The sequence below is a fragment of the Notolepis coatsorum genome (genome assembly GCF_963971535.1).
Source record: "Notolepis coatsorum genome assembly, chromosome: 9".
NCBI classification, from domain to species: Eukaryota; Metazoa; Chordata; class Actinopteri; order Aulopiformes; family Paralepididae; genus Notolepis; species Notolepis coatsorum.
This window is the reverse complement of record NC_140173.1, coordinates 16,724,551-16,796,639: the sequence shown is the minus strand read 5'-3', so window position 1 is coordinate 16,796,639 and position 72,089 is coordinate 16,724,551. Positions and strand designations below refer to the sequence as shown.

Below are 72,089 nucleotides of genomic sequence, written 5' to 3'. Positions count from 1 at the left end.
CTGGTTTCAAGAAGAATTCAGACTGGAGATGGTTTTCAGAGGCAATGGCTCAGTTGATGAAAAAGGTGATTTAATGCAGCATACAAGCATAGGTTTCCACAGCATAGTAACAAAACGTCCATCCATGACCCAGCCTCGACTAGACTGAGTCCCTTACAATGGTCAAACCGGGTTCTTATCTAAATTGTTGACCCCTCTTCTCATCAAAAATGAGCTGCTCCAAATCACACGTATTACAAAGGTTTCTTTGATAAACAGGTTTTTAACAACAATGCTCTTGTGATCAGGGGTGGGTCAGGGCCCCACCCTAGCTGTCTGGGTTTCTGTGTGTGTGTGTGGGTGTCACCTGAGTCTGTGTGTGTCTCTCTCTCTCTGTGTGTGTCATTCATCAAGCTGGGACGATGTGTGTGTGTGGTCCACTTAACCTAACCAGCCTGTCTTGTTAGTTTAGACAGTGGTCACTGAAATGTCACATGAGAGAGTGTGTTTGTGTGTGTGTGTGTGTGTGTGTGTGTGTGTGTGTGTGTGTGTGTGTGTGTGTGTGTGTGTGTGTGTGTGTGTGTGTGTGTGCGCGCGTGCGTGCGCGTGCGTGCGTGTCTCTCTTCAATCAGGTTTGCCAAGGTCAAGCCAAACTGTGGTCAGCTAGCCATTCTGAATAATGCTATAATACTGTTGAAATAACTATTACTAATCAATCAAAAATACACTATAATATCAAATCTATTGGCCATATGAACATAAATTGTTACTACAGTTGTTTACATTACAATTACATTTAGTCATTTAGCTGACGCTTTTATCCAAAGTGACTCACAAGTTGTGTACAGCAAGTCAGCAGGAAGGGTACAACTCTGGCAGCTAAGTAACATTGTTCCTCAAACAGTGTTGAACTTGGGTGCTACAGTCTTGGGTGCATAGTAGTATAGACAGATTAGCATAGTAGGTATAATATAGGCAAGGTAGATTACTTTGTAGCAAAGTGCATGATAGTAAGATGGTACAAAGGTTAGTAAGTAATAAAAAAATATATATATAAATTTCAGATATTGATTGAAGAAGTGTGGCGGCGGCGGAAAATTGGGCGGGTTTTGTCAGTCCTGACTGGTGGGAAGTTTGTTCCATCATTGTGGAGTGAGGACTGAGAATAGCCTGCTTCTCTTTGATGACCCCCCTGGAGCTCAGGTGGGAGTGGGTCTGAGGCGGCCAGAAGATGTAGAGTGTAGGGGTCTTGGGGGTGTGTAATTAGAGATTATTGACCGGAGGTAGGAGGGAGCTGTTCCCCTCCTGCATACAGTAAACATACAAAATAAATAGCAAGGACTATATTAAATAATAAGATAAAGTGAGTGGGCAGGTACACTATACCAGAGGTCTTTAGTGTCCAGGGTCAGGCAGGGTTCCCACTCGTCCTGGAAAACCTGGAAATCCAGAGACTAGATTTCCAGTCATGGAAAACCTGGGAAATTACCAAATATGCTGGAAAAAAGATGATGTTGTCCTGGAAATGTACAATTGTATTTTAGCCCCTAGATGTGCATTTTGATTGAAACTCAACTGTTGGTAGGATTATAGCAGTACCGCCAAATCTTGGGCCTGCGGGCCAAGTTTGGCCCACGTTCCCTTTGTTTTGGCCTAACATGGTATTTGACAAGCACATGCTTATTCTCTTATTATTTAAAGTGCTGTAAAATCCTGATGTAATGACTACAAAACGTACATTTTGTGATGGGTGTAGCAGGTACTTGTAATGAACATGAGACACTTCATCAGGAACCAGTGGCGGCTGGCCACCGGGGGCGCTAGGGCGCCGACCCACCTGTTAAATGAGAGAAGAAGAAAAAAAAAACATTTTTGTTTTTTGTTTTATAGCCCTATAAATAATATAAACATGTTTAAAATGAATAATATTTACTCATTTTAAGTATGTTTGTGTTTCCAATGCACAATATAACGTTAATATATAAAATAAAAAATACTCGTTTTCCTGAACAGGAAGTGACTCACTCCTGCCGCATTTCTCCTGCCGCATTTCTCCTAGCCGTATTTCTCGAACCGGGCTAGACGCAATAGCGCTCTGAGTGCGCGTCACTGTTTGATCGCTGTATCCGTCGCAGCAAATCAATGCGTAACACGCTGTGCATTGAAATATGATGTATTATGTTGGAAACCGGGCACGATTTGAAGCGGTCTAGGCAAGCATCCATAGCAGCGTCAAGAATTTCCGTAGCCGCATTTCGCGGAGACGCTCTCTGATTGGCCGACGTCAGTTTTTTTTCCGTAGCCGCATTTCGCGGAGACGCTCTCTGATTGGCCGACGCCACTTTCTATGTTCCAATTTTAGGTTTTCTAGGTTGGTCGAGATAGTTGTGTTGTTGTGAGATGCAGCTATTTGTCTTAGAGCGTGACTGCAAGTTCTTTCGACGGTTAAGCTTAGGCACTCTTTCAAAGTTGGTTAAGGTTAGAGTTTGTCTTAGAGCATGGCAATAGAACGCCAGGTAGTTTGCAGTCTGTTCGACGCGGAAATGGACAAAGAAATCAAGTACTTGTTGTGTGGTGCTAACAGCTAACACTTGGCTAACAAGCTATATGGCGGATGCAGTCTGGACAGTGGACAGTGGTCTGGATATACATCATCAACAGCGGATTATACACTTTATCAAGCCCTCCGGCTGGACCACGTTTCAATTAAACAAAGTGAGTTTATGCTGTTGTGTTGTGATGCAGCTATTTGTTGTAAGCTCACACAGTACTTGTTGGCTAACAACAAGCTATATATGGATGCAGTGTGGAGGGACATGCATGGACAATGGACATCAACACAGTCTGGACAATGGAGTGGATATACTTTATCAAGCCCTTCTGCCTGCTGTCAACTTAACAACAAGGTAGATTTGCGATATCGCTCTCTCTCTCTCTCTCTCTCTCTCTCTCTCTCTCTCTCTCTCTCTCTCTCTCTCTCTCTCTCTCTCTCTCTCTCTCCCTAACTAACTAACGTGATTCTCTCTCTCGCTCTCTCTCTCTCTCTCTCTCTCTCTCTCTCTCTCTCTCTCTCTCTCTCTCTCTCTCTCTCGCTCTCTCTCTCTTCTCTCTCTCTCTCTCTCTCTCTCTCTCTCTCTCTCACTAACTAACGTGATTCTCTCTCTCTCTCTCTCTCTCTCTCTCTCTCTCTGCGTGTGTTTGGAGACGGAGCGAGTTTGTTTCTAACTTTTCTATTTATATATTGTGTTTCAAGTTGTGAATTAGACTGTACTTTATTTGACTGGTTGTGTGTTGCTTGGTCAGCTGTCCGCTGCCAGTGACATGCCAATGCGTGGTACATGCGTGGTACATGCGTGGTACATGTGTGGTACATGTTTGCAAAATGTTTGGTATAGCGCCCCCCCATGGAAAGTGTTGTGAAGGGCCAGATTAAACTGAGAATATATATTTATCGTTTGATATACTTTGTATTATTTATATATATACACGGATATCCCTTTACCTGCGTTCAGACCAGAGTAATATTCGCTCTCCTATTGGACAGCGCCCCCAGGCGCCAGCGCGCAAGCCCCCAACGGCATGTTCAAAGACAACTGCAGGCATGTCAGAACATGCCCAGAGTCAGCGTAATAATACGAGACAAGGACTGAGGTTGGGACTAGATATTCACTTAAGTATATATATTGGCGCAGGTGTAAACAGCAGTAGTTCATTGTTCATTCAGTTCGTCTAAGTAGCTGTTTCATCAAGTTCGGTGATACAGTGAAGTGAGCAACCTTGCGTCTAAATAGAGCATTGAGAACCGCGTGCGAATAGAATGGTAAAAGTGTCAGAGTTTAATGAAGTAACGTTGAGTTCGACTTAATCTAATGTGAAGTAAATAGTCGATCATTTATTGTATATCGTGCGGCCACAGTTCTTTTGTGTGTAGCATTACCCATCGGTTCGTCGTGTCTTTAGCTAGTGCACTTAACCAGGCTGTGTGGCCTAAAAACGCGCCCACACCCGAGGAGTCCTAGGTGGAGAACCGTTGGACATGTACACAGGAGAATCGGCGTCGGCGATTGCAGAACCATTCCTGGTTGGATTATATTGATTTGGGACGTGACTACCGGAGAAGAGTATCGTTGATTTCCACTGTCGTTCGCTTTCGTTCTACCCCCTAGCTTATCTAAACAGACGTTAAATACGGATAAAGCGGATAGTCTAAGCATGTCCAATCCTATCGACTTGGCGACCCTGCCAGTAGAGACCCCAGTGGGTTCAAACGAAACTGACTCAGCTCACGGGGGGGGACCAGGTGGGACATGACATGACTATACCTCCAGACAGCGTCACCGGGATAGACCCCGGAGCGCTCCAGGATAAAGAAAGCGCTCCAGGGATAGAACCCGACGCACAACCAAGAGAAGAGAACCGCGCCCAGGAGATAGACCTCGGAGCGCGCCAGGAGAACAGATCTCCAACAAGCCCTGTCAGCACCCGATCACCTCCGTCAGTGTCATCCCCCAGCGAGGCGGACCAGAGACTGGCGCAAGCCTTGAGCCACACTGACAGCCTCCACCGAAAGAGACCGACTTCAGGGTGAACGCGACCGGCTTCAAGCAAAGACGCTTAGTGAGCGCGAACACTCCGCCACGGAAAGAGAGCGCCTCCACGCGCAACTCCAAGCGCAAGCCCTTAGTGAGCGCGAACACTCTGCCGTGGAACAAGAGCACCTCCGGGCGCAACAATTAAGTGAGCGCGAACACTCTGCCATGGAACGAGAGCGCCTCCAGGCTCAACAGATGAGCGAGCGCGAACAACGAGAGCGCCTCCAGGCGCAACAATTAAGCGAGCGCGAACACTCTGCAGCGGAACGAGAGCGCCTCCAGGCGCAACAATTAAGCGAGCGCGAACACTCTGCAGCGGAACGAGAGCGCCTTCACGCGCAACTCCAAGCGCAAGCCCTTAGTGAGCGCGAACACTCTGCAACTGAACGAGAGCGCCTCCAGGCGCAACAAAGGAGTGAGGACGACCGCATAAGACTGGAGGAGAGGCGCCTTCAGACGAAAGAGAACATCGAACAAGAACGCGCCAATGCCCAGCGCGAAGCAGAGCGCGACCGGCTGCAGGCGCAGATGATAGAACAATTGATTGCCAGGGCGACACCCCCTCTCTCCGCACGGAGCTCCCGGAGATCATCACGACAAGGGTCTAGGGCACCTTCCCCTACCCGACAAAGCGACCCGAGACCCAGCCAACAGGAGGAACCTGTCTACGTCTCCGAGCCCCCTCCCCGACCGGTCCATACGAGACCCAGCCGACGGGAAGAACCGGCCTACGTCGCCGAGAGACTGACTAGAAGACTCCAGGACCTAGAAGAGGAAGAGGAAGAGGAGGAATGTCAAGCCCACCAGCAAGAACGTACTCTGGACCAGGAGGCCCAGTACAGCCCCGACTTCAGCCCCGAGTCACTGCACTACAAACCCCCGACCCAACTCACGGTGAGTTTGACGTACAGTCAGCACCGAGGAACAGCACCTGGGGACCCGGCCTCTGGTACCCACCAAGTACTAACCCACGACCACACGTACGGGGAGACTCGCCCAGGAGGTCTCTTCCCCTACGCTCACCAATGTACCAGCCATCCATGGCATCGTACCTTGGCACACCGACGTTCCCAGACTTTACGCGCGAGGACAGAGCACAGTACACGGAATTACGCATGTGTTTGGAGACTATGATGTCCGACGTCCCCGACGAGTCGTACAAATATGCCATCCTCCTCAAGCATCTCAAGGTGCCCAGAGCGCATAACATAGCGCTGGCATATTCCAACTCAAGCACCCCATACTCCGCGGCTCTAGTGGCCCTCGACCAGCGTTATGGACGCATATGGGATTACGTGATCCAAGAAATACGGGATATCGACCGCCTCCCCCCAGCCAAAGACAATAGAGCACTGGATGACCTCTCTATCAAGGTACAATCCCTAGTAGGGATGCTGGGGTCCCAAAAGGAGAAGGGGAGATATGAACTGTATGCAAATTCAAATGTGGAGCGAATACTGGAGAAGCTCCCTCCAGCCCGCCAAGAGCGTTTTCGGCGGCAGAGAGACCACCGTGATCCCAACGGCCCCGAGCCATCCCTCCTAGACCTGGCCGCTTTCCTCGCAAGGGAAGTTAGCAGCCTACGACTGGACACATTCGTGTGGAGTGGATCTAGCCCAAGAGATGGACCTCGGAGGTCCAACGATAACCGCCGATCAGTGACCGTTATGCACCAGGCCGAGTCAGTGCCGCAGCACAAGAACCACAGCACCCCCCAGACCAAGGGGAAGTGGAAGATTGTATGCCAGTACTGTGAAAAGGAACATTGGCTGTCTCAATGTGACACTTTCAAGAAGCTGACCGCTGACGAGGTGAGTCAGTGGATCAAAGCCAACCGCCGCTGCGCGCGCAGCCACATGGCAGCTGAGTGCCGCTTAAAGAAAAGATGCAGCAAGTGCGACGGCGCCCACTCAGAGGTCCTACACGACAGCAACAAGAAGAAACCCGTACCCCCAAGCAGCTCGAGAGTGAACGTCATGTACATAGACCCTGCGAAGAGCGGGAGCTCCCGAGTGCTCTTAAGCTACGAGGACAAGGTCATGGACACTTACGCCGTCCTAGACGATGGGTCAGAAAAGACTCTCCTCCTCGCATCCGCCGCAGCCCGGCTGGGTCTGCGGGGGAGCGAAGAAACAATGACAATCTGTACCATTAGAAGAGACCTGAAGACCATAAAGGGTGAAAATGTCTCCTTTACGATAGCAGCGGTCGGGCAGCCCGAGAAGCAGTATAGCATCACTAACGCCTTCACCAGCCACGACATAGGCCTGTCACAGTACACCTACCCCATCCCAAAGCTGATGGAAAAATACGTGCACCTACGTCAACTACCTATACCGCTCATTGATGACGCCACCCCGACCCTGCTCATAGGATCCGACCACGCACACCTCATCGTCCCAACGGACCGGGTCCACATCGGGCCCAGAGGCTGTCCAGCAGCGGTCGAGACCCGCCTGGGTTGGACACTACAAGGCCCCCTCTCCGGGTCTCCCAACCGACCGACAGCCACTCGCTGCCTCCACTCGAGGATAAACGAAGAAGACACCGCCCTCTTACAGCACGTCGAGAGGCTATGGACATTAGATGCGATGCCCTTTAAGAATGAAAAGAAACTTGTTTGCTCAAAGGAAGACACTTATGCCATAACCCTCCTCGAGCAGAGGACAAAGAGAGTCGAGGTAAATGGAGTGATGAGATACGCAACTCCACTCTTGAGGCGAGAGGGTATGCCCACCCTCCACGCCTCAAAAGAAGCGACAGAGCGATATCTACTGAACACCGAGCGGCGTCTAGCCAAAGACCCCACTTAAGCCACTGTGTACCGCGCTGAGATTGACAAGCTGATCACAGCGGGACACATAAAGAAAATTGACATTCAAGAGGCCGACCAGACGATCGAATCTTGGTACGTGCCCCACCACAAGGTCCACCACAACGGCAAGGATCGCATTGTATTCAACTGCAGCTACCAGATCGGACTACAGAATCTGAATAAAGAACTCTTGCCCGGCCCAACACTCGGCCCCTCTCTCCTCGGCGTACTCCTACGTTTCCGCCAAGACAAGGTGGCCATCAGCGGCGACATCAAAGGGATGTTCCTGCAGGTGCGACTAGTGGAGGAGGACAAGCCCTTGCTGCGGTTCCTATGGAGAGAGAGGATCAAAGATGAGCAACCATCCATCTACCAATGGGAGGTCCTCCCCTTCGGAACCACATGCAGCCCATGCTGTGCTACGTTCGCACTGCAAAAACATGTGACAGAAGACCCTGAAGCTGACGAGGAGGTCACACAAAGTGTAGAGAGGAGTTTCTACGTGGACAACTGTCTGCAAAGCGTCTCGACGCCAGAAGAAGCCGAAGCCCTCCTGCTCAAGCTCCGCGCCTCACTGATCAAAGGCGGCTTTGATCTCCGGCAGTGGGCCAGCAGTGACCCTCAAGTACTTCGCAGCCTCTCCCCAGAGACAAAGGCAGCAAGCAGCGAGATCTGGATGGCGACCATCCCAGGTGAAGCACAGGAAATGACATTGGGCCTAGTCTGGCGCTTCAAAACAGACTCGCTCCACTACAAATACACACCCCTGACCACGGAGCAGGGAAGGTAGACCCCTCTACCGACCACCAGACGGAGCGTATACAGAACACTCGCAAGGCAATACGACCCGCTGGGGTGTATCCTACCTTACACCACCCGGGCGAAAATGATTGTACGAGAGCTGTGGGACAAGGAACAGGGCTGGGACGACCCCATACCCGACCACCTAGCTTCCACCTGGAGAGAGTGGGAGAGCCAACTCAACTCGCTCCAAAATGTGAACATACGCCGAAGCTACTTCCCACCCACAGTGCGGCTGGAGACGTGCCAGATGGACCTGCACGTCTTCAGCGACGCTTCAGAAGTGGCCTACGGTTCGGTGGCTTACTTGCGGGCCCGAGAGGAGGGAGGAGAAATACACACAGCCTTCATCCTGGCTCGCTCAAGGATAGCCCCTCGCAAGCAACAATCGATCCCACGTCTAGAGCTCTGCGCAGCTCTGGTAGGCGCGCAACTCGCCACGTTAATCCAACGTGAACTCACCATCCCGGTGCAAAGAACAATCTTGTGGTCAGACTCCATGACCGTACTCACATGGATCCAGTCCGATTCTTGTAGATACAAGGTCTTCGTGGGAGTCAGAATCACAGAGATCCAAGACCTAGTAGGATCAGCGTGCTGGAGGTACGTGGACACGAAACAGAACCCAGCCGATGTCATCACACGGGGGATGTCTCTAGATGACCTCACACGTCACAATATCTACAGTGACGGTCCTAAGTTCCTCAAGCTCCCGGAGGAAGAGTGGCCTACCCCCACCCCGCGGGAGGCTAGTCAAGAGGAGGCAGAGATCAAGAAATCTATGTTCTGTAGGTTGACGCACACCCCAGTCCCCACTGACCCTAACATAGACGACTGCCTCACCTTTGAGAGTGCGCAGCTAAAGACATTCCTGTGGCACCACCCTGAGGTTCCCCCCACTACCGACATTAACGCAGCTAACTACGAAGAGGCAGAACTCCTTCTGCTACAGCGAGCCCAAAGAGACTCGTTCCCCGACGAGCTAGACTGCCTGCAGGGAACAAAGCCAATCCCGTCAGACAGCAGACTGCTCCACTTGGCCCCCGAGCGCGACACCCATGGCCTCATCAGGGTGGGTGGTCGTCTGAGACGGGCCCCGGACTTAACGGATGACGTCAAGTTTCCTATAGTCCTTAACAGCCGACACAAGGTCACTGAGCTCATCATAAAGAAATACGACGAGGATGTGCACCACGCTGGGGCAGAGAGAGTCTTCGCTGAGATCCGACGTCGCTATTGGATACTGCAAGGAAGAGAAGCAGTACGACGCTTCCAGCGGACCTGTCTAGACTGTCGCAAGTGGCGAGCACAGCCCAGTATACCCATGATGGCAGACCTGCCTCCCTGTCGCCTCCGACTCGGCGATAAGCCCTTTCACTCCACGGGCGTGGACTGCTTCGGCCCGCTCTACGTGAAGAAAGGAAGAGGGACGGAGAAGAGGTGGGGCATTGTATTCAAGTGCATGACCACCCAAGCAATACACATAGAACTCCTTCCGACCATAAGTACGGACTCATTCCTCATGGCCTTCCGGAGATTCACAGCGCGAAGAGGAAAACCGTCTACGTTGTTGTCTGATCACGGGACAAACTTCAAATGCGGAGAAAGAGAGCTGAGAGAGAGCTTCCAAGCCATGGGTCCAGAACTTAAGACCCACCTCGCTCCTTCTCAGATCGACTTCCAGTTTAACCCCCCGAACGCCCCTCACTTCGGGGGAACCTGGGAAAGAGAAGTACGTTCCATAAAGACAGCTCTGTACGCCGTGCTTGGGGCCCAGACCGTGGCTGAAGAAGTCCTCACGACAGTCCTCACGGAGATCGAGGGAGTATTGAACTCAAAGCCCCTCGGTTACGTCTCAAGTGATGTAGCAGATGTCGACCCAGTCACCCCCAACACTCTCTTGATGGGGCGGCTGGACCCCGCGCTTCCACAGACGGTGTACAGACCCGAAGAAGCGAACGGCCGAAGAATGTGGAGGTACAGTCAAGTATTGGCTGACAAGTTTTGGAACAGTTTCCTCCTCCACTAGCTACCGTCTCTCCAAACCCGCCAGAAATGGGTAAAAGATAGAGACAACTTAAGTGGGCACAGTCGTTATGATCATAGACCAGTCACTACCCCGAGCTATGTGGCCGGCCGGCCGCGTAAGCAAAGTGATCACTGGTGCCGACGGAAAGGTCAGAGCGGCAGAAGTTATTGTCCAGGGGCGGACCTACACCCGACCCGTGGCGAGGCTGATAGAATTGCCGAGGCTCCCTGACTCCCCTGATGACGATCATGACCCACTGACTTTGTAGATTGCCCTGCTCCCCACAACAGACATTGAGCAGTTGACTGGACTATTAATCTGTCTTCCTTTAACTAATTAGGTGCGGACTAATTAGGAGGCGGCTGTTGTGAAGGGCCAGATTAAACTGAGAATATATATTTATCGTTTGATATACTTTGTATATTATTTATATATATACACGGAATATCCCTTTACCTGCGTTCAGACCAGAGTAATATTTGCTCTCCTATTGGACAGCGCCCCCAGGCGCCAGCGCGCAAGCCCCCAACGGCAAGTTCAAAGACAACTGCAGGCATGTCAGAACATGCCCAGAGTCAGCGTAGTAATACGAGACAAGGACTGAGGTTGGGACTAGATATTCACTTAAGTATATATATTGGCGCAGGTGTAAACAGCAGTAGTTCATTGTTCATTCAGTTCGTCTAAGTAGCTGTTTCATCAAGTTCGGTGATACAGTGAAGTGAGCAACCTTGCGTCTAAATAGAGCATTGAGAACCGCGTGCGAATAGAATGGTAAAAGTGTCAGAGTTTAATGAAGTAACGTTGAGTTCGACTTAATCTAATGTGAAGTAAATAGTCGATCATTTATTGTATATCGTGCGGCCACAGTTCTTTTGTGTGTAGCATTACCCATTGGTTCGTCGTGTCTTTAGCTAGTGCACTTAACCAGGCTGTGTGGCCTAAATACGTCGCCCACACCCGAGGAGTCCTAGGCGGAGAACCGTTGGACATGTACACAGGAGAATCGACGTCGGCGATTGCAGAACCATTCCTGGTTGGATTATATTGATTTGGGACGTGACTACCGGAGAAGAGTATCGTTGATTTCCACTGTCGTTTGGGATTCAACCTTGTGAGGATTACAACTCGGGCCTGCCTCGTGGACGGGGCTGGCTAGCTGTCATCAATGCTGTCGAGCATTTTGGATTACAATTATTGCTTTTGCTGCTGATCAAGGGAGTTTACAAGAACCGACTCCTGTACCTGGAGTCTCTTTATTCCTCATTGAATCAGACGGAGTACCCGAACATTCCTCTACCCTCCAGGCCTTACACCCCGGAGGGAACCCATTGTCTCCAGTTGGTACCGGTGTTGCCCTATATAATTGCTACTATACAACAGGTGGCGTCAGCTTAGACCCATCGTAGGATTCCTGCTATTCTTAGTGACTTATGCTCTTGACTGACTTTACGTATATTCTTCGCCATACAAGCGCGACCCTAATTCTCATTCTGTAACCTAACGTTGCCTAATAATAATAAATTACCCTCCAATAGTATTTCTGTGTCAATGCCGTGTTCTTGTGGGTGTTCACCATCTATATTTGATGTACTGTCTGGCCAGTAATTAAAGTACATAACTAGCAGTGGTTTAATCTATCACAATCTTTAATACAGTCAGGGTTTTGTAACCCCTCAGTTACAGAAAGAATGTAGCAGCCGCCACTGTCAGGAACCCTGCATAATTAAAAAAGGAGGAATACATTTGGGGTTAAATGTGTCAATACCAGGCCTACTGGTAAATGATATGACCGGTTGTGAGCAAGTGCTGTCCTGAATTGTCAAGAAAAAGTCCTGGAAAACCATTTCTCAAAAAGAGTGGAACGCCTGTCAGGGCAAATCTCTCTCCCTCTTTCTCCAGTTTGTAGGAGACTGGATGGCCACAGAGGCTGGACACGCTCCACCTCCAAGATAATAATAATATTAATAAATGTATTTTATATAGCACCTTACATAAGGTATCTCAAAGCACTTTACAGACATTGCATTACAGTACATGGACAGACACAGTACATGGACTTTTACAATGACAACATGGTGGGGATACTACAGAGAAAGGGAGACAGCTTAGAAACAAGACAGAGAAAATAAAAATAAATAATAATACTAATATATAGGTGTGTACAGATGTGAAAATGTAAGTGATGCAGGGGTTGGAGGTCAGGAGTGACTAGTGAGGGTATGCTAGTTTGATTCAAATGACAATACTCCCCATGCTTGATTATGGTGACATAGTCTACAGATCTGCATGTAAGACCTCACTCCACAAACTTGATGTCCTTTACCACTCTGCTATCCAGTTTGCCACCAGTGCCCCTTTCAACACTCACCACTGCACCCTTTACTCCTCTGTCAACTGGCCATCCCTGCACACTCGTCGCAATATGCACTGGTTCATGCTCATTTACAAAACCCTCCTTGGGTTGTCCCCCCCCCCCTTACCTATGTCACCTGTTGCAAATTACATCTGCCACTTACAACACTCGTTCTGCTCAACACATTCTCCTAAAGATTCAGAAAACATACACTGCACTTGGTCAAACGTCATTCAGGGCTGCTGCTGCCAGGGACTGGAACAACCTACAGAAATCTCTCAAACTGGTCACCTTTATGCCTAAGTCAACATTCAAGCACTCTGATGAACATTCTCACTGATTCCTGCAACTGTTTCTCAACCCAGTAACATCCCCAACCCCTGTCTGTCATGGTGCCCCTCTCACTGCTATATTGCTTGTTGTATGTATATTTATATTGTAATAACATATATTGTATGTCGGAAATGTTTAATCCTGAATTCCTTTACACCCCCCCCCCCCCCCCCCCCCCCCCCTACCTTCAAGAGGCGTTGTCTCTTGCCAGGCCATCATTGTAAATAATAATTTGTTCTTAATTGATTTGCCTGGTTAAATAAAGGTAAAAGAAAATGTAACAGGTGGGTTTTGAGGTGAGACTTAAATGTTTCTACGGATGGGGCTTCTTTAAGTAACATATCTTGGTGATGTTATTGATGTGCGGTTCAAATGATAGTTTGGGGTCAAATAGAACACCAGAGTTTTTCACTGTGGGGGAGGGGAGGATAGAGTGGTTGTTGATGGATATGGAGCAGTCAGGTTTTTTACGGAGAAGGTGAGGTGGGCCTATTAGAAGGATTTCAGTTTTAGTACTGTTGTTGAGTTGGAGAAGGTTGTGGTTCATCCAGATGTTTCTTCCAGAGAGGCAGGCGGAGAGGGCAGTAGTAGCAGCAGTGGTGTCAGGAGGGGATCTTATGTTGAAGTGTGTCCATCAGCTGCAGACTGCTGTGGAGCTCCTGCATGTGTCTCTGCAGTCGATCCTGCTGGCAGAGAAGAGGTGGGACCTCTGGCCAGAGACTGCAACACTGTATATACCGTCTACACTTATCTATATCAGTATGGATATATCTGCATATATACCTGTATACAATTCTGTACACTGTATATACATTATCTGTTACATTTACACTCTGGTTAGAACTTATTTTCATTCTACTGAACTTGTGCGGTATGATGATAATAAATCTGAATCTAATCTGATCTAGGACGTTTGTTGTGAGAGTCTGTTTAGAGAGAATAAAGCATATCCTCCCAAAATTACTTTTATTAGTCAGTGTTTTGTGCAAATGACATGTCGTCAGCCTGTGACTGCAACTTGTTCCTGTTTGCGGACGACTCAGCCCTGCTGGTCTCTGACAAGAACAAGTTGCAGGTTGAAAAAACCCTCAGCTCGGAACTAGGCAAAATCTGCATATGGCTCGCTGATAACAAACTATCATTACACATGGGCAAAACAGAGTCCATTCTCTTCGGTTCAAATAACAAACTCAGCAAGACCGACGGCTTCTCAGTTACAGTGGGTGACAATATTGTCACAAGGAAAGACGAAATTACCTGGGTTCCATCCTAGAGGCAAATCTTTCCTGTGACAAAATGGCATCCAATGTAATAAAAAAAAGTCAACCAACGAACTAGATTCTTGTACCGGATCTCCTCTCTGGTAAACAAGAATACCCTGAAGACTCTGGCAGGAGCACTCATTCAAGGGTACTACGACTATGCGTGCACCTCATGGTACCAAAGCACCTCAAAGGCGCTTAAAACAAAATTACAAACATCACAAAACAAACTGGTCAGACTACTACTTGACCTGAACCCCAGAACCCACCTCACCCCTGCCCACTTTGACAACCTAGGATGGCTTAGAGTAGACGACAGAGTACAGCAACTTGCAATGGGCCTGGTCTACAAGATACACTATACGACCGGGGTACCCATGTACATGTCAAAATACTTCCCAAAGGTCAGTGAATACCACAACCACTACACCAGAGGAAGCTCAACAAATCATGTTAAACCCAGATTCGGCTCAAACAAGGGACTAAACACGTTTCGCAATTATGCCACAACAATGTGGAACGCCCTACCCAAAGCTGTAAAGGAATGTGAATCCCTACCCACATTCAAAACCGCTCTTAAAGAGCACCTACGGGAGGCTGCAATTCGAAACTGGCCACCGTAAATGCCCAAACCCCCACCACCTCCATGTATATATTCCCTCCCCGCCGTATGGATATTTCTCTCCCACCCACCCACCCCCTCCTAATGTACAGTCCTCTCCCCATCATATGTATATACTCTGTCAGGATCTAGGGGTAACAGTACTGTATATTTGAATACCGTTTATGTCACAAATGTATCAGTACTAAATACCTATATGTCCCTATGCCATAAATGTCATGTATGTTGTGTATGTCATAAATGTCTATATGAATTGAAAATGGGGGACCCTGATGGAAACAAGACAAACGTCTTTCTCAGGTCTGCATCCCCTTAACAATTGTATGTATTGAGCCGTACTGTATTGTACCCATTCTGCAATCTGTTAAATAAAGTTTTCATTCATTCATTCATTCAAACCTCCCATTGACTGCACTTCATTTTACACTTACTGCACTTCGAGCGCCATCTGCTGGCCAAGTTAGAGTTGGTCCCGGCCCCAGCGGAAATGACGTCAAGGCTTTGTGTAGCTTCTCCTCGTTGTATGTTGCTAACGGGCTAAAGCTAACTTGTGATTCTGAACAGATCTAGAATGTAGAGATCGTGTAAAGAACGGACTAATGCTAACTTGTGATTCTGAACATAATATAATACATACACTATATATTATACAGAATGTAGAGATCGTGTAAAGAACGGACTAACTGCAGCTGCTGGAGAGATATGTGAAGTATTTGAATGGACTAAGGAGCAGTATGAACTAGAGTAGAGTTTGGTCGCCACCTTGAATGTTCTGACGTCTGAACGTGAGATGAAGAAACACTAAGTAAGTTTGTTAAATCACCAAAAGGTATTTTGGACTATATTCTTACACCACTTATCAACAGGGATATGCTTTGAGGTTACATTATTTCACACTTTTCTACCATTTCTATTCTTACACACAATTGTTAAGGGGATGCAGACCAGAGAAAGACGTTTGTCTTGTTTACATCAGGGTCCCCCATTTTCAATTCATCATAGTGACATTTATGACATACACAACATACATGACATACAGGTATATAGTACTGTTACATTTGTGACATATATCATATGCAAATATACAGTACTGTTACCCATAGATCCTGACAGAGATTATATACATATGATGGGGAGGAGACTGTACATTAGGAGGGGGGGGGGGGGGGTTGGCCATTTACAGGAAGGCTTCAGCACAATTCCTATATCTTGAGGTGAGAGGTCAAGGGACCAGTAAATGCCAGTTTATCCCCTCACCAAAGTTTTGCCGGCCTTGTAACATTATTTAGCCCCCTTCCCTCATGCTTGGTACCAATGGATTCCTTAGGTGGTCTCGTCTCATATGATGCCAGTAGCATTGGCGCTCCACAGGTTTCTTGAGGGTTAAACTGTTCACAACAATTTAGGATCATATCTGTTCTTGCATGAGGCCCAATGATTTGTGTGAAACGTATTTGCAACCAAATATTAAATATGATGACTTTATTTAGATAAAGTTCATTTATCCAATTACTTTTAGTCTCCTAAAATGGGGGGGGGGGGGGGGACTACTGTATGTATAAAAAGGGGCTACAATTCCAACAAGGTTCACCTGATATGGATGTGAACTTTGGATGATGTCTGCACTTTAACCTCAAGGTCATTGTTCCATTTAAAATCCAATGTGCTGGAGTACAGAGACAAAACAGCTAAATATTTCACTGGACTGAGACTTACTGACATCATATGGCATCATATGAGGGTGTTGTTGATGACGGTATTGTAAAAACCATACCTTTCAAGATGTTACTGAGTTGCAACTAGGGGGTGGTCCTGATGGGGCAGTGCAAATAAAAGCAAAAAAGCCATTTGCTGTAATTTCTTGCAACTTAAAAACATAATTTCAATAAGTTCAGTAATTTCCAAAGTAGTTATTTAGTTGTATAAGGTTGCACAATAGTTTAACACGACACACGAAAGCGCACGCACACACAGTGGAACCAGATGACTGAGCAAATCACATAATAGACAATGATGCGTGTTATGGAAAATATTAAAGGACAAAATATGAGCCGTTTTGTAATCATTCTGTGTCGTTATTAAAAAATATAAGTTTATTTCACTGTGGCCACAATGAAAGGACAGTTTACAGACAGATACATCATGTTCACACACTAGCGTCTGACCATAAAGTGACAAAGAGCTCTGGTCAGAACGTACATTATACACAGAAATAGACGTAACATTATACATCAGATATGATGATGAATAGTAAATAAAAATGGTTCCCAGTTACGGGAAGTAATAGCACAACCTTGCTTTGGCTGGCTGGGAAGATAACCTTGGTACTATAATAATAATAATGCAGGACCTGTTCAGATGTCTTTAATTGGCATGCAATTATCCTCAATGTTAGCGGTTAGCACACACGGTTAGCACTTAGCACACACACACACCGGAACACACACGCATGCATTGTTTTTTGTAGGATCGCCGATGCGATTCGTCTCTGCGCTTAACCCACTTTCTGACCTTTTTAAAGAGACACACACACATTATACTAGCTGGCCATATTGAACCAGTCAAGCTGTACAAAGATAAAATGATAACACAGATCTATAATGACATGATATTTCCTACGACATACGTCTGTTTCTAAGCTGGCCCGAAGCTTTCACGGCAGATTTCTTATTTGTATTCATTTCTTTAACACATCGTGGCGCTGGTGCACTGTCATAGTGGTGCTGCACCCCTATACCTTGTTTAGGGAAAGCACTGCCTTTGCATGGATCCATGACCAGCGTAAAGTCGTAAACCTTAGAAAACTGAATGCTCCAGCCCTACCTTCTTGGTTCTAGGGGAGAAATCTATTCTAGACCCATTTGTCCAGGATCATAGAAATAACATCTATTTCACGATATTCATTCCTAATTTAGACCCATTTTATATCCCATACCTACTAAAGTTTCAAGTTTTGTTTAATTTGTCACATATAGGTAGGCCTACATACACATTATAGTGAAATGCTTGGTTCTGTATGACCCTCCTGAGATTGTGCTTCATACAGTAATACAGTAAGAGTAAAAGAGTAAGGATCAACTCTATAGGCTACATACGGTATACCACTGGCCAAGCATGGCTTAGTTACTATATTTATACCAGCAAGACTTATTACCATAGTATACAGTATTTATCAAGCATGGCTTACTACCAATTATTTATACAAGCATGACTTACTACCATAGTATATATTTATACCAGCATGACTTACTACCATAGTATATTTTTACCAGCAAGACTACCATATAGTATATTTATACAAGCATGACTTACTAGTTACTAGTATACCATAGTATATTTATATCTGTTCCACCTTTTATACCTTTATCACTCTATAGCATAATTATACTGTACATACATCAGTCTCTATATATTACAGTAGCTTGTTATATATTTATATCACATTTAATCACCTGTACATTGTATATTGTTAATGCACTTTACTGTTACATTTGCACTCTGGTTAGATTCTTGCCATTGACTTGTGCTGTGACAGTACATTTGAATCTAATCAAATCTAATTTGTCCAACATCATAAAAATAACATCTATTACAGGATTTTAATTTGAACCACTTCTTTATATGTTCGGATTAATGTAAAATGAACTGACAGTTCCTCTTATCGTCCCCAGAGATTCCTGTGAATATGGCCTCCCCTTGTCACCCCTCACGCCTCGGTTTGAGAGAACCATCTAGCAGCCTCTCTGACTCCTCCAGAACACAAAAACACAGCCATGCAAGTGTTGAAGTTAAGTTGGAAGAAGATGAGGATGATGCAGACTACTTTGATACAACATCACAAAAACACAGCCATGCAAGTGTTGATGTTAAGCTGGAAGAGGATGAGGAAGATGCAGACTACTTTGATACAACATCACAAAAACACAGCCATGCAAGTGTTGATGTCAAGCTGGAAGAGGATGAGGAAGATGCAGACTACTTTGATACAACATCACAAAAACACAGTGATGCAAGTGTTGACGTTAAATTGGAGGAAGATGGTGAGAATGCAAACTACTTTGATACAACATCAGGGCTGAGTGAGGAGAACACTTCACAGCCTTTCTGACTGCATAACAACCCCATACTCTTTGATGCAGATGACAAAGTGGTCCCACATGCAGATGAAGATGACGAGGATCATGGCCATGGGACAGCAACACCAAAGCTAGGTTATGGAAGTAAGTGGATGAATGGATTGCTTGATTGATTGATTCATTACAAACTAAATTCTGAAATATACACGTAATCCCGTTAATAGTCTGCTCAGCGATTTGGAAGAGCACATTTTGAGTCACTATCTCTCATTGAAAAATGTGTTGAACTTAACTCAGCCTTATAGACCCGTTCGCTGCATACGTCAGACTCGGTGTGCGCGGGCCCGACCAAACCGCATCGGTGGAGCTTGCTTGATAGAAGACAAAGAGCTGATGCAGAGAGGATGTGGAGCTCTTGATTACAAGTCTGCTGAAGGGGTACTTGCAGTCAAATGGTATGACAACAAATGTGTCACCCTCCTGAGCAATAGGGATGGATACCGAATTCGGTACTTTTGAGGCACCGAACCGAAACACGTCGGTACTACCGAGTATCGAATCAAGTGAGAAACCGTTTTTTTTTTTTTTTTTTTTTTAATTTTTTTTTTTCATGTCAACGTTCACACGCACAATATATGCTTACCTAGGATTTGACTTGATTCAACAACAAAGCAGTCGGAGCAATGACAAGCCGAAAACTGTCGAAATTGTAGTTATTTGAAGTTTGGATTATTTTTTTTACGACTGAGGTAGGTAAATTAAATTTCTTGAGACTAAAGTACCGAAAAAAGGTACCGTTGGGTACCGGTATCGATTCACAGGTACCGGTATCGGTTCAAATGTGAAAGGTACCCATCCCTACTGAGCAATGCCTGTGGGATCAAGCCTCTTTCAAGTGTCCAACGGTGGAGCAAAGACGACAAAGCGAAGATCGCCGTCCCATGCCCATCACTCATTCCTGCCTACAATCAGCACTGTTCTTCCTGCGCCCCAGGACAGCTCACTCAGTGAACATGCACCACTCTCCTGTCAATGAATGGGGCTCTGACTTTATGAGGTGATGGCTTTTTAATATTTGTGTGAGCTCTTACACCTACATGCAGGTTATATTCTAGCATTGCTAGGTGTGAACCATAATGAAACCCTCATTTGGGTGTAAGAGCTCACACAAACGCCTGGCTTCATGAAGTCATAGCCCTGTTCATTGTCTATGCAGCAGCCCCAGACTTTACATCCCAGTGACATCACAGATCGGAGGGTTCTTCTCTCCATGATTTATAGCTTTAGGAGAGAGGGGTGCATGTTCACGAATACTGACTGAACTGTCCTGGGGCACAGGAAGAACATACACAAATTATTTAGATTGGTGATGTTGTCTAGGAGTGAGGTAAAGTCTATGTAAGTAATTGAAGTGCATATGTTTGTGGTTAGGGTTTTTAGATGTGTTGTCCCAGACAGTAAACCAATCAATCTCGCCACACAGATGTTTCAGATCTCTTTCACATAATGTGGATTCTTACAATGGGTGACATTCCCCTTATTATAATTTACCCCCTGTATTGACTTACCAAAAATAAACATGTCACTGAAGGGCTGCTTGTTTGTATGACAACAGATCCACCCAGCAACCTACTGATGAGACTGAAGAAAGAAGAGGCTCAGGACACACTAGACCCAACCATGGATATTTCCACTGGGCTGAAGGAGGAGCCCACAGACCATCAGGATATCGGTATGTTACTTTTCTTGTTCTTGTCTTTATTTTCTCTTGTTGTCCATCCTCTGCTCCAGCACATTTGTATTAGTCGTGTAACCATCTCGATACAGAATTGAAAATAAATACATTTAAAATAATGAATAAATACATTTACATTCAATACAGGGCAACAGTGGCTCAAGTCAAGTCAAGTCAAGAGAGGTGCATGCACCGAATGGGAAATTCTTGGCCGAAACCGATACCGAAAATAGGAAACAGTTGGCCGAATGCCGAAAGGCCGAAAATGATTAATATAAATATATATATAATGTATTTATTTTTATTTTTTTCAGCTACCTGATTATGGCAAAAGACATGATTATGGCAAAACTTTACTTAAATAATATTAATAATCGCTATTATGGGCCCATAAAACATTTATTCAGCACTTTTGAATACATACATTAATTCCAGACTGACTGCTGAAAGATTGTACAATTTAAACATTTTCTCTTTGCATACAACAAAATGTGCATTAAAGTCAAGTGCATTTTCTTTTCTCTGTAGGATAACTACAACAAAGTGCATTCAGAACAAAGCCAAGGTGCTTTAAAACTGCATAAAGATCTGCATAAAGACACACACACGAGAGGGATAATGGCTTATAGCAGACTTAATGATGTTACTGTAGTGGCTACTGTCATAATTCATGGAATTATGGAAGGACTGTTGTATTTACTACATTTCCTGTGACTTTTAGCGGGGGATGACGTAGCTTACGAGAGACGAGTGAAAGAGGACCGGAAGTGTTGTTAGCTAGCTTAATGCTAACGTTAGATTAAAAGGTTTTAACTAGGGATGTCCGATATTATCGGCCGATATTGGCATTCAAATGAGATATCGGAAAATATCGCTATCTGTTTTCAATTTTTGTTTTTAAATTTTTTTTTACATTTCTATAACCTCTATTTACCCAGGCAAGCAAGTAAGAACAAATTCTGATTTTATTTGTTGTCAAAAGTATGCATAATGTTATGTTAATTACACAACAAGACATATGTAATGTTAATTACCTGAAATTATTCAGTTTTTTGGGGGGGGAAACCCTGCATATATCGGTATCGGTTGATATCGGTATCGGAAATTAAGAGTTGGACAATATCGGTATATCGGTACCATCCTGTCTCAAAGCAGTGTGTCAAGTAGGGTTGGGCACCGAGAACCGGTTCTAATAGGAACCGGTTCCTAACTTCCGGAACCGGAAGTAACATGTTTGCATTTAGATTTTTTAACTTTGTTAATTAATACCCTAGTTACAGTACAGCAACCAAAATAAACTGTATCAAGTCAATTGACAATGTGAATAGTATGAAAAAAAAAAAAAAAAAAAAAAATTAAGCTGTGACCTGTTTTGACCTGCACCTAGAGCCATATGAAATCCGCGTTCACGGAATCGCGGACGGAATCACGGAATTGACCAATAAAAATGGAAGCAACTGCAAAACGTGGAATATTGCAGAATTTGGCCTAATCTGGACTGAAATTCCGTTTTTGGGTGGAACATTTGTTGCAAAGCAAACATGACCGGGCAGGCGGGGTTCGCTGCGTGTTACACACAACACAGCGGTGTCCAAGCGTCTGCCGTCTCGCTGATTCGGTGTTAACGTCGTCAAGAAGCTAAGAAATTCCGCAATAAGCCCTAAAGTCAGAGCAGAGCAGTATCCTAATGACTTTTATGCCTCCGGCGATAAGGTGTTTTGCAAATTCTGTCAACGTACCGCGGACTGGACCCGCAAAAACACGTGCGACACTATTGTGATTAAATAGCTATGTAATGTTACAGTACATACGACTATAGATGTAAATGATAGCTTCTTGCTAAATCTAGTGCACCCATCTATTTGTTTAATGCAAACGATTGTCATTACACACTGTCCTTTATAAACGAAATAAACTTAAATAGCTATGTAACGTTACAGTACATAGGACTATAGATGGAAATGATAGCTTCTAGCTAAATCTAATGCACCCATCCATTTGTTTAAGGCAAACGATTGTCATTACACACTGTCCTTTATAAACTAAATAAACTTAAACAGCTATGTAACATTACAGTACATAGGACTATAGATGGAAATGATAGCTTCTTGCTAAATCTAGTGCACCCATCCATTTGTTTAATGTAAATGATTGTCAGTACACACTGTCCTTTATAAACGAAATAAACTAAACTAAAGGTGCCTAAATTATGCATTACTATATTTCATCACAATGCAGGGCTGTACAGTGCGAGATATATGTTGCACGTGCTACAGCAACATCGGTCTGTGCGATGAATGGATTTACTTCAGTAGCACTGGTGCGATAGGCATTCGGTTCATATCGATACTCTTATTTTGAAAATCCTGTGGCGGGTCTCATTTCCGCCCATGCGCAGCTCCAGCTATAATATCTATGGCTCCGGCAGCTAGCAACGTTTGGTTCATATCGATACTCTTATTTTGAAAATCTCGTGGCAACTCGGCGAGTCGTATCCGCCCAGTCCGTGCTAATGTCTGCTGGCATTAAGCAGAGCAGGGCTACACAGCAGTGCGCCTATTTTGCGACCCGAAATAAGTCTGTGCTGTTTTTTTTCTCACAACGGGTCAAATGCATCTAACATGCTTTGCATCGTCGCCATTCCTTTATGCCCACATCGCCAGAAATTAACGTTACGTTAGCGTAAGCTAACCTGGGGCCAGCTTGAGAGGTTGGCTCAGGATCGGGATGCTTGGAGAACCCTTGTTGACGGCCTATGCCCCAAACGGGGTAAAAGGCGTAAGTAAGTAAGTAAGTAGCGTAAGCTAGCAAGCTAATCCTGATCAGAGGCAGAGCCATAGAGAGAACAGCAGAAAGTGGGGACTGAGGAAAGGGAAAGGGGGGGGGGGGCGGCACTCTCCCTTTCTCTGTGTGTGTGTGCGCGTTTGGAAAGACGATGAAGTCAGGAGTATATTATAGTAAACCGAGGATGGACAGATAATGTTGATATTCAAATATAAAAAAATAAATAATAATAAATGAATTCATGATCAGCATGCAACATAAAACAATTGTAGAAACGGTTTGGGAGAGGAAGGGGTTTTAGGTTGCGTGTTGTGAGTTCCAAAAGAATTTACTTGAAGTTTAAAGCTCAATATATCAAAATGTGGCACTTTACAGTGAACAGGAGGTTTATTTGTATTAAAAACAATAGATTTTTCATTTAAATGTCTGGAAGAGCTAAATAATTTTTTTTCAAATTATATTTTCATTACCTTTTTTTAGTTGCTCTAAATGTTACTGATTGTGTTAAATGGGCTTATGATATCGTCTCATATCGATTGCAGGCACCTGCATCGTATCGTATCGTGGCAGATATTGGCAAATATCGTATCGTTGTCCAAAGAATCTATATCGTATCGTGATGAAACTGGTGATTCCCACCTATAGAGTCCATACATCCAACACCAAATCCCATAATTCCTTACACATAACATGTCTGGCTGTGTGACGTCAACTTGTCAGCATGAAAATGACAGCCAAACATGGCACTGCAACTAAATAACACAAATACAATAGGCACATTTGTGACTGTTACAAATATAACACGTTTTATACTTGTGCTACAAGATTTTGGCCTGTGCTACAAAACGATCAACCTATGTAGCACCAGTGCTATGTGCAAAAAAAGTTTACGTACAGCCCTGTTACAGGGGCCAGTTTCGAATTAGCGGTTTTGAATGTGGGTAGTGATTCACATTCCTTTACAGCTGTGGGTAGGGCGTTCCACATTGATGTGGCATAATTGCGAAACGCGTTTAGTCCCTTGTTTGTGCCGAATCTGGGTTTAACATGATTTGTGGAACTCCCTCTGGTGTTGTGATCGTGGTATTCACTGACCTTTGGGAAGTGTTTTGACATGTACATGGATGGGTACCTTAGTCGTATCGTGTATCTTGTAGACCAGGCCCATTGCAAGTTGCTGTACTCTGTCGTCTACTCTAAGCCATCCTAGGTTGTCAAAGTGGTTAGGGATGAGGTTGGTTCTAGGAGTAAGGTCAAGTAGTAGTCTGACCAGTTTGTTTTGTGATGTTTGTAATCTTGTTTTTAGCGCCTTTGAGGTGCTTTGGTACCATGAGGTGCAAGCATAGTCGTAGTACCTTTGAATTAGTGCTCCTGCCAGTCTTCAGGGTATTCTTATTTACCAGCGAGGAGATCCGGTACAAGAATCTAGTTCGTTGGTTGACTTTTTTTATTACCTTGGATGCCATGCCATGCTAAGGAGGCAGCGCTAGAAAGCTGTAGTTTCTTTACAAAGATGTGTAAGAGAGGAGCATAAAAACATATTTGAGGAATTCCTATAAAGGGAAGAGGAGAGACAGCAAACTGAAATGACCAGAATGGAGAGACATATCAGGAAAGTAAAGATGAAGATGCCCCCCCCCCCCCCCCTCACCTACAGAATCAAAACATGCATGTGGAAGAGACAAAAAGAGAGCGGAGAAACCTTAAACTTTGTTTACATACTTTATTAAATTATATATTTACATTACTACCTTTCTAGTGTACAATTGCTATATCCATACAGCCTAACTGAACATTTTCATCTGCTTTAAATTATGGACTTTACAGAGCCGTGTCCAGTGAAGATGTCCCAGGGAAAGAATGACCTCAGTGACGGCCCCAACAAACATGCAAGAGCTGTTTCACCGGCTGCAGACAAGAAAGATGACCACATACCCGGACCTAGCCAACACCATATGCTCTCTGAGGTGGTATTATGCTTCAGTTGTTATGCTTATGGTTGGGCTATTATGAACAAAATATATCACTAGTGGATGAACAAAAAATCATGTGACCAGATCTTACTTAGGGTTGACTAGTGGATGAAAAAAAATACATCACATATCTTTCTTAGGTTTGAATGCAAGACTCCAGGACTCCAGGGTTGACTCCTCCACTCCAAAAACATTTTAAAAATATTTTTTATTTAACCTTTATTTAACCAGAAAAAGTCTCATTGAGATTAAACATATTTTACAAGAGTGTCCTGGCCAAGATAGGCAGCAACACAGTTACAATTTCACATTGACAGACGAAAGCAATAAAATAAAAAAATAAAAACATATAGCAATTAAAACAAACAAAAACAAGGACAATTCACAAGGACAATTCACAGAACCATTCATAGTCATTCAAAACATCTGCAGCCAGATGTGCTGGATTCCATATAACTTAGAAGTGTTTTTAAAAGCAACCAGTGAGAGCAGCTCATGCAAATTCAGGTGGTTTTGTAGCAGATTCCAGGTGGAGGGAGCTGCATACCTGAACGCCCTTTTTCCCAGTTCAGTACGGACCCGAGGGACAGTTAGTAAAAATAAGCCCTGGGAACGAAGACTATAACTGCCCATACTTTTTTGGAGAATGTACATCTGTAGGTAAGTTGGCAGCAGTCCAAGGATAGCCTTATAAATAAGGATATATGCCAATGGTTGATTCTGTGGGTGGACAGGGCAGACCATCCCACCCGAGAATACAAAGTACAGTGATGAGTAAGGACTTAAAAATGTGTGATAAATCTCAGCGCTCCATGGACAGAATCCAGCGAGTGTAGGCATTTCGAGGATGCATGCATGTATATAACATCGCCATAGTCCAGCACACACATAAAAATGGCAGCAACCAGCCTCTTTTTAGCCTCGAAGGAGAAACAAGCCTTGTTCCTAAAATAAAAAAACAGTTTGAACTTCAGTTTTTTAGCTAGTTGCTGAGTGTGAGGCTTAAAAGAAAGAGAATCATCAATTATGAATCCTAGATACTTATATTGAGATACAGTCTCAATCTCAAGGCCCTGAAAAGTGGCGATAGAAGGACGGTTCAGTGGCTTGGATTTAGCATTTAAAAACACCATAAGTTTAGTTTTGTCAGCGTTCAAAACAAGTTTTTAGTCACACGGGGTACATTGTACAATATTAAAAACAAGTTGTAGTTGACAAAGAGCCTGATGTAATGTAGACGCAGAGCAGTATATCAGAGTATCATTGGCATACAAATGAAATCTTAGTATTTGAGACATTTTTATCAGGACTGTTAATATATAAAATGAATAATAACAGTCCCATGACCGATCCCTGTGGCACGCCCTTGGATATAACAATGATAGAAGTGGGCACATATTGGCCATTTTGGCTACAGAGATACATCTGAGTTCACTTGTTTGGTCGAAGGAGCTTTCACACCACCCAAAACCAACCGGGCTATCTGAGGAAACAAACCAGGGTTCGATTTAAAGCGGACCAAAGAGCTCAGGTGTGAAAGCGACCTTACATTTACATTTAGTCATTTAGCTGACGCTTTTTTCCAAGTTCTGTACGACAAGTCATCAGGAAGGGCACAACTCTATCAGCTGAGTAACAATGTTCATCAAAGTGTTGAGTGCTACAGTGTAGGTTAGTTTATTAGGACAAGTGCATGACAGTAAGGTTAGTTAGGGTTAGATTTGCGTCTTTAGTTGACGGCGAAAGATTGGACGGGTTTCGGCTGTCCTAACTGGGGTGGGTAGTTCATTCCACCATTGTGGGGCAAGGACTGAGAAAATCGCCTAACAGGATGTTACATGGACGATGTGCTATTCACCTATATTACTTCCGGGCACTCGGTATTTGTCCCGGCATTCTAGCTCGTCACAATACATAGCGATCCGTTGCAAAATAATAATCGATAAACAACATGATTTGGACGTATATACTATTATACAAGCTGGAAATGGTTCATCAGGATAAACATCCCATAATCGAAAACGGTCTACACCACGCTGATCGTCCAACGGCGCGAGGAAGATACGGTAAGATTCAGCGTTATTTTTGAACGTGTTTCATATAAACTGTTATGATGAACATATGACCCACACTAGATGAATGATATAACGCTGCCCACGGAATTATAAACGATCCCCCGCCCATCCGGTCATCATCAGATCATACGTAGATCATTCTAGAAGTACGTCCAATTGACATTTTTTATATCGCCCCGATTGCCATCAAACTGTATTTCATCATCAATATAATGCATTTGGGGCTATAGATCACGTTCTGGAGAAAGCTGCAGAAAGAGATGAAAACATACTTATACATTAGACCATACTTTACTATGAATATGTGAATGAAAAAGTTTAACGTTGCTACACAATGAACAATACATATAGGACTTTGAATGGGCCCTAATAATGGCAATGTAGCAATAGAATTTAAAAAGTTATAGCCCTGCAAAGAAGGGGAATTTCTCCATAGACAAATAGAGCCGGCAACCTATGGTTGATAATGAATTTAGCCTTAGGCAATCAAAGTGTTAATGATGACATATCTTGTGAATCAACATGGGTCGGTCCTGAAGGACAACACACACACCTAGACCACTAACATCCAGGCTACAATGACACCGCCCCACATGGGGGGAGACAGGAAAAAAGAAGAAAAAAAACACAAACGAAAATTTCACAAAAACTAAACCCAAAAATAGAATGAAAAGTACTAACAGAGCAAAAAGAAACTACACAAAACAAAAAAAAAAAATTAATACATAGAGCCAATCTTGTCGACATGTATATAATGCATTTGTCAGGTATTCTTTCACCTAAGTTTCTTTCTCCTGAACCTGAGCCGTACCCTCTACTCTCACTGGTCCAGTGTGATCCAAAGTATCTGTACCTTCCCCACCTTTACGACTCCGAAGCCTATTTACTCACACTTGTATAGAGATACGAATAAGATAAGAATTTGTTCTTAATTGCTTGCCTGGATAAATAAAGGTTAAATAAAAAATAAATACTCATGTGCATCGTCGCTGTCTTAGGCAAGTGTGCCCCCCCTCCAGTTATAATGAGTGAAATTGCAGATATTTCCCCCATTTGCTAATATATTTTTCTCCTTTCTCTCCTAAACTAAAAGATATCTTCTCATAGGCAGCTACCCTACCCAGTTCGCCACTCCACTATCGAAATGACGGGCCTCCTGGTGCCTTCCAGCCTCTCATTATGATCTGTTTGCCTATCATAATACTAGTCTGTATCCAATCAGCTAGGGGCTTTGCGATACGGCTAAGACTGCAGGGATCCCCCAGGATATATAAACCAGAGCAGAACTCATACTGCTTCCCTGTGACCTCTGTGATGTAGTCGTGGATGTTACTCCAGAAATCTATGATTTTCGTACATGACCAAAGTGCATGGACTAGGTCCCTCTCCCCTGTCTGGCATTTCCAGCAATCTGGGTTCTCTTTCAGGCCCAGTCTATACATTGTAGAGGGGGTCCAATAAATGCGGTGGAAGATCTTGAATTGTATTAGCCTTGTTCTAATATCCCTGGACACCTGTTTGGGGATCCCCGAGATTATGTCCCAGTCCTCCTCCTCAAATGTGACCCCTAAGTCCTTTTCCCAGACTATTTTGAGAGCAGAGGAGATCCCCCTGCCCTCCCTGTTGATAAACATGGAATCTACTCTTTTTGGGTAGACTCTTTGCTAGTTTTGACATTATTATGGTATTGAGTTTTCCAATACCAGTTACAATGTGATATGACATCTTTTTGGTATCAGTATCAAAATAATTTCCAAATTAACCGTTTTGAATATCTGGTTCATTTCACATAAGTGGTTAGCTGGCAAACTAGTTATCTGTGCACACACCCCTTATTACAATCCAAACAAAGTGTATACTCTTCAATACATTGGTTGAGCATAAGTGAATATGTCCAGTTTTAGCAGCATTGCATTGGCTTCCTGTATTTAGAATTGATTTTAAAATCCTTCTACTTGTTTTTAAAGCTCTTAACAATTTAGCACCATCGTACATTTCTGATCTCCTGTCCTTTTATGTCCCCTCACGAGCCCTAAGGTCCTCCACAGCTGGTCTTTTAATTGTTCCTGGGGTGCCCCAAAGGAAAATTGGGGCATCTGCTTTTAAATTCTATGCACCACAGCTGTGGAACACAATCCCAAAAAATATTAGAGAGGCTGGCTCAGTGGAAAACATACCTTTTTAATATTGCTTTTAATTAGCAACTATTTTTATTATTTTTCTTTAAATACTCGATTTTATCCATTTTCTTTACTTGTGATTTTGACTGTGTGGTTTACTTTATGTTCTTTTTTTCTTCTTTTCTTTTTTTAATCTGTTATTATTCATTGTTTTATCTTTCTTTTATCATGTAATGTGAAGCACTTTGGGCTGCATCTTGTATGAAAAGTGCTATATAAATAAAGTTATTATTATTATGAACAAATTCAAAGTAGATAGATAGATAGATAGATACTTTATTAATCCCCTTGGGGAAATTCAGGGTATCTCGCAGCTCACATAGTATACAGACATTGACCGTTCCCATACAGTTATTGCACGTTATGTCTGCATCATGAGTTAAAAATAAGTACATGATAAAATTCAATTAAATCATACCCATCAATATTAAATATGAGCGTGATTAGATAAAAGCAGTTGTATAAAAACAGGTGTAAAAACAGGTGTAAAAAAAACAGGTAAAAACAGGTGTGTGGGTCAGAGGTCAGGTCCCCCGCACTATAATACGCTGTTGTACAGTCTGATGGCTGTGGGGACAAAGGACCTCCTGTGCCGCTCAGTCCGTGAGTGCAGGGAGATGAGCCGTCCGCTGCGACTGCTGCTCTGCCCCACCAGGGTGTGGTGGAGAGGGTGGTTGGTATTGCCCATGATGGCCAGCAGCTTGCTCTGAGTGCGGCTCTCCACCACGGTCCCCAGTGGGTCCAGTCTCCTCCCTACCACTGAGCCAGCCTTCTTGACCAGCTTATCCAGCCGTCTGGTATCCCTGGCCGTGGTATTACCACCCCAACAGACAGCGGCATAGAGGAGCACAATTGACACCACTGCCTGATAGAACATGAACAACATTTCCCCACACACATTAAAAGACCTGAGCCTCCTAAGGAAGAACAGCCTGCTCTGTCCTTTCTTGTAAAGCGCTTCCGCGTTAGCAGCCCAGGCCAGCTTATCGTCCAGGTGCACGCCTAAATATTTGTATGTCTGCACCGTCGCAATGTTGTTTCCTCGTATGCTGACTGGTTGCAGAGGTGGTTTCGACCTGCGGAAATCCAGTACCATCTCCTTGGTCTTTTTTGCGTTCAGGAGAAGGCTGTTCCGTTCGCTCCAGTCGCTGAAGGCTCCCACCTGGTCCCTGTACTCTCCCTCCTGTCCCTTCCTCACACACGCCACAATCGCTGTGTCGTCCGAGTATTTTTGGACGTGGCAAGACTCAGAGTTGTAGTTGAAGTCTGCCGTGTAGAGGGTGAACAGGAACGGAGCGAGAACAGTCCCCTGTGGAGCCCCAGTGCTGCTGACCACTGTCTCCGAGACACAGTTGCCCATTCTGACAAACTGTGGTCGGTCTGTCAGGTAATCTGTGATCCAGGAAGTGAAGGAGGGATCCACCCCCAATGCCCCCATCTTCCTGAGCTTGTCTTTGAGTATGGGAGGTTGAATAGTATTAAAAGCGCTCGAAAAATCAAAAAACATAATCCTCGCATAACTCCCCGGCTCATCCAGGTAGGAGTAGGCCCGATGGAGCATGTAGAGGACCGCGTCTAAGTTTGACCTAGTGAACGATTGCCTTCCAGGGATGTATTGATACGGGTATCGGGCCATGCCAGGCTAAAACAGGGTAACAGGATTGGAATCTGACACCAAGAGAGCATGTGATTTGATTAAACTCCAAGCAGCATAATACCCTGTTTGGCCCATCTTGTACCCCAGCATGTGGGGAAACTGGGCATGGCCAAACACTTGTCTGACTTGTGAGTTAAGAATAGAATAGAATAGAATAGAAATACTTTTATTATCCCGTGGGAAATTAGACACTGCAAATCGCTCAACATTTAAACATTTAGACAGGACAGGTCACAAATTAGAATAATAACACAAATCAAATCAAGTTGCCTAGGATAAGAGTAGAGTAAAATAAAATAGGATAAAATGAAATGAAATAATATATACAGAAATAAGTACAGTAAGAATATACTGAGCATACTGAGCATGGGGTAACCAATTTGGTCAATATAATTATAATTATAATTTAAATCTAAGTCTAACTAAATGAAATATGAACTATATATTCCAGTATTCAGTGTAACTAGGTGCAGTATGCTTTAGGTAGTGTATTGTCCTCCTTGGAATCCAATAAGACTTAGATAAATGTCTGGCAGCCGTCGCTGCCCCCTGTTGTGGAGCCTGGAGGCCGCTAGTCACGTCCTCCTGCCACTATTGAGCTGCCGCTCTGTGCTCAGTGATGCAGTGAGGCACAGTGATGCATTATATAGTCTGATGGCTGTTGGAATGAAGGACTTCCTGTGCCGTTCAGTGCTGCATTTGGGTAGTGTGAGCCTAGCACTGAACATGCTCCTCCTGTCAGCCAAGTCTGTGTATAGTGGATGGGTGGGGTTTTCCCTGATGGCCTGGAGCTTAGCGAGGCTCCTCCTCTCCGCCACCCTCGCTAGAGAGTCCAGCTCAACCCCAACCACGCTGCTGGCCTTCCTGACCAGCTTATCCAGCCTGGTTGTGTCCACTGCTCTCAGTCCGCTGCCCCAGCAGGTCACAGCGTACAAGAAGGCGCCCGCCACCACCGACTCATAAAACATCCTCAACATCCTTGTACAGACATTGAAGGATCTCAGCCTTCTGAGGAAGTAGTCGGCTCTGGCCCTTCTTGTATAGTGCTTCTGCATGTTTTGACCCGTTCAGTTTGTTGTCAATGTGCACACCGAGGTATTTGTACACCTCAACCATGTCCACATCAACTCCCCTGATGGAAACGGGGGTCACGGGTGCACTCCTCCTCCTCCCTAGCTCCACCACCAGTTCCTTGGTCTTCGCCACATTTAGCTGCAGGTGGTTTTTGTCGCACCATGTGACAAAGTCCACTACCAGTTCCCGGTATTCTCTCTCGTCACCGTCCTTTATACATCCCACTATCGCAGAGTCATCAGAAAACTTCTGAAGGTGGCAGGACTCTGACCGATAGTGGAAGTCGTTGGTGTAGACAGTGAAGAGGAAGGGAGAGAGGACTGTCCCCTGCGGGGCCCCGGTGTTGCTGACCAGTCTGTCTGACACAGCTCCGTAGGCGCACGTACTGTGGTCTTCTTGTCAGATAGTCCACAACCCAGGACACCAGGGGGGCCTCTACTTGCATCGCCTCCAACTTCTCACCCAGTAGCCCAGGCCTTATGGTATCGAAAGCACTGGAGAAGTCAAAGAACATGATTCTCACAGTGCTCCCCGGCTTGTCTAGGTGAGTGTAGGCTTGGTTCAGGGATAGTTTGGATAGTTTGGATTTTTGGACAGTAAGTGGTATGAAATACTTGCTAGTAGTATAGTTGATGCGATGTCATTAGCTTAACTCACAGAGTACCATGGTCAGAGTTCTGGCCTGCTTCTGAGTGAACCGGGAAGCTTCAGACAGGCAGCAAACAAGGTCATGAGACAAAAAAGTGTTATTCCACACAATAACCAGGCAAAAGTTTTAATCATCCACAGCAGAAAACATGTCCTATGCTTCAGAGTGACATGATGTGTTGAACAAGTCTCAGTGTGACGTCACTAAATGCTTCAGAGTGACATGATGTGTTGACCTAGTCTCAGTGTGACATCACTAAATGCTTCAGAGTGACATGATGTGTTGACCTAGTCTCAGTGTGACATCACTAAATGCTTCAGAGTGACATGATGTGTTGAACTAGTCTCAGTGTGACGTCACTAAATGCTTCAGAGTGACATGATGTGTTGAACTAGTCTCAGTGTGACGTCACTAAATGCTTCAGAGTGACATGATGTGTTGAACTAGTCTCAGTGTGACGTCACTAAATGCTTCAGAGTGACATGATGTGTTGAACTAGTCTCAGTGTGACGTCACTAAATGCTTCAGAGTGACATGATGTGTTGAACTAGTCTCACTGTGACGTCACTAAATGCTTCAGAGTGACATGATGTGTTGAACTAGTCTCACTGTGACGTCACTAAATGCTTCAGAGTGACATGATGTGTTGTACTAGTCTCAGTGTGACGTCACTAAATGCTTCAGAGTGACATGATGTGTTGAACTAGTCTCAGTGTGACGTCACTAAATGCTGGTTCTTGAAACATAGAAAATGAGGCACACTGTTTTCTGCTGTGGGTGATTAAAACTTCTGCCAGGTCAGAACTCCGACCACGAGACTCTGTGTAAACTGAGGACACTGCATCAACTATACTACTATAGTATTTCATACCACTTGATGTCCACAACTCTGAACTATCCCTTTAAGGTGACACTCTCATTATCAAGTACCAGTGACAAGACATGTCTAACATAAAAAAACAACACTCACCCAAATATGTCAATCTACAATTACTCTGGAGAGAGTGAACGTTGTACTTTGCAAGACTCTTATTGTTACTGTTTTTTATCTGGTATTCTTAGGCCACAGCCCCATTGATATCCAGTACAGTGGAGGAGATGGCGTCTTGCAGTCACCTCTCTCAGCTGGAACTAAAGGAGCTGTCTGTCTGCTTGGTGGACTGCATTAAAACACCAGGACTTAAAGAAACTGTGAATGAAGGAGGAGGTAAGGCTAAAGGGTACATCCATCTTCAGTGTTCATATAGATGCTTGAAATAAATCATGCAAAGTCTAGACAAGACCTATCTTTCAAAATATATCACCAATGCATGTTTTTCCATGATTCTCATTACCATCATTTTCAAGGTGACATAATACTGTGATGAATCTGAAGAAAATCTCCATATTCCAATAAATCTAACTTTATGTTAAACCTCACATGAAATGCAAAAAAAATCTAAGATTTGCATTATATCACAAAAAGAAATGGCATCAGTAATTTCCAGCGACTTCAATTCCCAGGCATTTCCAATTCCCCATTACTACTAAATGGACCCTTGTCCTATTAAAACAACAACACAAAAATACATCTTAGAAAAAATGTATGTCCTCCCATGATGCTTCAATGAAAAGATAAATTCAGGATATATATACAGTAATGTAAACTACTATGCTAAATCCTGATGATAAGAATAAAGAAATTGTCAAATAGGCTGTACAAAAAAATGCTTTGATAATCTTTCCATAACAATTTAATTTTATTATTATTTTATAAATCTGTTTATTAAATTTTTTTTTTTTTTAATGTACGTACTTTATAAAACATATATACCCATCCTTAACACATTGGGTGCCATGTCCCTTTGACCAGATAACCCCTTGAGTGCCCGCGCTTTAGTCAATGGCAGGTCGGGGATATTTGCGAACGCTTAAACTATATCTTAAATAATGGATATGGGTCTAAAACACCCCTCGCTTATCAATGACTTGCTTGCAGTCAACATGTACGAAACGGATTGTTTTTTTCATTGGTACATTTCCGTTTTATACCGTTTTGAATACGAGTATAGTTTCAGAGAGTTCTAGTAATTTCAGAGAAATTCTGCGATAATAGCTCTTTAGTGGAATACACAAAACACGTTTTTCAGCTGATTTATGAATAGTTATCAAATAAATGCTAGATTATCGATAGTATATGTGTACTTATGCACGCTAGAGAAGCTGGCTGAAAAATCGATTATTCATGCCGCGCTTAGCGTTAACGTTACGCACACACACAGCCACACACACGTTGTGATCGCTGTGAAAAAAACATCTGATTAACCCAAGACTGGTAACATAGAGTCCTTACCTCAGATCAGATGTTCTGCAAAAATATTAATCCAATTCATGATCGCCATTCCAAATATCGATCGCGTTTATTGATCCATCGTTATACTCCGAAACAGATAATCGACACTTCTTCCAGTCCCCTCAGTCAATGCAATAGTATCCAGTAGAGATGTTCCGATACCATTTTTTCCATTCCGGTGCCTGAGATTCCGATGCCTGAGATTTGGGTATCGGCCGATACCAAGTACTGATCCGATACCAGTGCATAAAAAATATATATATATATTATATGAATTATAATAATAATTTTATTTGTATAGCACTTTTCATACAGAGGTTGCAGTTCAAAGTGCTTCACAACAGTAAAAAATACAGGCATAAGCGAGCATACAAATAATACATTTAAATACAAAGAGATGGAGAGGTAGCAAATCACAGTTTTTCAGTAATTATAAAATTTTTATTAAATTATTTTTACAGATACTGTTTTACATATACTGTTTTTTTTTGTAATAACTAGAAAGTAATGGTATTTATTCAACAACAGGTGATTGTATAGATTTGTATCATTAATTGACAACTGTGCTCAATGAGTTAGGGCATTTGCCATGTTGTATGGCAAAACACATCATGGGAATACTATGACTAGCTTGTGGTGATTAGACATAATTCACCCATGGAACTGTTGTTGGGACATCCGGGTTGTACAGTAGGTGGCGGTATGCGCCTTTCTGTGGTTGCGACCCGCCATTAATCCCCATAGAAGAAGAAGTTGTTGGGACATTGTACGTTGTTGCTATCCTGAAGGCACTGGTTCAGTTGGCTAGTAACGAGACGGGTGTATGTTGTGAATTTCGATGCACAATAAATATTCAACATTCTCTTTTGAGACTCCGCCTCAGACTCTTATCCTTTGGCACTTGGAACTTGCTGTACATTGCTTGCAGTTCTGCAGCCATTATTGCTGGATTATGAATAGCCCCAACTTTAGCCAAGGCACCGTTATCAAGCTAAGCTAGCTGACCTAGCTCGTCTTCCCCGCAAGGTTTTCACATTGATATTTGATAACGTTAGTCAGCTAACGCTAGTCAGTAGCTACTTGGCTTGAATATGATTCACCGTGGGTGCATTATTGTTGATAGACGGCCAGTGTCAGGTCCTGGAGAAAGGACAGGCGATCATCTGATTTGATGTAACGTTAAAGTGGATGTTTTTTTGGCAATCGAAGCTTCGGGGCCGAGCTTCGATTTTAATTCGATGCTTTGAAAAAAAGAAATAATAATATTAATTATAATATTTTTTTTTTATCTTATGTTGTGGGACTTGTACAGCACTTTGGTAAACTTTGTTGTTTTTAAATGTGCTCTATAAATAAAGTGGATTGGATTAATTAATTAAGTAGCCCCTTTCGTGACTGTGACGCAGCCAACAAGGTTTCACTCGGCTGCGCTGCCTGGGTGCAGTGGGGCTGCTCTCACAGCCAACGACATGACATTACATAATTATGTTGCAACCTTCGTCTATCAAGCAAACAATTATATTATATTTAATTTATAATTTATAATTTGTAATTATATCAGACAATGCACCTACAAAAGCAGATGATTACAATTAAATTAGCCAACTTGGTAACACATTAGTCATAGCAGCATAGGCATAGCCTTATTAATGTTTTGTGTGGCGTCGCCGTTGTGTACAACGATACTTACGTTTTCTAGGTGATTTGACAAAGTTGTTGTAGAGTTGTGATATGCCATTTTCTTCTGGCATATCTGGCACTCGGCTTTTTGGGCATTGTCTTTGCATATTTTAAAGTGTAACCACACGTCTGATGACTTCTTCGTCGACATGTCTGCTGCACAAGTCCTTGTTGTTTTCAACACAGATAATCTCCACATGCTTGTTGTAGAGAGGTGGAGTCGAGGCGCCGCTTACTTTCGTTTCATTGGAATGGAGGCGCAAGATTTTGGAGGCACATTTTTTTATTTCTTTTTATGTTCGAAGCTTGTGCCATCGAACGAAGCTTCAGCCCTACCGGCAAGCAAAACACATCCGAGCTCCCCGTCACACCGCTCTGTCGGGACAATGGAATTTAAGAAAGTGTATCTGCTGTTTAAATGACAAAACAGCATTGACACTTTCATTCACGGTCGATTAAAAAAAACGTAAATTTTATAATCCTCACTCTCCGCAGGAGATAAATGACGTCATATGGGATCGGAGGCTAGACTTGACGCATACTCGCCGATACCAGCATTTTAGGCTGTATCGGAGGCATTTCCGATACTGGTATCGGTATCGGAACAACTCTAGTATCCAGATGCATGCCCCAGAAGTAAAACGTGGACCGGAGTTATTTTTTCCATGCACTTTTTCAGCCAATCCAATCCAATGATGTGCAATACCATCCGGGAGACGATAGGGGCCGGTATTTGCCCTTTTCGAGCTCAGAGCCATTCCCAATGATAACGTCAGGCTGGATGGATGAAAAATTAATGGATGTTGCTAATAAAAGAAATAACGATAAAATAATGAGGACTCGTCATTGGCACTCAACGCATGGTGAGTTAAGATGAGAAATCTCGTCGTTGGCACATGTGTTAACATAAAAAAAAATTATTGGACCTTTGTTTAAAAAATTATTCTCATTGAGATCTTTTTTTTTTACAAGAGCGCCCTGGCCAAGTCAGGCAACAGCACAATTAACAGGGTTGCAGATATTTCATTTCAACCTTTATTTAAAAATCGTAAGATTCTGAGGTTTCCCTCATTTACAGAAATGATGATCGTACAAATGTAAACAGTACATAATAGAAAGCAATATTCACAGAAAATGAAACACAAAAGAGTAATAATAATAAAAAAAATTAAATAATCTAAAATCATTAAAATCAGCTAAAACAGTTACAGGTAGTCAGGCAATGGTCTGAACACATGTTTAAACATACTAAGAGAAGGGAGAACCACCAAATTCAGAGAGAGATGTAGGACCTTTCAAGAGTTAAGAGGCATCAAAGGAAAAAGCTGATTTCCCTAGATCAGAACAAACTGATCCCTCTCCCCCCTCATCCGAGGCTCTGACACCATCAACCTCTTCAAAACCAAGCTAAAAACCCACCTGTTCACACTTGCCTTCACGTAACACGGCCCCACTCCCAAGTAGCCCACCCCTGACTTTTTTAAGCCACAGATTCCGTTGTTTTGTTTTGTTGTTGTTTGTTTGTTTGTTTGTTAATTTCAACCACTTCATCCAATTGGACATAACTTGCCTCCTTTTTTATCTCTTTTATCTTATTTGTTTTTTTCTTGTTGTTACTATACACAGATCTTTTATGTATTTTATTATATTTTTTCAATTTTATTTCTTATTTTTTCCATCCTTTCCTTGTACAGTGTCCTTGAGTCTGAGAAAGGCGCTTCTCTCTTAAAATCCAATATATTATTATTATTATTATTAAACTTGAGGGACCCTAAGAACCATCCAATCATTAGATTGAATAGGTTCCAATATTCCAATCTAGCCTTGAAGAGATATAAACAGGGTGGTGCTTACCAATAAGGGCTTTCAAAATAAATAAATACCAGTGTTTTTTCTTTTGCGCCTTTCTGCAAGAGAAGGCCAACCCACCCTATCAGGATGAATGAATGAATGAATGAAAACTTTATTTAACAGATTGCAGAATGGGTACAATACAGTACGGCTCAATACATACAATTGTTAAGGGGATGCAGACCTGAGAAAGACGTTTGTCTTGTTTCCATCAGGGTCCCCCATTTTCAATTCATATAGACATTTATGACATACACAACATATATGACATTTATGGCATAGGGACATATAGGTATTTAGTACTGATACATTTGTGACATAAGCAGTATTCAAATATACAGTACTGTTACCCCTAGATCCTGACAGAGTATATACATATGATGGGGAGGGGACTGTACATTAGGAGGGGGTGGGTGGGTGGGAGGGAAATATACATACGGCGGGGAGGGGATATATACATGCGGTGGGGAGGAGACTGTCTATTAGGAGGTGGTGGGGGTTTTGGGCATTTACGGTGGCCAGTTTCGAATTGCAGCCTCCCGTAGCCGTAGGTGCTCTTTAAGAGCGGTTTTGAATGTGGGCAGGGATTCACATTCCTTTACAGCTTTGGGTAGGGCGTTCCACATTGTTGTGGCATAATTGCGAAACGTGTTTAGTCCCTTGTTTGAGCCGAATCTGGGTTTAACATGATTTGTTGAGCTTCCTCTGGTGTAGTGGTTGTGGTATTCACTGACCTTTGGGAAGTATTTTGACATGTACATGGGCACCCCGGTCGTATAGTGTATCTTGAAGACCAGGCCCATTGCAAGTTGCTGTACTCTGTCGTCTACTCTAAGCCATCCTAGGTTGTCAAAGTGGGCAGGGGTGAGGTGGGTTCTGGGGTTCAGGTCAAGTAGTAGTCTGACCAGTTTCTTTTGTGATGTTTGTAATTTTGTTTTAAGCGCCTTTGAGGTGCTTTGGTACCATGAGGTGCACGCATAGTCATAGTACCCTTGAATGAGTGCTCCTGCCAGAGTCTTCAGGGTATTCTTGTTTACCAGAGAGGAGATCCGGTACAAGAATCTAGTTCGTTGGTTGACTTTTTTTTATTACATTGGATGCCATTTTGTCACAGGAAAGATTTGCCTCTAGGATGGAACCCAGGTAGGTAATTTCGTCTTTCCTTGTGACAATATTGTCACCCACTGTAACTGAGAAGCCGTCGGTCTTGCTGAGTTTGTTATTTGAACCGAAGAGAATGGACTCTGTTTTGCCCATGTGTAATGATAGTTTGTTATCAGCGAGCCATATGCAGATTTTGCCTAGTTCCGTGCTGAGGGTTTTTTCAACCTGCAATTTGTTCTTGTCAGAGACCAGCAGGGCTGAGTCGTCCGCAAACAGGAACAAGTTGCAGTCACAGGCTGACGACATGTCATTTTTTACATAAATTAGGAAGAGTAGCGGTCCTAGTATGCTTCCTTGTGGAACACCACAGCTCACTGTGAGGGGGGGGATAGAGTACCGTTTACCTCTACCATCTGTTCTCTCCCCTCCAGGTAGGATTGCATCCAGCTCACTGATAAGCTATCAAAACCAATTGCTTTTAGCTTGTCCATTAGAATGGAGTGATTGACAGTGTCGAAGGCCTTTTGTAGGTCCAGCATGACCATTCCGCAGTATTTGCCCGCGTCCACCTCTTGTTTGATGTGGTCGTTCAAATAGAGGAGGCATGTGTCAGTGGAGTGGGACGTTCTGAAACCAGATTGGAATTCGTAGATTAGATTTTTTTCCGCCAGGTACTTTTCGACCTGTTCGTAGACTATTTTCTCCATGACTTTCGAGATGGAGGTAAGAATAGAAACAGGGCGGTAGTTGCCTGGGTCTAATTTGCTGCCCTTTTTGTGCAGAGGGGTCACTCTCGCAATTTTGAAGTCCTTGGGGACGTGCCCCTGTTTTATAGAGAGGTTTATTATGTGTGTGATGACTGGGGTGATGGCGGCTGCTGCGTCTCTGAGGAATTTGGAGGGGATGTTGTCATGGCCAGTGGCCTTGTTAGGTTGGAGGGCGCTAAATCTTTTGAGTACCTCATCGGTTGTTACCATTTCAAGTTTGAAGTCGTCTTTGTGGACCCCTAGGTTTTTGTAGTATGCTACTATGTGTTCTACCCCATAATGCCCTGATTGGGAGGGTAGTTTGTTTACCAGTGTTGTGGCTATGTTTGTGAAGAAGATGTTTAAGTAATTGGCTACATCCAGCTTGTCTGTGATGAGCGTGTTGTCCGTCTTTATGTTTATGTTTGAGAATCTGGTTTTAAGTTTTTTACTGCAGCCTAGTTGATTATTGAGTAATTTCCAAAGTTCGCGGGGTTTGTTTTTGTTTTCCTCAGTTTTGTCGTTGATGAAATTTCTTTTTGCGGTTCTGATAATGGTGTTTACGTCATTTCTTAGTCTGTTTCTTTGGATTTTTAGTTCAACCACGTGGGCTTGGAGTTCACTGTTTGAGCTTTTGGAAAGCTTTGTCTGACTTCAGAGCATTTTTTGTCTCTGGTTTTCATAGCGGCCAGTATTTCAGTGTGCATCCATGCCTCAGCGCGATTTTTAACCCTGGTGGTTCTTATGGGTGCCATGTTGTTGAGTATTGCTGTGAATTTGGTTTTGAATCCAAGCCATGTTTCTTCAACCTGTGTACCACTGAGTTCATCTGACCAGTCCAAGCTCCCCAGTTCTAGGTTAAAGGCCTCTCTAGAGTAAGTTTTGAGGTCTCTAGATGTGACTGTTTTGTGACAGCCGGCCTTCTGTTTTAGCTTTTTGCGGGTACAGAAAATCATATAATGATCACTTAACCCGCATGCTATCACCCCTTTATTGGAGATCATTGACTTGTCAGAGGTCAAAATGAGGTCAATGGTGGTTTGTGTCGAATCGCATACCCTTGTGGGTTGGGTGATTAGCTGGCTGAAACCGTGCAGATCAGAAAATCTACTTAAGGCCTTGAAGACGGGTGCTGCCTTACGCAGCATATCCGTGTTCCAGTCCCCAATAAGAATTTTTTCTACCCCCTCCACCCCAGCTAAACACCCATCAAGTGTGTCATAAAAGCCACTCTGTTCTGGTGGTCTATAGATTGTGCCTACTAGTACTGGTTTCGCCCTGTCTAATAAGATTTCAATCCAAACAGTTTCAATTTCATCATGGTTAAGGTCAGTACGGTTGATGTATTTGGTATCCTTGTGTATATACACACAGACGCCACCTCCATACTGGTTCCTATCCCTCCTGACTATTGAGTAGTTTTCAATTTCAATCTCTGGATCCTGTACAGATGAGTCTAATTTTGTTTCTGTGAAACACAATATGTTAGCCTTACCGTTTAAAAACAACTGTTTGATTTCAGCCAGTTTAGGTCTCAGGCTATTTGTATTAAGATGGAATATGTGAAGTCCATTTTTGCTGGTAATCAGATTGACGTCGTCACACTTGAGGTAACTCTGTTCATTTGTGTCCTGTCCTGTGGTGGGGGGAGGGGGGGCGTTGTTGCTGTTTGTGCCGTGGGTGGGGAGAGGGGGAGGGGGTTTGATTGATTGATTGAAAAGTTTATTAACAGATTGCAGAATGGGTACAGTACAGTACAGCTCAGTACATACAATTGTTAAGGGGATGCAGACCAGAGAAAGACTTTCGTCTTGTGATTCTTTGTCCTTTGCTGGAGTCTGTATTCCTCTATGTGAAAGCCCGCGATGTGGGGGGGGGGGGGGCTGGTTGTTTACATATGTGTCTGATTGTACTCCATTGTGGGGGAGGGGGGGTGCCTTTTGTCCTGGCCCCGGCCCGGGTAGACTAGCTGGCATGGCGGGGCCAGCCAAGCTAACCGTTGGGTCCTTTGTGGTCTCGATGTCCCGCGCCGCTCTCCCTCTAGCCTCTCGCCAAGTCTGCTGGGGCTTCGGTGAGGGTGTGTCGCTGCTTGCTGGTCGGCTGGTGCAACTGCTGGCTGTTGCGTGGATGCTGTTGATCTCGACGGCTGGCGCCGGTGTGAGGAGCGATGCCTCGCTGTTTTGTCCCCGCGACGTGCTGAGCGCCTCGGTTGTGAACCCCGGTTCCTTCCCTCTCGCTGTGGCCTCTCGTGGGTTCTTTTGCAGAGGTGGCAGAGGAGGAATGTTGCCGTTGATCATGTCGTTAGCCGCCGTCTGTGTGGGTAGCAGTTGATCTGTTGTGCTGGCGAAGCTGGCTGCTGCTTCTTGGGTCAGCTGACTTAACTGTAGTCTCTGGTTCCGTGTCATTACGGGACCAGGGTTCTGATGTATGTCACCCGACATGAGCAGATATAATAAAAACATTGATCTCTTATTACACTTGCCTGTCGGGGGTACAATGGTCAGTATCATATCTGTCACCATTAATAAACCTAAGACCTGAGTGATATGCAGAATCCAGAGGTTTAAGAGCTGATGCCGCAGCATGCCTATAAATTACATCAACATATTCCAAAACTGATAAGAACAACAATTCTTTTATCAAGATTATCCACATGGAACTGTACATTTCTCGTCGAGCCACAGGCCAAGATATTTATACTCTGTGACTCTCTCTATACAAGAGCCACTGACTGTAGATACATGCACATTATCAAAGTCAATATGTCTGGCTCTTGAAAACATTTCCCATTTCGCTGGTCGCCCTCCGGCTTTGTTTACCTAGGAGTATTTGTGACACCCACCTATGATACATTGTTTAAGGCCAACTCCCCCCCCCCTCTTAGACACCATAAGGGCAGACTTGGTTAGATGGGCCCCCTTACCAATCTCCTGGCTGGGTAGGATAGCACTCGTCAAAATGAACGTACTCCCCAGACTATACCCTCTCCAAATGATCCCAGTGCTGCTGACAAACAAGGTTATCAAGGTGCTAGAAGGCTGGCTAAGCTCATTCATTTGGGCCAAATTACAGATGGATAGTGAAGATGGGGGTCTAGACCTACCTAATATTAGACATTACCAACTAGCAGCACACCTTAGGGTACTTGTCGACTGGTTCAGATCAGACCCACTGTCAATCTGGCTGGACATTGAATCCTCACAGTCTAAGTCCCTCCTATGGAACCTACTATTTATCAAAGACTTTAAGTCTGTTAGGAAAATATGCTCCAACCCCATCACACTATGCTCCGTCAAGGCCTGGAAGACTGTCCGTAAGGTGGAGGGCCGAGCCAAGCTGACCTCCCCTCTTACCCCGATCGTAGGCAATCCTGACTTTAAGCCAGACCAAATTTGCGGCGGCTTCAAGGCCTGGCATAAGCAGGGCATAACTGATCTTGGCCACCTGTTTGATGGCCAGACCCTAATGTCCTTTACACAGCTGCAGCAGCGGTATGGCCTATTGAAAGCGGAATTTTTTAGATACCTACAAATTAGGCAGTTTATCACCAAGGACACCTCACTTTTAACTAACAGCTCCACCTCGCAGGTGGAGAAAGCCCTCTCCTTGCAGATCCCCAAAAAACGAATATCTATCTTCTATAGTACTCTGAACCTTATTTCATCTTTATCTTCCCTTGTTACTAAACAGTCCTGGGAAAAAGACCTGGACATAGAGATCACAGATGTAGACTGGCAGGATGCATGGACCTAGGCAAAAAAAATCTCTGTTTGCAACCGCACCAAGGCTATTCAAGTTAGAATCTTGCACCGCATTCATATTACCCCTGCCCTTAAGAGTAAAATGGATCCCAATACATCCCCACTTTGCTTTAAATGCAAGATAGAGACTGGAAACCACGTCCACTGCTTTTGGACCTGTGTAAAGCTTCAGAGCTATTGGTTCGACATCGTAGAGGAACTATCTGACATATTTCACACCCCCATCGAGCTGGATCCCCTCTGCCTTTTACTAGGCCTCCCAGACATTCATATTGCCAATTTCAAATGCACACGCTCACGGCCACACATATACGCATGCACACACATAGAACACACGTCACTCACACACATGCAACATGCAAGCGTAAATTACACAGGCATATCCAACATTCATACATAAAACACGCACATAGGTAAGGCACACGCACACATGGGTAGGTAGAACACACATATATATAGCACACATAGATAATGCACACACATAAGAGCCACATTTATTATTTATTTTTTAATTTTAATTTTACTTTCTTGTTTGCCTGTCTTGTGCTGTTATTATTGTTGTCGTTGTTGTTGTTATTGTTACTATTATTATTATTATTATTATTATTGTTAATGTTATTGTATTGTGATGTCTTGTTCTATGTTGAAAAATGAAAAAAAAAAACATTTATAAAAAAATAAAACAATACATTGGACCATGTCTACACCAACATATATACTGTACTTCCTGTGTATCACTTGTGCCGCCGACTCAGATTCCCCTAGGTTAAAAAATAAATACGCAATTTAAATCAGAAAATGTTCCATGTTGACTATTTCTGACTTCTGACAAGTTTTTTTCCATTAACTAAAAATAGACAAAAATGTCATCCGTTTTCGTTGACTAAATCTAGACTAAATGAAAAATAAATGAAGATGACTAAATATGATGAAAACGAAAAAGGAGCACTTGACACATGACTAAGACTAAAACTAAAATGAAAATAGCTGCCAAAATTAACCCTGCTGGGCAGTGATCTCTGATTCCCAACTCAAATACTCTGCAAGCTGAATTATTATTACATCTATTTTAGAAAATCGGATCAATTGAGGTGGATTTAGCCATGTTTTTCAGGTTTGGCTTGGTGGGTTCAGTAACCAGCTGAGGAAGATATACATTATCACTAACCTCCTTAAAGTAGTTGGAGGCATTACTTAACCAATTAACATTAAAATCACCAAAGACAATCATCTCAACGTCTGAATAATGGAGAGTAACTCTGCTAGTTTATCAATGGAGCTGATGTCAGGTGATTCAGTTAACACTAAAATATCAGAATCAATCTGAGAGACCAGAATCTTCAGATTATCCATATTTTGTTGTTTTACCAGACTCCTTACATTTAAATTAATTAGTCCCAGGCCTTTCCTATGTTTAAAAGAGTGTGGACTAATAAGGCTGATTCAGGTGATGACACAGTGGCATGAAGGAGGGGGAGGGGTCCGCGAGTAGGGTGTGGGATGTAAACAGTCAATCACGTGACTGGACAGCGTGCTGTAAGTTAGCCACTAGCATACGGCTGCTGTTGCGTTTATCTGATCATCTTCAATAATAAAACGTAGAATTCATCTTTCAGAGGTTTATTCAAAAGTGAACAACAAACAGGAAAATAATAAGTTGCAATGGGGAAATTATACATTGCACCGGGCAGAATATCTTATCGTCACTAAGCCAATGAAATGGCTTTTCAGAATATAGTATCAGACCAAACAAGGACACGTTTTTTTTCCCTTTTTTTTTAATAGCAGACTTAAAAGTGGGTCTAGAATTTCAACAGTTCTTCGTTTTAGAACACAGACTCTCATCTCCTGCCACAACTGTCCATATGAATTCGATGACATTCCCTATTTGAGCACAAATAGAATAGCCTTTTGTTAGCAAAAAGAGCCAAAGTCTCACACTAGCCAGTCTGTTTGGATGGACTCTTGTCAGTTCTAAAAAGCGAGGAACATTCCCAAAACAGATTCAAATGTCAATGAAAGCCATGTTCTGAGCACTGGAGCCAGGTGTGAAGACTGAGGATTCTACTCAACAGGCCAGTGTGGGAATGGGACCAGAGATAAAAACAGACTTTCCACGTTAACTTAAAAAGTTAAGAAGAACAATATTTGGTCAGCTCAGACTGCTGGCGAGCTAGGATAGACTGTAAACATAACGAGCATAGACTGTAAAAGATGAGATACTCATGTACATGTCTTACTTTATAGCCTTATGTAATAGAAATGTCAAACCTTTGGCCAATATCTCATCAAGTGGAATCAGATCCATTCTGGAGGAAAGCTGGGAACCTTTTCCTTCTCCTCTGATGTTACTGGAGGAGGAAGCTTTATGACAACTTGGTAATAGATCTGACCAACTGTAGTCGATACAGATCAATCAAATGTAGCTAGTATCACCCTGATAGCGATATTGGGTATATGATCTGTGCATCCCTATATAGGCCTATTCGTTCAACATGTTACTTACCTGGCAAGAGTGTAGTGTTTGTTACTTTCAAAAGTAATGGTTACAACTAATTACATTTAAATTCTTCTTCTTTCTAGACTCCGTTGCCTTACAACTGTTTATCTGTGAAGAGGAGGTTCCCCCTGAGCAGCAGGAGAGGAGCCCCAGTCTGGACCAGGAGGAGCCAGAGTCCCTACAGATGAAAGAGGAACAGGAGGAACTCTGGAGCAGTCAGGAGGGAGAGCATCTTCAAGGTCTGGAGGAGGCTGATATGATCAAGTTCACTTTCAACCCTGTCCCTGTGAAGAGTGAAGATGATGAAGAGAAACCTCAGTCCTCGTGGTTTAACCAAACCCAGGACCCAGAGTCTCTACAGATTAAAGAGGAACAGGAGGAACTGTGTCAAGATCTAGAGGAGGCTGATGGCTCCAAGATGACCTTACAACCTGTGAAATATGAAAACTATAGTGAGAATACTCTGTCCTCACAACTCAGTCAAACCCAGGACCCAGAGCTCCTACAGATTAAAGTTGAACTACATCCAGGGCTGGAAGAAGCTGATCGCTCCAAGATCACAGTAGACCCAGTGAAATGTGAAGATGGTGAAAAGAATGATCAGCCTCTTCAAACCCAAAGGGAGAGAAACGGAGAAGCATACTCTTTACCCAGCACTTCAACTGAACAGATGAAAACAGAACCTGATGCTGAGGACTGTGGAGCATCAGAACCAGCCAGTAACCTAGATCCAGCTGGTGATTTACAACCAACTAGAGATGGCCAGCTCCTCTCTTCAGACTGTTCGGGAAATGAGACTGATGACAGTGATGACAGTTCTGAAACTGAGACTGATGACAGTGATGATGACATTTCTGAAACTGAGACCAATGACGGTGATGAATGGAAGGAGACTGTAGGGCCAGGTTTGTTGACTCTGAAACCAAAGAAGACACAGAAAATACAAAGTTTGTCTAACAGCAGTCCTGGGTTCAGAAAGAAGGGAAATCTGAAGATACACATAAATAAGCATATTGGAAAGAAACAATTTAGTTGTTCAGTTTGTGGAAAAGGGTTCAGTATGAAGCGAGATCTGAGGAGACACATGATGACTCATACAGGAGAGAAACCATTTAGTTGTTCAGTTTGTGGGAAAGGGTTCAGTAGAAAAGTAAGTCTGAAGGAACACATGATGACTCATACTGGAGAGAAACCATTTAGTTGTTCAGTTTGTGGGAAAGGGTTCAGTATGAAGCGAGATCTGAAGAGACACATGATAGCTCATACAGGAGAGAAACCATTTAGTTGTTCAGTTTGTGGGAGAGGGTTCAGTAGAAAAGAAAGTCTGAAGGCACACATGAAAACTCATACAGGCGAGAAACTATTTAGTTGTTCAGTTTGTGGGAAAGGGTTCAGTAGAAAAGAAAGTCTGAAGGCACACATGAGAACTCATACAGGAGAGAAGCCATTTGGTTGTTCAGTTTGTGGGAAAGGGTTCAGTATGAAGCGAGATCTGAAGAGACACATGATGACTCATACAGGAGAGAAACCATTTAGTTGTTCAGTTTGTGGGAACGTGTTCAATCAGAAAGGATCTCTGAAGATGCACGCAATAACTCATACAGGAGAGAAACCATTTAGTTGTTCAGTTTGTGGGAAAGGGTTCAGTATGAAGCGAGATCTGAAGGGACACATGATGACTCATACAGGAGAGAAACTATTTAATTGTTCAGTTTGTGTGAGAGGGTTCAGTAGAAAAGAAAGTCTGAAGGCACACATGAAAACTCATACTGAAAAAAAAAAACATTAGTTCAGTTTAAGCTCAGAGTAGATACAAGATACAAGAGTTTTATTTGTCACGCAGGGAGCGAAATAAACTTTTTGACTCACCTGCCAGTGGCGGGTAGATGGGAAGAGTCTACCCGCCAAGCACATTTTTTAAATAAAATATATATTATATAATCATACTTGTAGTTGTATTATCTGCGAGACATCGCCACCACGCAATAAGTCAAAATGCTTGCTATCTGCAAACAGCTCCACTGTCTGTGTGTATACTTGAGTAGCCTCCAGCTCCAGCAAAGATTCTCCGGCCCTGCAGCTAGACCCTATATTCAGCTAGACCCTACATTCAGCATGCAAGGATTCTCCGGCGATGCAGCTGGACCCTATTTATAACGTTACGGTTCATTTGTCAAATCACATTCAACATGCCCTCAGCTAGAATACGCATTCAATCAACGTTATAAGACATTGATATCAGGAGCTATCTGTAGCTACTGCTAGCCCGGTTGTAACTGAGGGGTACAATTCCCTGACTGTATTAATAAGTATGGTATCATTAAACCACTACCGTCTTATGTACATTACTACTGGCCATACAGTACACGAGTATATGATGAGAACACCTCCACAATGATACGGTTCCACACAAATCTGGGTTAAGAATATTTATTAGCAGCAAGAATACATAATATACTTTACTTTCAATGCGCTTATAAGGCAAAGGAATGTGCGTAGGCAAATCAATAACGAATGTCCATTCTCATAGTACGCAGGAGATAATAATACAACCTGAATATTAGGAATTATATCTATGGTACTCTGGGGAAGCAGCGGGAGATTCTGGTAGGGGGTTCCCACCGGTTGTAAGCCAGCAGGGGGAGGAAATGTTCGAATGCAAAGTCTGGATCAGCGGAGACTCAATAAGCTCCTGCTATGGGAGGCGGTATATTACTCCCTGATCGGCAGACGAAAGCAGCAGCTGTAATCCCAGTATGCGTGCAGCACAGGTGAAAGCCGGCCAGCCTCTCCTGGAGACGGGCTCGAGTGATGCTCCTCACGTCACGGGTAAATCCCACAGTAGTGGGGTGTAGACGATTCTTATCCGCTCCAACAGCCTGGTCCAAAGCAATAATAATAATAATCCAGCCGGAAAGGGGCTCTGCATTCACCGGTGTAGATCCTCCGGTGCGCGGTACTTCACATTAACTAGGTTGAACTTGACGTTATTCAACTAAGCTCTGACACTTTACTATCCTATTCGCACGCGGCTATAAGTGCTCTATTTAGACGCACGGTTGTTCACTTCACTTGGTCGTTGACTCGTGATGAAGGCTTTACTAGTAAGGAGCAAACGATACGTTGAACAAACATATTAGGATAAGACAAGACTCTATTTTGGGGCAAAACGGGCCCACTTCACCGCACGTCGTATCGTGGGTGAGGCTTCACTTGGGTAACTCGAACTACTTCTGTATTCACCTGCGCCATATTTATACGTTAGGCGAATAAACTAGTACCAGCCTTATTCCTGTCTCGTAGTCTTGGGCAGAACCGGGCATGTTGAGACAAGCCTTGACGGTGGCTTTGAACTCGACTCTGGGGGTATGGCAATGGCGCTGGTGGAACGTTATCCAATAAGAGAACGAAATATTATGGTCTGTACTAGGTTAAAGGGATATTCCGTGTATATGTACAAAGAATACACAAGGGATATCAAACGATATACAAATATTATGCAATATATATCAATCAGTAAATATATATATTCGGTTTAATCTGACCCTTTGTAACAGCCGCCTCCTAATTAGTCCCACCTAATTAGCTAAGCAGAGACAGATTAACCGCACTGTCCACTACTCAATGTCCGTTGTGAGGGTAGGCAGTTCACAAAGTCAGGGGGTCATGGTCGTCATTAAGCGAGTCGGGGAGCCTTGGCGACTCTATCAGCCTCGCCACGGGTCGGTTGTAGGTCCGCCCTTGGACGAGCAATTCTGCCGCTCTGACCTTTCCGTCGGCACCAGTGGTCACTTTGCTTACGCGGCCGGCCGGCCACGCAGCTCGGGGTAGTGACTGGTCTATGATCATGACGACTGGACGGGATGAAGGGGGGCTTAGGAGGAAGCGGGCCTGAGACTGCTTTGATCTGTGCTTGGCTGTGCCTCCTCCTCCTCCGTCTGTTTCTCTTGTTTGCTCTGTACCCCGTCTGAGGAGGGGCCGGTGCCGGCCGCACCGTCAAGGAGTTGCTTGGGGTGCTGGGTTCGAGGTCAGCTACGTTTGGAGCGCAGCTGAGGGGGGTGGAGTTCCGAACTCCCTCTGGTGCCCACGGTTCTCTCACGGGCCTCTCGCTTAATGTTAATAGCCTCTGCTGTACGAGGGAGTGGCCGGTGTCGCTCGCCTTTGTGTGTAGGCAGCGTGTAGACGTGGGTTGACTGTCAAGTCCGTAGAGGGGGCCCTGGAGCGTCCATCCCAGTCGGGTCTGAACCGCGACAGGGCATCCTTTGGGTCCGATGTGGGCCACCTCAATTGGGAGAATGAGGTCCGCGTGGTCGGAGCCGATGAGCAGGGTCGGTGTGGCGCCGTCGATAAGCGGTATAGGTAGTTGACGTAGGTGCACATACTTGGCCATCAGCTGTGGGATGGGGTAGGTGTACTGAGACAGGCCTATGTCGTGGCTGGTGAAGACGTTGGTTATACTATACTGCTTCTCGGGCTGGTCCACCGCTGCTATCTTGAAGGAGACCTTTTATGGTCTTCTGGTCCCTTCTGATGGTGCGTATGGTCATGGTATCTTTGACACCCCGCAGGCCCAACTGGGCTGCTGCGGAAGCGAGGAGGAGAGTCTTTTCAGACCCATCGTCCAGGACGGCGTAAGTGTCCAGGACCTTGTCCTCGTAGCTCAGGAGCACTCTGACCACTTTGAGGAGCACTCGGGGGGTCCCGCTATGCTGGTCAATGTGGAGCACTCCTGTTGGTCGGTTGCCTCGTCGGGCTATTCTTATCATGTTATCCTCGCACAAGAATCGGCGGTGACCGGCTTGTGGGGGGTCAGACGCAATCCACTGCTCCATTTCGGCGATGGTCAGTTCCGGGAACACGTCGCACTGGTCCAGCCAGTGTCCTCCGCGGCAGTACGTACAGTCGATCTTCCATACCTCCTTTGCCGGGGGGTTGTCACCTGTCTGTGGTGACACAGAATCTATATGGTGCGAGTCGCACCGTGACTCCCAGTGTCTGCTGTAGCAGTCGGGACACCAGGGAGCGGTCTGGTGGAACTTTGGTGCTGGTGCCACCGCCTCGGCATGGTACATTACCGCGACGGGCCCACTCTGTTGTCCTGGCTGACGCCTGTTGATGTCATGCAGGACCTCCAAGTGGGTGCCACCGCACCTGCTGCACTTCTTCTTCAAGCGGCACTCAGCTGCTAGGTGGCTGCGCACGCAGCGGAAGCAGCGGCGGTGGTCCTTGATCCACTGACTCACCTCGTCCGTGGTCAGCTTCCCGAAAGTGTCGCATTGGTACAGCCGATGTTCTCCCTCACAGTACTGGCACTCAATCTTCCACTGGTCCTCTTTCGTCGAGGGGGTGTTGTGGTTCTTGTGCTGCGGTACTGATTCGGCTTGGTGCATAACGGTCACCAACCGGCGGTTATCTGTTGATCCCCGAGGTCCTGGTCTTGGGCTTGGTCCACTCCATACGAACGTGTCGAGTCGTAGGCTACTGACCTCCCTGGCGAGGAACTCAGATAGGTCTAGGAGGGATGCCTCTGGGCCGTTGGGGTCGCGGTGGTCTCTCTGCCGCCTGAAGCGCTCTTGTCGGGCGGGAGGGAGCTTCTCTAGTATCCTCTCTACATTAGAGTTAGCGTACAGTTCATAGATCCCCTTTTCCTTTTGGGACCCCAGCATCCCTACCAGGGACTGTACCTTGATAGAGAGGTCATCTAATGCTCTGTTGTCTCTGGCTGGGGGGAGACGGTCAATGTCTCTTATCTCCTGTATCACATAGTCCCATATGCGTCCATAACGTTGGTCGAGGGCTACTAGAGCCGCGGTGTATGGGGTAGTAGAGCTGGAATATGCCAGCGCTATATTGTGCGCTCTGGGCACCTTCAGGTGCTTGAGTAGGATAGCATACTTGTACGGTTCATCTGGTACGTCGGACAGCATAGTCTCTAAGCACATTCGTAGCTCTGTGTACTGTGCTCTGTTCTCGTGTGTGAAGTCCGGGAACGTCGGTGTGCCAAGGTACGATGCCATGGATGACTGGCACATCGGTGAGCGTTGGGGGAGAGGCCTCCTGGGCGAGTCTCCCCGTGCGTGTCGTCTTGGGCTGGTACTTGGTGGGTACCGAAGGTCGGGTACCCAGGTGCTGTTCCTCGGGGCTGGCGGTGCGTCAAACTCACCCGTGAGTTGAGTCGGGGGTTTGTAGCGCAGGGCCTCGGGGCTGACGTCTGGGCTGTACTGGACCTCCTGGTCCAGAGTACGCTGCTGCTGGTCGGGGCTGTACTGGGCCTCCTGGTCCAGAGTACGTTGCTGCTGGTCGGCTTGACATTCCTCCTCTTCCTCCTCCTCTTCCTCTGCTAGGACCTGGAGTTTTCGGTTCAGTCTCTCGGCGTGGTCCGGTTCTTCCCGGTTGCTGGGTCTCGTATGGACCGGCCGGGGAGGGGGTTCGGAGACGTGGACAGGATCCTCCTGTTGGTCGCTTGGTCGGGTAGGGGAATGTGTCCTAGACCCTTGTCGTGACGATCTCCGGGAGCTCCGTGCGGAGTGAGGGGGTGTCGCCATGGCAACCAATTTGTCCATCAGCTGCGCCTGCAGCCGGTCGCGCTCTGCCTCGCGCTGGGCATGGGCTGCGTCGCGCGCTGCTTCGCGCTGGGCATTGGCGGCGTCGCGCTGCGCATTGGCGGCGGCGTGCTGCGCCTCGGCGCGGCTTCTTTCAATGTTCTCTTCCGTCTGAAGGCGTCTGGTCTCCAGTCTTATGCGGTCGTCTTCACTCCTTTGTTGCGCCTGGACAGGCCTGTACACTGCGATGATATGATCGCGAATTGCCCCTTTAATTGGCCGTTGCGATTGGTAAATATTATCTGGGGGCGGGCTTGCGAGTAGTGCTTTCAAGCCTTGCATTCGCATTTCACTCCTAAATTATCCAAGGCGTGTGATGACGCCACTCACGCGAGCTGTCAGTGCGACACAATGTCGTGGTGCTATGAAAGAATCTGTCGGCAATGAATGAACTTACTGCGATCACCGATAGCCTGAGTGAAAAAAAAGATTTGCGCGGAGTGAATCTGGGTCACGCTATATACTTGGAACTTGTAGTCTATCGTGCGATTAAAGACCATGTCCCTATCTGCGTAGTCTATACATCCAACACCAAATCCCATAATTCCTAGCGAAACGAAACTGAATGTGAATGTGGCCGCTTCCTTTAAATAATAATATGGCTCTTGCTCCGCAAGAACAACGGAGTGGATAATGGATATCAGTCAATTTTATGACAACCACGTCCGATGTGGAGAGATGATAAGATGATGATGATTGACGTGATGATGTGATGATTGATTGACGGGGACACGGAAACTTCTAACGTTCAGGATCAGCCATGCATTACGTGAGTACCCCACTATTAGGACGTGAAATACTGTCTACTTAAATTGACACCGCGGATCAATAAAGTATCAACCTATCTATCTAATAATGAGACGATATGCAAATAATATAATACTAATAATAGTCGGTTCCCCGTATATGAAATGAAATGACTGCTGGTAAAATCACTGTTTATTTCTCGTTTTGCATAGTATTACATTCCACTTCTATAAACAATCAAAGTCCTACCGTAAGAGCCTCATACGGGTCAATTAAACCTTTTTTATTAGTCTTTCCTTCGAGCTAAGTTGGACTGAACATTTCACTGTCAAAAGCGCAAATGTAAATAAGGTTGCGTTGCAACAGTTTTCAAAATAAAGGTCATATATACAAATACCTCTCAATTCTTATATAAAAAAAGTCCCGGATATACATAAACATTAATTGGCATAGATCTCTATAAACGGCCCAACACATTGATCACTTTAGGCACACACTGAAACCAGTAACATCACAAATATGAAGCAGGTAATTACCCATACAAATAATAAACCTTTCATGAGGTTATTTACAATAATAATAATTCATTTGATTTCTAAAGCACTTTTCATTGTGAAACAAATGTATGCAGAGTTTCTTCTCCTCCTGTGTGTGTTGTGATGATCTCATTCAAGGAGCACTACACAAGCGCGCGCACACACACACACAGTTTGTTGTTTTTGTTCTATTAGTGATTTACACACTCTCAGTTGGTTCATTATAAAAGATACAAACCTGAAAACAAACGCACTTAAATGTTAAATAAAAGGACCACAGTAATGAGGCAGGAGGAACATATTTTTTTTAATAATGGTAAAATTGTTATTAAAAAATGTGCCCCTAAAAAATATTTTTTGCCCCTAAATTTCTCATTTAGGGGCAAGTGTGCCCCTAGTGAAAAAGCTTAGCGTACAGCCCTGCTGGAAGCGCTCTCGCTTGGTTGCAGAATGTTCGCGTTCACTGAGTGCTTGCGCTTGGAGTTGCGCGTGCAGGCGCTCTCGTTGGTCTGCAGCTCGTTCGCGCTCGGTGGAGGCTGCCAGGGTGGCGATGAGTGCCTGCGCCAGCATCTTGTCCGCTTCGCTGGGGGAAGACCCAGGCGGAGGTGATCGGCTTCCGGCAGTGCTCGTTGGAGATCTGTTCTCTGGGCGCGCCTCGAGGTCCGTCTCCTGGGCGTGCTTCTCTTCTGGTAGTGGGTCGGGTTCCGTCCCTGGAGCGCTTTCTTTATCCTGGAGCTCTCCGGGGACTGTCCCGTTGGCGTTGTCTGGGGGTAAAGTCATGTCATGTCCCTCCTGGTCCCCCCCGTGAGCTTGGTCAGTTACGTTAGAACCCACTAGGGTCTCTACTGGCGGGGTAGCCTGGTCGGTAGGGTTGGACATAATTTTACTATCCGCTTTAGTTACTGTTGTGTATTGACATTCTAAGTTTGCCCCTTATTAGATAACGTTACGCCCCCTGCTAATAAGTACTGCCGTGATTGTAATCACCTGTGTTGAGTTTTCCACTAAAGAGCTGTCAACTGGAATTTACCCGTGTCTCGTGTCTCCTCATTATTATATGTTATACTAAATAACCAGATGAGTATACAACAAAACTGGCGACGAGGATAATACGGATCTCACGTTGTGTTTGTTATTGTCGGCAATAGTCCGCATCTGACGTGTTTGTTTGTTTTCGCGAGTGTGCAGCGCGACGTCGGGGCTGCGGTAACTTGGCAACGGTGCATACTGCTGTGTTGACACTGTTGCGGGCGGCGTATAGAGACGGAGAAAAGGTGAAATCTCCGCGATGGGAAGGAGACTGAGTAAATGAGGAGGGGCAGATGGTGCCAGATCCAAAGACAGTAACTCAAACGAAACAAGGACAGGACTAATTGCAGGAAGATGGCTGCACTGTTTGGACATATTGGACCATTCGAGGAGACGGAACAATGGAGTTCTTACACCGAAAGGTTTGAGTATTTTGCACTTGCTAATAAGATTGAAGAGGATATCATAGTACCTACATTCTTAAGTGTTATGGGAGCAAAAACGTATAACCTACTGCGCAGTCTGGTGCAGCCAGAGAAGCCAGGGGCCAAGTCCTATGAAGACATAGTGGGAATATTAAAAGATCACTACTCTCCTAAGCCACTGGTCATTGCAGAGCGTTTCAGGTTCCATAAAAGGAACCAAGAAGAGGGTGAATCTGTTTCACAGTTTGTAGCTGTACTTAAACGCCTGTCTGAATATTGTGAATTTGGTATTTCACTCAATGACACCATACGTGACAGACTGGTGTGTGGTCTACGCAGTGAGTCTATTCAGAAACGACTACTGAGTGAAGCTAACCTGAGACTGGAAAAGGCCATAGAGATAAGTACGTCAATGGAAATGGCTGCCCGAGAAGCACAGCAGCTAAGTCTATCAGCCCAAGTGCACAAGTTGTCTTTTGAGGACAAGAAGACAACAGCTGGCAAGCCATGCTACCGCTGTGGGAGAATGGGGCATCAGCCATCAGAGTGTTGGTGTAAAGACGTAGACTGCAGAAACTGTGGTATAAAAGGCCATATCGAACGTGCTTGTGGTAATAGGAAGACCCAGACATACAAACAGCACACTGAGATGAAGAAAGGTGGTTTCTACAGAAACAAGAAGAAACGTGTGAATAAGATGGAGCACGAACAGGACGAGCAGAGTGACTGTGAGTCTGATGATGATGATGATGATACTGTACATGTGTTATCTGTGCTGGACAGTGATGATGGATACTGGGTCACACCACTGTTGGACAATAAAGCAGTGCGGATGCAAGTGGACACCGGCACACGTGTGTCCATGGTATCAGAGGCTGTTTTCAGAGAGAAGCTGCAGCACCTGACTCTTCGAGTGAGCAAATTGAAGTTAAGGACCTACACTGGAGAGGCTGTTCCAGTGTTAGGAGTTGTGAATGTGACAGTGGAACACAACAAGCGGAAGAAGACTCTTCCACTGTACATCATTCGTGGAAACCGTCCAGCTCTGCTAGGACGGCGATGGCTTGAGAAACTCAGACTGAACTGGCAAGAAGTGTTCATGGTTAAGGATGGAGACACAGGCCCCCTACAGGAGATTTTGAAGAAGCACTCCAAAGTTTTTGGTGGAGACCTTGGTAGCATGAAGGACATTACTGTTAAGCTGACAGTCAAACCAGGAAGCACACCGAGGTGTTTGAAGGCTAGACCTGTTCCGTATGCCATCAAACCCAGGGTAGATGCAGAACTAGACAGATTGGTGGAGAGTGGGGTATTGGCGCCAGTGAGCACCAGTGAATGGGCCACGCCGATTGTTCCAGTCATGAAGAAGGATGGGGGTCTAAGACTCTGTGGTGATTTTAAAGTCACTGTGAACCCTGTCTTGATTGCAGAACAGTATCCACTACCCCTCATTGATGAACTCTTTTCTGGTTTAGCTGGGGGACAGAAGTTTAGTAAGATAGACTTGTGTCAGGCATATCTCCAGATGCATGTAGATCCAGAGTCACAGGAACTGTTGACCATAGTGACACACAAGGGGCTATTCAGGTACCAGAGGCTTCCTTTTGGGATTACTTCTGCTCCAGCACTTTTCCAAAGAGCAATGGACCAGATCCTAAGTGGGCTACGAGGGGTCCAGTGTTACCTGGATGACCTGCTTATCACAGGACCGGATGAGCAGTCGCACTTAAGGAACCTGGGGGCCACACTGCAAAGACTGGAGGAATATGGTCTTAGAGTCCGGGAAGACAAATGCGAGTTTTTCCAACCTTCTGTCGAGTACCTGGGGCACGTGATTGACAGCACTGGACTCCACAAAGCACCGTCAAAGGTGAAGGCTATTGTGGAGGCTCCATCTCCGACGAATGTGAGTCAGTTGAGATCATTCCTTGGCCTGCTGACATACTATGCGAAGTTTGTGCCTGACCTTGCCAATAGGCTGAAACCGCTCCATGAGCTGCTACACAAAGCCCAAACATGGAATTGGACAGACAAATGTGAGGCAGCTTTCAAAGGAGCAAAGACAGCCCTCTCTCAGTCTGAAGCCCTCACCCACTTTGACCCCGCCTTGTCACTTCAGCTGGCGTGTGACGCCTCACCTTATGGTGTGGGTGCAGTAGTATCGCACATCATGCCATCAGGGGAAGAGAGACCTATCGCCTTTGCATCACGGACGCTGAGCAAAGCGGAAAGCAATTATGCGCAGATTGAGCGTGAAGCACTGTCTATAGTGTTTGGAATAAAGAAATTTCATCAATATCTCTACGGCAGGAAATTCACGCTACTGACAGACCATCGACCTCTCACCTCTATCTTCGGTCCTCATACAGGCATTCCATCGCTTGCGGCCAGTCGTATGCAGCGATGGGCTTTGTTGCTGTCTGCCCACCGGTATGACATTAGGTATAGGAAGTCGGATCAGCACGGGAATGCTGACGGGCTCTCGAGGCTCCCGTTGCCTGTCACACATAATCGGACACCACAAGCGGAGATCTTCTACTTCAAGGAAGTGACCGCTGCTCCAGTGACCTCAACTCATGTGAAGAAACACACACACACGGACCCGGTCATGTCTGAGGTTATGGACATCGTCACTCGTGGACGGGGAGGGGAGATGACACCAAGCTTGAAGCCTTACCTGGTGAGACGAAACGAGTTGTCGGTCCAGTCTGGATGCCTATTGTGGGGCTATCGTGTCATTATTCCCCCACCACTGAGAGGGAAAGTGCTTGACGAGCTCCACTCTGGACACTGTGGGGTCGTGCGTATGAAGGAAATTGCATGCAGCTATTTCTGGTGGCCAGGCCTGGATGCAGCTATAGAGGAGAAAGCAAAGTCATGTTCTGCCTGCCAGAGAGTGAGAAACCTCCCACAGCTGGCTCCATTACATCCGTGGGACTGGCCTGAAGAACCATGGCAAAGAGTCCACATAGACTTTGCTGGACCATTGGAGAACCACATGTTCTTAATCGTAGTCGACGCTCATAGCAAATGGCCTGAGGTTGTCGTCATGACGGGCACCTCCTCTATGAGGACCATCGAAGAGCTAAGGTCTATCTTCAGCCGCTTTGGTCTACCACAACAGCTGGTTAGTGATAATGGCCCACAACTAGTGTCTGAAGAGTTCAAGACATTCATGGAGGAGAATGGTATTCAGCACATCAAGTCTGCACCCTATCACCCTGCTACCAATGGGCTCGCTGAAAGGTTCGTACAGACCATGAAGCAAGCTCTTAAGTCCTCTCAAGGTACACAGTCCATCAACAGGCGCCTCAGTGCTTTCCTGCTGTCATACCGAAACACACCTCATGCTACGACAAAGGTCTCGCCTGCCTCGGCTATGCTCAAGAGACAACTCCGCACTCGACTTGACCTCCTGAGACCCCAAAAGACGAGGGAGATTGTGCATATGCAACAGAGAGCTCAAGTGGAGAGGCGAGCGAAAGCAAAGTTTCGGAGCTTCACAGCTGGAGACCGGGTTCTCGCCCGGAACTATACAAAAGGGGTCAAATGGATGCCTGCAACAGTTGTTGCAAAAACAGGTCCTGTGTCATATACAGTAGAAACCAGGGATAATCTCATCTGGAGAAGACACATCGATCAACTGCTCTACACGGCTGGTTTCCATGATGACTCACCTCAGCCGCCATCCTTTGTTCCAGAGCAGGAGACCTACCAGGAGCAGCATTCATCACCAGAAGAGCCCCAGACGCAACCTGCAAGAGTGGCCCCTGTCCCAGGCACACCTAGGCCTATCCCAGCCATCACTTCTCCCAGACCCGGACTCCTACAGTCCTCCCCAAAAGACAATGAAACTGACTTGCCTACAGGTCGTTACCCCAGTAGAGTCAGACGCCCTCCTGATAGACTAACCCTTACAATTGGGGCAGAATAATCCCCAGGGTTCAGTCTGGGAATTGAGGTAGTCTACCCTCTTTCCCTAGTTCAGGCAAAGGTTACTAGCCAATGAAAGTTTAAGTTTAAATATGATTTGTTAAGTTAATTATAGAATGAGGGATACCAAACCACAGTGACACTTAGTGTTTTTTTGTTAATGTTTAAGTACTTACTTTTTAGGGGAACCTTCAAAGTTAAGGGGGAGGGATATGTTGTGTATTGACATTCTAAGTTTATCCGTATTTAACTTCCTTTTAAAGCTAGGTATTGGACTGACAACGTAGTCCTCTAGGTGAGGAGGTGGCTGCCGTCTGCGCTCCGGGCGATCTAGCTTAGGAGAACCGTTTGTGGAGTGTTCATCATCGGCCATGTTAATATTAATATTATATTAATATTACGCTAATTCTTATCTCCGGCTCGAAGGACCAATTGTAACTGAGGGGTACAATTCCCTGACTGTATTAATAAGTATGGTTACATACAGTCTCATACAGTACACGAGTATATGATGAGAACACCTCCACAATGATACGGTTCCACACAAATCTGGGTTAAGAATATTTATTAGCAGCAAGAATACATAATATACTTTACTTTCAATGCGCTTATAAGGCAAAGGAATGTGCGTAGGCAAATCAATAACGAATGTCCATTCTCATAGTACGCAGGAGATAATAATACAACCTGAATATTAGGAATTATATCTATGGTACTCTGGGGAAGCAGCGGGAGATTCTGGTAGGGGGTTCCCACCGGTTGTAAGCCAGCAGGGGGAGGAAATGTTCGAATGCAAAGTCTGGATCAGCGGAGACTCAATAAGCTCCTGCTATGGGAGGCGGTATATTACTCCCTGATCGGCAGACGAAAGCAGCAGCTGTAATCCCAGTATGCGTGCAGCACAGGTGAAAGCCGGCCAGCCTCTCCTGGAGACGGGCTCGAGTGATGCTCCTCACGTCACGGGTAAATCCCACAGTAGTGGGGTGTAGACGATTCTTATCCGCTCCAACAGCCTGGTCCAAAGCAATAATAATAATAATCCAGCCGGAAAGGGGCTCTGCATTCACCGGTGTAGATCCTCCGGTGCGCGGTACTTCACATTAACTAGGTTGAACTTGACGTTATTCAACTAAGCTCTGACACTTTACTATCCTATTCGCACGCGGCTATAAGTGCTCTATTTAGACGCACGGTTGTTCACTTCACTTGGTCGTTGACTCGTGATGAAGGCTTTACTAGTAAGGAGCGAACGATACGTTGAACAAACGTATTAGGATAAGACAAGACTCTATTTTGGGGCAAAACGGGCCCACTTCACCACACGTCGTATCGTGGGTGAGGCTTCACTTGGGTAACTCGAACTACTTCTGTATTCACCTGCGCCATATTTATACGTTAGGCGAATAAACTAGTACCAGCCTTATTCCTGTCTCGTAGTCTTGGGCAGAACCGGGCATGTTGAGACAAGCCTTGACGGTGGCTTTGAACTCGACTCTGGGGGTATGGCAATGGCGCTGGTGGAACGCTATCCAATAAGAGAACGAAATATTATGGTCTGTACTAGGTTAAAGGGATATTCCGTGTATATGTACAAAGAATACACAAGGGATATCAAACGATATACAAATATTATGCAATATATATCAATCAGTAAATATATATATTCGGTTTAATCTGACCCTTTGTAACACCGGTAGATAACGTTAAGACAATTTAGTTTACTGGGACAGATCGATCTAACGTGAGCTAGCTAACGCGAGCTAGCTAACGAGGGAACGGAGGTATTATGCACTAGAGTAGACTATTGCTGGAGCATTTGTTGATATCAGTAGCTAGCCAGCTAGATACCGTTAGACAATGCCTCGTCATGTATTAAACTAAAAGTGAATAGTTGACTGGGTCATTGTTTAAACAGTAACGGTAGCTCATGGAGGTCCGGTCTAGACTAGAGCAGACTGCCTGTGTTGACATGAGCACTGCGAGCAGAAGCCCTTAGCCAATAGTATCCCGCTGCAGGGCTGGGCGGATATGACTCGTTGCCACGGTTTTCTTCAAAATAAGAGTATCATACGAACCTAATTGTTGCTAACTGACGGAGCCATCGATATTATGACTGGAGATGCGCTTGGGGCGGAAATGAGACCCGCACAGATTTTCAAAATAAGAGTATCGTTATGAACTTGATTGATTACACGCCACAAGGCGGGCAGCCCTCTAAGTGTCAAGCGCCAAAGGTAAAAACTGATCGCCCCTGGCGGGCGGCTGGCTTTAGTTTCGGTCCCTGTTGTCACGGCATACAGGTCAGGTATACAGTGAAATGTGGGGGGTCTCGCCGGCAACGGTGTGCATAATACAAGTAATAATAATAAGAGTCCAACCAATAGAGCGACATAGTGCAATAAACAAGTAAACAAAGGCATATCGGTATCTGTACATGAGCTATTTACAGAGCATGGTAGGACATGCTAGTTCCTGTGGCAGTGCAGTACACTGTTAGCTACGAATGAGGCATTGGGTCTTTATGTACACTGCTATACAATGCTATATTATACAATCTCAAGCTATACTATTCTTAAAGTGACCTTTCCTTCTGTAAAGTGTCTATAGTGTGAGCGTGTGCAGCATGAGTGTGTGTGTGCTCATGTTAAAGTGGCTGCTAGTGTGTGAGCGTGTACAGTGTGTTGTGTGTGTGCTCATGTGTGCTTGTGCGTGGAGAGTTCAGTGTTCAAGGCTCTGATGGCCTGGGGGAAGAAGCTGACCCGAAGTCTCTCTGTCCTCGTTACTGGTGCTCGCAGGCGTTTGCCTGACCGCAGCAGCATGAACAGGCTGTTGTTGGGGTGGTGAGGGTCTTTCATTATCCTGCAGGCTCTGGATTTGCACCTCTTGTTGTATAGGACCTGCAGGGTTGGTAGTGCAATACCCGTGGTACGCTCGGCTGAGCGCACAACTCTCTGTAGGGCCTTCTTGTCCTGTGCCGTGCTGTTGCCATACCAGGCAGTGATGTTTCCAGTCAAGATGCTCTCTACAGCTCCGGAGTAGAAGGACTGGAGTATCTTCCCAGATACTCTCAACTTCCTTAACTGTCTCAGGTGGTAGAGGCGCTGCTTCGCCTTTTTTACGACTGAGTCTATGTGTGTTGTCCATGTCAGGTCCTCTGAGATGTGGACCCCCAGGTACTTGAAGCTGCTCACCCTGTCCACGGTAGCCCCGTTTATTCTCAGTGGTGTGTGTGTCTCCTGCTGTCTCCTAAAATCCACGATCAGCTCCTTGGTTTTACCAATGTTCAGGAGCAGGCTGTTGTCCTGGCACCAGCGTTCCAGTACCTCAACCTCCTCCCGGTAGGCCTTCTCGTCGTTGTCCGAGATCAGCCCCACCACCACTGTGTCGTCCGCAAACTTCACTATGGAGTTGGAGCTGAACTTGGCCACACAGTCGTGTGTGTATAGTGAGTACAGCAGGGGGCTCAGAACACAGCCCTGGGGGGACCCGATGCTCAGGGTGATGGTGTTGGAGACCTGACCCCCCACCCTGACCGCCTGGGGCCTTTCGCTCAGAAAGTCCAGTATCCAGGCGCTCAGAGCGGAGCTCAGACCCAGCTCGATCAGCTTGTCCACCAGTCTGGTGGGAACTATGGTGTTGAACGCTGAGCTGTAGTCAATGAACAACAGTCTCACATAGCCCCCCTTCTGGCGGTCAAGGTGAGAGAGGGTGCTGTGCAGTACTTGGGAGACCGCATCATCAGTGGACCTGTTTGGCCTGTATGCAAATTGCATAGGGTCCATATCACTGGGGAGGGAGGCACAAATGTGATCCTTGACCAGCCTCTCGAAACATTTCATGACCACAGAGGTGAGTGCCACCGGTCTGTAGTCATTGAGACCTGTTGGGGAGGATTTCTTTGGTACAGGGATGATGGTAGACATCTTGAAGCAGGCAGGGACCACTGACTCCGCCAGGGATCGATTAAATATGGCGGTGAACTCAGGGGCTAACTGGTTAGCACAGGACTTAAGTATGCGTCCTGTTATTCCATCTGGGCCAGCAGCTTTTCTGGTGTTCACCTGCATAAATGCTCTTCTCACACTGTGTACCGACAACGAGAGAGCGTCCCCGCCCCCCCGCGGTTGCCCCCCCCCCCCCCCCCCCCTCCACAACAGCCGGCGCGCCAGTGACGTCACTAGCCGTTGAGCTAGCGGCACCACTGTCTACACCAAACCGTAGACTTGAAAAGAAGAGAGAACACAGTTTTTAAATTTACATAATAGGATCCCCATGTACTTATCCTAAACAGTATATTCAATAGTATATAGTAGTATATTAGTATATGCAATAGTATATTCAATAGGATCAATAGGACATTAGGTCCTATTTTCCGTATGTTACTTTATGTTCGGTATGTTACTTTATGTTTCTAGTGTCCTATATTATAATGTTACTTTGTTTCTCGCATGCGCACTGCAGTAGTGCACCGCACAGTACAGGCCCCCAACGCACAGTACAGGCCCCTCCTATGTATGGGGCTGCGGCACTGCAGTTTTACCCTACTCGGAGGAGTTCCACAAATCATGTGCAACCCTGTTGACAGAATCCGGCTATGGGGCGACAATAATGTGGTCAAGAGGCATGGTTTCTATCTTTAGCCTTTGGCGTGGTTTATTCATTCACATGTTAAACAGCAGTTCTAGAGTTCTCCTCTCAATGAGAGGCAGGTGGAAAAGAGATAGAGGGGGAGGAGACATCTCTTTATATACTCGCCACCTGGTGGTATCATGAGTGGTTCCACCTAGAGCGCCCTCTAGTGGAAACAGTTATATATGCAGTTAGACAGTTACTTGCAATCCTACATAGAACCTCTAACTTCAACAAACCCAGATTTTGCCGTAAAAAGATGTGAATCCCTACCCACATTCAAAACCGCTCTTAAAGAGCACCTACGGGAGGCTGCAATTCGAAACTGGCCACCGTAAAGGTCCAACCCCCGCCCCCCCCCCCCCCCCCCCCCCCCCCCCCCAAATAGACAGTCTCCTCCCCACCGTATGTATATATTTTCTCCCCACCGGATGTATATATTTTTCCTCCCGCCCACCCACCCCCTCCTAATGTACAGTCTCCTCCCCATCATATGTATATAATCTCTGTTAGGATCTATGGGTAACAGTACTGTATATTTGCATATCGTATATGTCACAAATGTAACAGTACTATATACCTGTATGTCATGTATGTCCCTATGCCATAAATGTCATGATGTCATGTATGTTGTGTATGTCATAAATGTCACTATGAATTGAAAATGGGGGACCCTGATGTAAACAAGACAAACATCTTTCTCTGGTCTGCATCCCCTTAACAATTGTGTGTATTGAGCCGTACTGTATTGTACCCATTCTGCAATCTGTTAATACAATTAAATAAAGTTTTCATTAATTCATTCAGCTGCTTGTCTGTCTGCAATCTGCATGTTGTGTACGTGACCCTAAAGTGTAAACAGGCAGACAGTCAACGTCCGCTTTTGGCGTTAGCTTGCTGCTCCCCTGGCTACAACACATTGATCTTAGCTAGCCATCTAATATTACAAGTAATGTTAGCTAAATACCTAATTCTACCAAGCATTAGCCCAAGCGGCGCTGCATTACACTGAAGGGTAGTGTAAGATGTCTGGTAGTGTAAGACAGGACTGGCCATAATATAGAGGAGGGTCTACCGGTTGTGGTGTTATTCCACAAGTATAAATACAGTGAGTCCTCTGCATTTGTTGTGAGTATATTTATGTCGTTAGCTGCGTAGCTCCAACACAGGTCTACTATTCTGCTGACCCCTGACCCCGGTACCTGTCCGTGACCCCCAGTACGGTGGCCTGTAGGACTATTGTGTCGTATTAACACACACACATGAACATAACACCACACCGGTTAATATATATATAATATATATATAACATAACACCACACCGGTTAATATATATAATATAATATATATCATAACACCACACTGGTTAATATATATAATATAATATATAACACCACACCGGTTAATATATATAATATAATAAAACAACACCACACCGGTTAATATATATAATATATATATATATCATAACACCACACCGGTTAATATATATATATATATATATCATAACACCACACCGGTTAATATATATAATATAATATATAACACCACACCGGTTAATATATATAATATAACATAACACCACACCGGTTAATATATATAATATATAACACCACACCGGTTAATATATATAATATAACATAACACCACACCGGTTAATATATATAATATAATATATAACACCACACCGGTTAATATATATAATATAATATATATATAACGCAGTCTTATAAGAAATGGGCTCTGGAACCCAAGTATCTGTAACATTAGTCTAAGAAACCAGCTGGTTGACTGCGACCGACTCATCCATAGTTTACAGAATCATACCGGACATCTTGTTCTTATTAAAACTCTTAAAAGACGCTACGCAACGCTGGTCTAGCTGTTGGATACATCATTGAATGGTAGACAAGTGTGAAATAATGTAACCTCAAAGCATATCCCTGTTGATAAGTGGTGTAAGACTATAGTCCAAAATACCTTCTGGTGATTTAACAAACTTACTTGGTGTTTCTTCATCTCACGTTCAGACGTCAGAACATTCAAGGTGGCGACCAAACTCTACTCTAGTTCATACTGCTCCTTAGTCCATTCAAATACTTCACATATCTCTCCAGCAGCTGCAGTTAGTCCGTTCTTTACACAATCTCTACATTCTATATAATATATAGTGTATGTATTATATTATGTTCAGAATCACAAGTTAGCATTAGTCCGTTCTTTACACGATCTCTACATTCTAGATCTGTTCAGAATCACAAGTTAGCTTTAGTTATCTCTACATTCTAGATCTGTTCAGAATCACAAGTTAGCATTAGTTATCTCTACATTCTAGATATGTTCAGAATCACAAGTTAGCATTAGTTATCTCTACATTCTAGATCTGTTCAGAATCACAAGTTAGCATTAGTTATCTCTACATTCTAGGTCTGTTCAGAATCACAAGTTAGCCTTAGTTATCTCTACATTCTAGATGTGTTCAGAATCACAAGTTAGCATTAGTTATCTCTACATTCTAGATCTGTTCAGAATCACAAGTTAGCATTAGTTATCGCTACATTCTAGATCTGTTCAGAATCACAAGTTAGCATTAGTTATCGCTACATTCTAGATCTGTTCAGAATCACAAGTTAGCTTTAGTTATATATCGTATTTGCTTTCGCGTCCCGCTCTGAGCCTTATGAGATACCCCTTATCTCCTATGATACCTACTGTATCTCCCACGAAACAACTACATGCACCCCACCTGTATGGGGCCCCGCCCCCATGGTGGCACCGCCCATATAACCGTGACTCTGGTCACCAAAACACCCTTCCTCTATTTTCGTCCCAGCGTAATGGCTGCGTGCACCATACGTTAACTAGCAGGATGAAAAAGATCAGAGTCATAATGTTGAAAGCTTACCGGAGGTTGCTGGCCCCTGGCATCTTCGACGCATGTTTTCGGCGACACGACGGGCCTATGTTGATGTTCCTCGTCTGATGACAGCACATCGAGGTTCAGCTGTACAAGACTGCCTGTCGGGCCAGCTTGTACTCAGGTAGGCCCTGTGTCTTCAGGCATGGGTATTAGTGTTAGTAATGCTGGTTTGTTTTGTTACACAACCATGTTGTGTGTTGGCGCCGGGGGCAGGATGGTTTGGTGAACGTTCACTTCAGGGAACGGTTTCCAAGCTGTCTTGGGCATGCTACTAAACATCTAATGCTATGCTACATGCTATCGCTAATGCCACATGCTATTACTACTGCTAACTGCTACGCTGTTCTAATGTCTCCACCGTGAGATGTTGTCACTTCTCCCTCCTCTTGCCCGGTTCATCAATGAAGGTCAGTCGGTAGCTGTTGTGGGTTTTTTTGCTGAGTCCTATTTACCTTTTTTCGGGTAAATGGGTTGAAAACAGGGTAGGCCGTGGCTAGGTTGCCTAGCCAGGTATGTTACCTTGTGTTCCGGCGGAGTCTGTTGAACGGTGTCCCCATCTGGGGCGATGCGTGAGCTCGGCGGTGTAGCAGTAGAGCTATATTACTGCAGGATGGGACTTGACGGTGGGTTATGGCTCAGCTGGCTAGTTCCTATCCACATTGGCGTCGGGTAGTGGGGCTATGGGTCCAGCCGACATGGTAAACATGTTGCGTGTCTGTGCGCAGGCAATTGTTGATCTGGGTCCCACATCGCCTCACGCTAGGCTGCAGTAGTATAAGGGCAGGGCCGCCTGGGAGAAATGTGAGGCCCTGTGCGTATTTAGACGCGAGGCCCCCCACCCCCTGAGGCGGCCCTGTGTAGTGGGCTATTGTTTCGTTTTGTCACTCTGCTATGAGAAGGTCTGTCTTGCTACAGTTTTCTCTCCTCTCAACCATTCATACTGACGGTCAATCGGTATACTGGGGGAGTAGTGCGGGGGGGGGCTTTGTTTACCTTTTTTGGTAAATGGGCTAAACTAGGGCTGGTGTGCTGTTGTGAATATTTTGAATGAAGGCGGGACTAGTTCGCTCTGGTCCGCCTCCCCTTAACTTTGTGTGTATGGGTTTGCTCATTCTACAGTATTTTGTGGTTTAGTTCTTTTATTCATTTAACCCTTTCATGGTGCACACCACAGTGGAGGTTGCTGTTTGCAACCACCACTGGTGCTCCGTGTTAACATCAGTCCTTTGTTTTTGACATATTGAAACAGTGCCCCGCCCGGCCGACGCCATGGGTGGGTCGGCCTGGCGAGTGGCTGGTGGGCTGTTAAAGCTTGTACCGCCACGGTATGGAATTGGCAACGATTAGAACTGTGTTCGAATTGCTGTTTTTTTCTATTAAAAAAATGGTGTCTGGTGGCGGGGCCTTGAGGGCCAGCCGACGTCGACACATCGCGCGAGGTTGTTGACGTTATTAGCTTTGACCCAGCCGCAAGCTATAACCGCTCAGGGTTCCCCTCTCCGCAGGGGATTTTGGTCTTCTGCTGGAGCGCGGGCGGTATTGTCCTAGGCCCTACACCGCCTCACACCGCACAGCCAGAAGAGGAGAGAGCACGGCCTCGTCAGCGGCGATGACGAGGCCCTCGACAGGCGGCCATGTTTTCCCCCGCCGGAGGTATCCTGGGCGTTGATTCGACAGGTGTCCACAAGGCCGACAGCCTTGGCGGCCGAGGGATCGGCCATGTAGGATGGGTTCGGCTTGAACAAACAAGCCGTCACCGTCCTGCCGCGAGCAGCCCGCTCTTCGATCACTCCCTTCCCCAACACCAGCGGAAATAGTGGGCTCTGATTGTTTCCTTTGGCTGCGGGCCGCGTGCCTTCGTTGATGCGCGGGCGGCCCCCCTTTCGCTTCTCATGGGGACAGGGGCTGACACCCAGTTGATGGCTGAGCCTGGGTCTGTCCGTGAGAATGTTGTGCTGTCAAGCGGCTCCCACACCTTGAACTGTGTTGGTTGAGCCTGGTGTTACGTCTGTCAACTTAAGTGTTGTCAGCAGGGGGGCTCGAAACCTTTTGAGGCACACAGTGTGGGCTTCCCCAGCCTCGCCTTCGCCAGGCCAGGTATCATGTTGGTGCCTCCCACTCCTGAAATATTGGCAAGTGGTCGCAGCTCACATGATTTGGGGTGGTAGTAATATCACTGCAGGGCTACGGTGTGTAGGAACCCATGGGGGCCTTACACCTTGCATGTCCGGCTGCAGAACAACTCCTCAGCATGTTCTGGAGGGGTGTTCAGTGGGGGGGCTTTTTTCATCGGAAGCCCCCCGTATCAGACCGGCCCTTTCTGTCGGGGTTCCCCCTTGGGTGCGATTGCCTCGTGGGTGGTGTCAGGGTCAGATGTTCCGACACGGAACGCGCTGCTCGCACGGTTCCAGGGTTGGCTACGCACAGCGGGGGGACCGGGCCAACTATCTACAGTTCCTGGCGGACCTGCGCCACATGACGGCGGGTGCGTTGGGAGTGTTGTCACATATGACTACGGCAGTACCATATGTCGAGGTGGATGGAGAGAACGCTGAGGCGGGGACTTGTGTTTACACAACCCCACCCGTTTTCAGGTTTGGTACAGACCCTATTGTCAGGGTCTCCAGCAGTGACAGCTCTGGTCAACGAGATCCAATCTCTGTGGACGAAGCAAGCCATCATCGTGGTGTTCTCCTCCCGGTCTTCTCTGCCTGAGAAGTCGGGAGGGAGGGGTGTAAGACCCAGGCTGGACCTGTCCCATGGGAAGGTTCAGCACTTTTTGGATCATCTCCTACCTGTTGAACACTGTCAGGTGAGGGTCTGGTTCTCCTCCATAGACCTGTAGGATGCGTATGCGCGTCTCCGATCTTCCATCCTAGGGCTTACCTACGCTTCCTTTGCAGGGTTAGCGTATGAGTACCAGAGGCTGCCGTTCGGTTTTCTCTGGCTCCCCGCATCTTCACCAAGTGCGTGGAGGCCGCACTGGGGCCTCTGCGTCGTCAGGGGTTATGGAGTGTTCTGCCCTGATGACGTTCTGGTCCTTCGCGGTCAAGGTGGATCGTCAGGTCTCGTACCAGGCAGGTCTCTACCAGCCTGGGGTTGCTGTAGACTGGATGTAGAGTACTCCTCTTCCCAGTCAACGGTTGGAGGGCTATGGGCATCCATCTCAGAGCGTGTTGTCAACACGCTCGGGAGGTTCCGTCCTAGGACGGTTACGGCGCTGTCTCACGTCGCGTTTTCACAGACGCCTCCCTCGCTGGTGACGGGTCGGGCCAACGCAGTAGGGGGCAGCTGGCAAACCATGCTGCCCGGTCTGCGCTACGTTCAATGTGTTGGTGTTGAAAGCGGTCCTTCTGGTCCACAAATGGTGTTGATCAGGACGGACGATACGACGTCAGTGTCGTGTATCGACAGACGGGGAGGAGTGCGCTTCCCCTGTCTGCACCAGGCGGCGGGCGGCTGGCTATGGGCGTCCTCCATCTGCGCGGCCTGAGGGCTCCCCACGTCCCCGGCAGGGAGAATGTGGGTGCAGGTGTACTGTCGCGGGGCGGTCCTCATCCTGACGGGTGAGGATTACGTCTGGACATGGCCAGGCGGGTCTGGGACCGATGCCATGCCACCAGGGATTCTTCCCCATACATCTGTTAGGTCAGTTGTTGGGACGGGTACGTTGATGGGCGCAGGTTCTTGATCCTGATGGTGTTACCATCTGGAATGCGCATGCTCCCTCCACTGTCGCGCTTACGCGGGCAGATGACGTATGTTCCAAGTGTGGTGTAAGGCGGGGGGCCGGGACTCAGTCTCCTGCCCCCTGGATGCTGTCCTTAGTTACCTCCAGTCTCTCCTTGATAGACTGTCGGTTTCGACGGTGAGGGTATATGCAGCAGCTATATCCTCCTATCATGAGGGGTTTGAGGGGATGTCTTGTTCAGCCACCCTCTTGTGAAGCGTTTCCTGCTTAGCGCTTGACGCGTTAAGCCGGTGCAACGCTCCTTGGCTCCGACTTGGGATCTTCAATTGGTCCTCGGTCGGTTGTCCTTGGCCCCGTTTGAGCCGCTCGAGCAGGCGCCGTTGGGACAGCTGTCCTTCAAGACCGCGTTCCTACTGGCTGTCACTTCCGCTAAACGCGTAGGTGAGCTCTGTGCTCTCTCGGTACGTCCAGAGTGCCTGTCTTTTCGGACCGATTGCGGTGCCACTCTGCGACTTAATCCTGCTTTCGTGCCTAAGAATATCCGGAGTTCCTTCCGCTCCCGGGATATTGTGGTTCAGGCGTTTCGTCCTCCTCCTCACACTAGTGAGTTA

The 72,089-nt window shown here is 45.5% G+C and overlaps 1 protein-coding gene across 1 annotated transcript; it reads left to right on the top strand.

Moving 5' to 3' along the window:
- Window positions 1-13,456: 13,456 nt before the first annotated feature.
- LOC311234553 (uncharacterized protein) lies at window positions 13,457-56,010 on the top strand (the record flags this gene model as incomplete). Its single annotated transcript, XM_084321802.1, has 8 exons — window positions 13,457-13,605; window positions 18,546-18,829; window positions 18,929-19,009; window positions 20,481-20,597; window positions 25,212-25,351; window positions 34,055-34,199; window positions 47,050-47,205; window positions 56,000-56,010. 8 exons carry the CDS (start codon window positions 13,457-13,459, stop codon window positions 56,008-56,010), a joined length of 1,083 nt encoding a protein of 360 aa, XP_084177928.1.
- Between the last annotated feature and the right edge of the window lie 16,079 nt (window positions 56,011-72,089).